The 72,089-nt window shown below is 34.3% G+C and overlaps 2 protein-coding genes across 3 annotated transcripts in view; one reads left to right on the plus strand and one right to left on the minus strand.

Moving 5' to 3' along the window:
• Positions 1-352, plus strand: part of LOC110667777 (aquaporin SIP1-1-like) — a 977-nt gene extending 625 nt beyond the window's left edge. For both annotated transcript variants that reach the window (XM_021828748.2, XM_021828747.2), the window contains one exon: positions 1-352. This exon is cut by the window's left edge. In XM_021828748.2, coding sequence (XP_021684440.2) covers positions 1-204 — 204 coding nt within the window. In that variant the 3' untranslated portion in view covers positions 205-352.
• Positions 353-19,106: 18,754 nt separating this feature from the next.
• LOC110667795 (arogenate dehydratase/prephenate dehydratase 1, chloroplastic) lies at positions 19,107-39,945 on the minus strand. The gene is made up of 11 exons (XM_021828759.2): positions 39,267-39,945; positions 38,275-38,342; positions 38,074-38,166; positions 37,626-37,826; positions 36,905-36,985; positions 36,717-36,812; positions 35,409-35,486; positions 35,236-35,325; positions 35,079-35,146; positions 20,027-20,108; positions 19,107-19,567 (listed from the first exon to the last, which is right to left on the minus strand). The coding sequence occupies exons 1-11, from the start codon at positions 39,481-39,483 to the stop codon at positions 19,508-19,510; spliced, it is 1,134 nt and encodes a 377-aa protein (XP_021684451.2). The 5' UTR covers positions 39,484-39,945; the 3' UTR covers positions 19,107-19,507.
• Positions 39,946-72,089: the final 32,144 nt, after the last annotated feature.

Here is a 72,089-nt window from a genome sequence, read left to right on the forward strand (position 1 = left end):
GTGGGATTGGTTGTTTCTGGTAGGCAATATACAGGGCCTTCCTTGAACCCTGCCAATGCCTATGGATGGGCATATATAAACAATTGGCATAACACCTGGGAGTTGTTTTATGTTTATTGGATCTGCCCTTTTGCTGGAGCAACTTTGGCTGCTTGGGTTTTCCGTTACCTGTTCAAGGCCCCCATCAAGGATAAGCAAGCTTGAATAGAAGAACAGTTATATGCTTTAGAGGTATTTTATCTCCTCTGTATTTGCTTGTATTCTTCTCTTTGATTTGGAAACAAGAAATTGGATTATTAAGCAAGTGAAAGAAATTCATGAATCCCAAATGAAAAATGAAGCTAATTATCAATGGATGCCTGCAAAGACCTGAGCTTGAAAATTGAGTTTTCCACCATGACAGATTTGTGGGGAATATTGAAGGTACTAAAGATTTTTTTTTTTTTTTTTTCCTTTCTTAAAAAATAAAAAAGAAAGATTCTAGCTTAGTGGATAGTCAGTGGACACTAGTTAATAATGCTTATTATTGAAAACTTCCATAACCCCCTAAGGTGTCATCCCTTTGCACAAGAATTTTCTAAAGTATGGTTCAAATGTTTGATTTATTCAGAACATAATCAAACCGTTTGGTTTTTGTCGAAATTTTAACTATTCTCTCTCTGGAATCAAAATGTTTGATTCATTCTTAATGGAATCTTGAACAGGTAATGAAGATGACAATGAATCTTGAACAGGTCATGATAAAATCAACAAAATTAAGCAGTCTTTAGGATTGATTTCTGTTCCAATTCTGCATGATGGAAATGGGCAGATCTTTTAAGCGTCATTTAATATGAATATATATTTTATTTATTATGTATAATAGTTAATTTTAGTAAAGTTGGCCCCCCAAATCTTTTTAAAATTAATCAAATTTGGCTCATAAATTTTAGCATTTATTTTAAGAAATATTTTTTTTTAAGAAAATAATTGCTTTAAGAAATAACTTCTAAAATAATAATAATAATAATAATAATTAGGGTAAACTATAATTTAGTATCTGAAATTTATATAATAAGCTTATAACTTAATCTATATAGTTTTAAAATAAAGCAATTTAGTCCTTAATGTTTTAATAAACCTACAATTTAGATTTGTCGATATAATTTCAATTAAATTACTGTTAATTTTAATAAAAATAATCTTAAATACTCTTAAATTTATTTTCAATTAGAAAATAATTTAGTCCCTGAGGTTTTATTTTATAAACAATTTAGTCCTGGGGATTTCGTTAAACCTACAAATTAATCCCTTTATTTTTAGAACTAAACAAATTAATTCTTGACATTTTAATAAACTTACAAGTTAGTCCATCTTGTCAAAATTACCATTAATCTCCCATTAAATTTAGTCTCTGATATTTTTATTTTATTAACAATTTGCATCCAGATTTATATTTTATTTTTCTTTTTTTTTATATATGACAATATAATATAATATATGAAAATATTATATATATATATATATATAATTATTTATATATTATTGAAATAATGATGACAAATAGAATTTTAAAAAATTATAAGGGCCTATTTGTATATAGTTATAATATTTAAGAATCAATTTGTAAAATATATAGATGATTTTGTAATTCACTAAAATTTTTAAGGACCTTAATGTAATTAATCTATATTTTAATAATTATAATTTAAATTTAATAATTTTAATTTAATGAGACCCATATTCTAAAAATACAAGAACTAAATTGTTAATAAAATAAAATCTCAAGGACTAAATTGTTAATAAAATAAAACTTCAATGACTAAATTATTTTTAATTTGAAAATAAAGTTAAGGGTACTTTAATCATTTTTACTATAACTAACGGTAACTTTGTTGTCCCAAAATAGTCTAAGAGGGGGGTGAATTAGACTTTAACAAGTTTTCGGCCCTTGCTTGTAGCCTAATGAAAATTTGTGGCTTTGTTCAACTAGGTGCTTCTCTACATATAATGAAAGTAATATGTGTTTCAACAATGTATTCCTAAGTTGCAATTCAAGCCTCAATCACTATTTATAGCAATATCTAACAAAACATGCATCATACAATATACAACTAATTTCTCAACTCACTCAATATGTCCTCAAGTTTATCAATTCAATCTTTCAACCAACATTCAATATCATGTATAAAAGGAAAAATTTAAATTGCACAAAAGAAAGGAGGTCAAAGTTAAGGAGGTCAAATTTAGAGAGATCAAACACAATGATTTTTATAGTGGTTCGGCTTAACTAGCCTACATCTACTCTCTCAAAGAACCCTCTTTGAGTCTTCTCTCCACTATTTGCTCTTTTGAAGGCAAGAGACCAAAAGACCTTTACAACTTTTCAACACCAAGCTTTTACCAAGGTAGCTTGAAACCTTCACAAGTGCTATCTCAAGCACTTACTCTCTCAAGCTTCAATAGGTGCTTGTACAACCTCTCTTAAATGCAATTCAATATTGTAACACTCACTCTTACTCAATACAAATCAAACTATAAAGAAGAGATGAGTTGATTTGCCAATGGTAGTTCAAAGACTTTAAAGCTCTTGAATGAAAGCAATAAATGAAAAATCAAAGTTGGAGTTCAAATGTAAGCTTTCATCAAGTGTAAATGAAGTAAAGAAGGTGTATTTATAGTTCCAAATCATTTTAGACCGTTTAAAACCTTTTTGGAACGTTATACACACTGCCCAAGACAAAATGGCCGTTATTTTGTCTTTTTGTGCGAAGTTGAGCAGCTCTGATCATTTAGCAAACTAATGAAATTTTAGTAGCAGTCAGTAAACTGGTTAGTAAACTAATGTTTTTAGCAAACACATTAGCAAACTAAAAATTTTAGCAAACCAGTTAGCAAACTAAGACAACAGCTGCATGTCTCAACTTGCAATATTGAATAAAATGATTTAGACCTTAAAAAAATATTCCAATAGTAGTGTCCAAGGTCATGATGAGAAAAAGTAATCAGAAAATAAAATTTCATTTTTGAGCTCCATTTGACTAAATTCTCATCTATTCTTTTCACATAAGACCTAAGACTCAATCTCTAACTCTATGACTTTCATACCTTTTCTTTGAGTCTTGGCTTTCATAGTCTTGTTCTTTTCTCATTTTGGATTTGTCTTGAAATGCCTTTGAGTATCCTTTCTCCTTAGATGCAACTTCAAGAATTCTTTATGAATAAGACAAAGAATCTACACATCACTTTAAAGTTGGGTTAGATAGATTCCCTTTGAGTTTTGTTATCATCAAAATCAATGCTCATTTTGAGCTACACGGGGTCAACAATCTCCCCCTTTTTGATGATGACAAAACTCAATTGAATCAACAGTAAAAAATAAAAGTGTGTGAAAGTTTATGTGAGTATGTGAAAATGCTCCCCCTAAATATATGCACATAATTTCCAAGAGATCTATTTTCTGTACATAAGCTCCCCTTGAGTTTATGCTATAAGGCATATTCACAATATTCTCACAATATTCTCAAAAAAATAATATTCATATAAACATACTTCCATTTGTCACAAGTATAAACACAAGTAAAAAACACATATCCATATCCATCCTATAAACACATATTCACATATCCATATCCATCCTATTCTCCCCCTTTTTGTCATCAATCAAAAAGGAAACAGGAGAAAATAACCCAAAAAGAATCATGTTAGCCCAAATTTAAATGCAGTAAGGTGAACAGTAGCAAACTAAAAACCAATAGTAGCAAACAGACTAGTAAACTAAAAATGCAGATAGGAAACTAAAAATTCAGATTAGATGGCAATCATTTTAGTCTTTTGCTCTTGCGAGTGGATTTGGAAGGCACCAACTTCTTCCTGGTTGGTTTAGCAGCAGGGGGCTGAGATTCTTGGTCAGCCAATTGATCATCCTTCTGTGGCTCATCTTCATCAAATGGTGGTTGAAGAGCAGCAACTAGGGATTGGTAGGGATTTGACATAGTCGACTTAGTTCTTTTTCTACCTTTCTTGGCTGCAGGGGCAGCAGCTGCAGATAGTTGAGATGGAGCACTCGCTTGGTGATCCTTTAGAGAAGCTTCCTTCTGCTGCGTAGGGGCAGCAGCAGTTTCAACAGGTGGTGCACTTGGAGGTTCAACAGGTAGCTCACCTTCAGGTTCTACAACCTTTTCACCATCATGCTCAGTAGGTACACCAATTGCAGGACCAATTTCAGGTTCAATGACCTAGTCACTAGCATGCTCAACAGGGGCTTCTACTGCAGGTTCAAGCTTAGGTTCAGCTACTTGGTCACTTTCATGTGCCACAGCAGCTGGAGACTCACCAACCTTATTACTTTCACCCTTATCAGCAGAGACTTGAGTAGCAGCCTCAACTTTAGTTGGGAAGGCAGTTTCCTTGGCCTGCTGAAGATCCACAATTAGCCTTTTTAATTCCTCATTTTGAGTAAGCAGGTGACTCACTTTGTAGTCAACCACATCCACAAATTTTCTCAGGAGTTCAATGGACTGATGGTTTGAACTAAATTGCTCATTAACAGCAGCTTTTAGTCCTTGAAGCTCACTCATAAACTCATTTGTAGAATCGGAACCTACCTTAGCTGAGGAAGAACCACCCTTTTCAAACCTTTTCTTTCTTCCATCAGTGTCAGAGTGAATTTCTCTAAGCACAATCAAATCAGTCCTACAACTTTCCTTAGAGACATTTATATTCAGCTCTTTAAACACAGCAGTCAAAAGATGTGCATAAGGCAGTTTTCCAATCCCATAAGCTTTGCACATGTTCTTGAAAATCAAATAAGCCAAATTCATCCTTACTTTGTTAACAATATGCCACATAATACACATGTCCAGGTGACTCAAATAACCATAGCTACCAGATTTAGTACAGAAAATGTAGTTCACCATACTGTGAATGATTTTGATATGTTGAAAAGCTTTTGTGCTAGTGGACTTTTCATGTGTGGTAGTGTTAGCAGGGAATACTTCGTTTTCAAACTCAACCAAATTAAAGCCTGTCACCCTAGCAACATCCTTATGTGTGGAAATTTTATTTCCATCATTAGGCAAGTTCAAAGCCGTAGCTATCATTTCAACAGAGATACCATAAACACTGTCATTCAAAACAACCTCAAATTTGTCCTCATCATCAACTGTTCTTAAAGTCCTATAAAAATCTTGAACAAGCCTAAGGTAATACTCATTTGTACATTCACAAACATCCATCCATCCTTGAAACTCAAAAAGTTCTTTGAATTGAAAATTTACCTGTCCAAAGTACTCCCATTTGACAAATTTACAATCTAGCAGCGCCTTGTCCACTGAACCCGAAGATTTAATAGCGCCCGTTTTGTGTTGGGTATCAATCCCTCACATTTTTCGCTTCTTTTTCTTTTCTGATGTCGATACAGTGGGTTCGACAGCCTTGGATGGGTCGGAAGACCCACTAGTTGATTTCAATTCAGGTAAGTTTTTCTTCCCTTTCAATTTCTTTCACAATGCGGCGACAGGGATATCGTCAGAGGCTGATGAGGATGACGAAGCAGCAGCAGCAACAGGGGACTTGCGTTTAGCACGAGTCATTGACACACAAAAAATGAAATCTGACAATGGCTTTTCGGTAAGTGAAGAGTGGAAGAGGAAAAGAGAGACGTGAGGTCTGATGTTTGGGTTTGTTTGGCCGGAAAGAGAGAATGGGTTTGTTTTGGAGGTGTATTGTCGTGAACCAATGCAGAGGAGAGAGAGGGTGACAGTTTCGTGTGGCAAAGGATTTAAGTTCTCTTGAGTCCCGCGCTTTTCTATTCTAGTGTACTTTATCTAAACCTGTTTTCCCCTCCTTTTTTTTTTTTTAATTTCAAACAAGTCTATCTATCTTTATATGCACAAATATATATTTCTACATGTCTGACACAGCATTGAGAATGTGATATCAAATGTGAAAAGATAAATGCATTGCTGGACACGCAGATAATTTCAAGCACAATCACCTTTTGGTTTGAAATTTGAACAGTACACGATATAGCAAACTAATTTTAGTCACGTAACATTAGCATACAACTTAGTAAACTAATTTCTCGAGTACACAAACAAGTTAGCTAATGTTCTTTGGAAATTTCTCAGTAAACTTATATCACAACAGATCACTCACACATTGGATAAAATGAAATTATTATGAATTAAATTTCAAGCAAGTGGTTCACACATACCAATTTCCCTTCTAATTTTACAAAAGGTTTCTTCATTAAGTGGTTTTGTAAAAATATCAGCAAGTTGATTTTCAGAGGCAACAAACTCTATTTTGATATTTTCATTTTGAACATGATCTCTAATAAAATGATGTCTGATCTCAATATGTTTTGTTCTTGAATGTTGGACTGGATTTTTGATCAAGTTTATGGCACTTGTGTTGTCACACCTAATTGGGACAAGATTATATTTTAAACCAAAATCTTCCAATTGTTGTTTCATCCATAAAATTTGTGCAACACAACTACCAGCAGCTATATATTCTGCCTCAGCTGTAGATAAAGCTACTGAAGTTTGTTTCTTACTATGCCAAGAAACTAGTGCAAGACCAAGAAATTGACAAGTACCCAAAGTACTTTTCTATCCAATCTACTTCTAGCAAAATCGGAATCACTATAACCAATAAGATTAAATAATTCACATTTTGGATACCATAAACCAATTGAGTATGTGCCAATGAGATACCTAAAGATCCTTTTAACTGCACTTAAATGGGATTCTTTTGGACATGATTGAAATCTTCCACACAAGTAAACACTAAAGTGTATGTCTGGTCTAGATGCAGTAAGGGACAAAAGAGAACCAATCATACCTCTATAAAGCTTTGTATCCACTTCTTTACCTTTTTCATCATTGTCCATTTTAATTGTTGAACTCATAGGAGTGCCCATGCTCTTCAAATCTTCCATTTTAAATTTCTTTAGCATATCCTTGATGCACTTTGATTGATTTATGAAGATGCCATCTTTCATTTGCTTAATTTGAAGTCCAAGGAAGAATGTGAGCTCACCCATCATGCTCATTTCAAATTCATTCTGCATAATCTTAGAAAATTTCTTGCAAAGAGATTCGTTAGTAGTACCAAAAATTATATCATCAACATAAATTTGCACAATGAGCATATCATTATGATGCTTCTTAATAAAAAGTGTTGTATCCACTTTGCCTCTCTGAAAATCATTTTGTAAAAGGAATTTACTAAGCCTTTCATACCATGCTCTAGGAGCTTGTTTTAAACCATATAAAGCTTTAGTAAGTTTATAAACATGATTTGGATGCTCATGATTTTCAAAGCCTGGAGGTTGTGCAACATACACTTCCTCATCAATATAACCATTTAAAAATACACTCTTGACATCCATTTGATAGAGCATAAAATCCTTATAACATGCAAAGGTACACAACATTCTAATAGCTTCAATTCTAGCAACCGGAGAAAAGGTTTCATCAAAATCAATCCCTTCCTCTTGGTTGTAGCCTTGAGCCACTAGTCTAGCTTTGTTCCTAACAACATTGCCTTTTTCATCCATTTTGTTTCTAAAAACCCATTTAGTACCAATAATTGAATGATCTTTTGGTTTAGGCACTAAATTCCAAACTTTATTTCTCTCAAATTGATTTAGTTCTTCTTGCATGGCAAGAATCCAACTTTCATCATTTTGAGCATCTTCAAAACATTTAGGTTCAATTTGTGAAACAAAAGCAACATTACCAAAATATCTTCTTAATTGTGCTCTAGTCATCATCCTCTGAGATGGATCATCAATAATGTCTTCTTAGGGATGATTTCTATGGAATCTCCATTCTTTAGGTAAATCTTCATGTTGGGGCTCATTTACTTGTAATTCTTCCAAGTTTGGCATTTCTTCATTGATTTGATCATCATTGGCATTATGGGCATCTATTGTAGTATCTCCTTGAGTTTCTTCATCTTTGTCATCAATTTGTTACATTTCTTGACTTGATATTATATTTTATTTTCCAAATGCCTGCTCATTGTTATCATCACAAACATTTTTCCTTCTAATAGAAGGGTTAGTCTCATCAAACAAAACATGAATAGTTTCCTCAATAACTAAAGTTCTTCTATTGAACACTCTATAAGCTTTACTCTTTATTGAATACCCAAGAAAGATTCCTTCATCGGATTTAGCATCAAATTTCTTTAAGTTATCTTTCTTGTTATTTAAAATATAGCACTTACAACCAAATGCTTTGAAATATGAGATATTTGGTTTTCTTCCTTTCCACAGCTCATAGGGGGTCTTTTTCAAAATTGGTCTAATCAAACTATTCAACACATAGCAAGATGTATTGGTGACTTTTCAAAAGTACTTTGGCAAATTATTTTCACTCAACATAGTTCTAGTCATTTCTTGCAAAGTCCTATTTTTCTTTTCTATTACCCCATTTTGTTGTGGTGTTCTAGGAGCTGAAAAATTATGGTTGATTCCATATTTATCACAATATTTCTCAAATAAATGATTTTCAAATTCAGTTCCATGGTCACTTATTATAGATGAGATGCAAAAGCTTTTTTCATTTTGAACCATTTTACTAAAAGAGGTGAATTTTTCAAAAGTTTCATCTTTGTAAGCAAGGAAAAATGTCCATGTATATCTTGAATAGTCATCAACAATAACTAAAGCATATGACTTCCCACCAAGACTAGTAGGAGTTACGGGTCCAAATAAATCAAGATGAAGCAATTCTAATGGCCTAGTTGTAGACACAACATTTTTAGATTTAAAAGATGCTATAGTATGCTTTCCTAGTGCACATGCTCTACATTGAAATTCATTTTCATAATTGATCTTAGGAAGACCATTAACAAGTTCTTTCTTAGACAATTTTGAGAGTGTATGCATGCTTGCATGACCCAGTCTTCTATGCCACAAATAACTAGAATTATCAAAAGATACTAGACATGTACCATGATTAGTTTCAAAGTTATTCATGTCAAGCAAGTAAACATTATTGGATCTATTTGCAATGAACAATGTGTCATTATCTAAGTTATTGATTGTACATAGAGAAGAAGTAAACTTTACCTCAAAACCTTTATCACACAGTTGGCTTACACTTAGCAAGTTATATTTCAATCCTTCAACAAGCGACACATCTTCAATACAAGGTTTGGTTCCAATTGTGCCATTTCCAATTATTTTTCCTTTTCCTTTATCTCTAAATTTTACATATCCTCCATCTTTCATTGTGATTTTTGAAAACTTGTCCTTTTCACCGGTCATGTGCTTTGAACAACCACTATCTATATACCATTTATCACTTTCCTTCATCCCTTTGAAACATACCTGAAATTTAATCATTGAACTTTAGGTACCCAAGCAACTTTGGGTCTTTGGGGGTTAGTGACCTTAGGTAAGGTTCCCTTTGGTACCCATACCTTCTTTACCTTAAGATGACCTTTCCTAAATGCACAAGAACTAATCATATGACCTCTTTTATTGCAATAATAACATGTAACATTAGGCAAGGAAGATGTAGATGCTTTAATGAAATGATTCTTATATTTGTCATAGTTCATGAAACCATCAAAACCAATTCCATACTTTTCATTTGAAATTCTTTGGTTTCCAAGAAGTACATCTAGAGTTTCTTTTCCTTTTGTAAATTTTGCCAAATCATTTGTCAAAGACTCTACTTTAGCTTCAAGAACTTTATTTTTCTCAATGAGCATTTTACAAGTATCTTTTGAGATTTTCAACTCTAAATCTAATTCTTTAAACAAGGCAATTTGTCCTTTGTAAAATTCATTTTCTTTATGCACATTGGACATGGCAATATTTTGTGATCTCAATGATTCAATTTCTAAATTCATTTTAGTGCACTTTCTCTTGTAATTTCTATATTCATCATATACTCTAGCAAATGCAAGTTCAAGTTCTTCTACATTAGGAGATTCATAAGAATTTACCTCATTGTCACTTTCTTCTTCCTTTTGTGAACTCTCGACTTTCTCTTCAAGTGCCATCATACAAAAAAGAGCAGTTTCTTTGTCACTTGATTCATCATTTGAAGATTCTTCACTGTTGCTCCATACTACTTTCATAGCTTTCTTGCTCCTATCTTCTTTTCCTTTCTTCTTTTTGAGTAATGGACATTTGGGCTTGATATGTCCAGGTTTGTGACACTCATAACATACAACTTCTTCTTTTGAATCTCTGAAATGTTTATCCTTGGGAGTATACTTTTTCAAGAATTTCTTGTATTTGCTTCCTCCCTTCTTGAAAGCTCTTTTGAATTTTCTTGCAAGCGTAGCCATTTCATCATCATCATCACTTGAAGCACTTGAGTTGTCACTTGAGTCAACTTTGAATGCAACTCCTTTCTTCTTATCTTCATCCTTGTTTGACTTGAGAGCAATGCTTTTCTTCTTCTTTTGCTCATTTTCAACTTCATCTTTCTTATATACCATCTCATGTGCAATGAGAGATCCAATGAGTTCATCATAGGTGAATGTTTTAAAATCCTTGGTATCTTGGATAACTGTTATTTTTGCTTCCCAAGATTTTGAAAGTGATTTAAGAATTTTCTTCACAAGTTCAGCTTCCTCAAATTTTTTACCAAGTGCTTTGAGAAGATTTACAAGATCGGTAAACCTTGTACTCATATCCGCAATTGATTCTCCTGGCTTCATTTCAAACAGCTCATAATCTCGAATAAGAAGGTTTGCTTTGGACTCTTTGACGACATCAGTTCCTTCATAAGTGACTTCAAGCTTATCCCAAATTTCCTTAGCAAATTGACATCTTGAAACACGATTGTATTCATTAAGGTTAAGTGAGCAATGCAAAATATTAATAGCTTTAGCATTTATAGAGATTTTCTTCCAATCATTGTCATCATATTCATCTTCATGTTTTGGAACTTTTGTAGTTCCTAGACCATTCTTTTGAGGAACATGTGGACCATTTTTAATAATTCTCCATGCATCAATATCTACAGATTGTATGAAATTTCTCATTCTTACTTTCCAAAATGAATAATTAGTGCAATTGAAAAGTGGTGGTCTAGTAATTGAGTGGCCTTCAGCTAGTGGTGCGGGTATACCGGCAGTATTGCTATATGAACCAGCCATTATGGATCACTATAAGGTTGTAACACCCTAAGTAAGAGAGACAAGCTCTGATACCAATTTGTTGTCCCAAAATAGTCCAAGAGGGGGGTGAATTGGACTTTAACAATTTTTCGGCCCTTGCTTGTAGTCTAAATAAAAATTGTAGTTTTGTTCAACTAGGTGCTTCTCTACATATAATGAAAGTAATATGTGTTTCAACAATGTGTTTCTAAGTTGCAATTCAAGCCTCAATCACTATTTATAGCAATATCTAACAAAACATGCATCATACAATATATAACTAATTTCTCAACTCACTCAATATGTCCTCAAGTTTATCAATTCAATCTATTCAACCAACATTCAATATCTTGTATAAAAGGAAAAATTTAAATTGCACAAAAGTAAGGAGGTCAAAGTTAGAGAGATCAAACACAATGATTTTTATAGTGGTTCGGCTTAACTAGCCTACATCCACTCTCTCAAAGAACCCTCTTTGAGTCTTCTCTCCACTATTTGCTCTTTTGAAGGCAAGAGACCAAAAGCCGTTTACAACTTTTCAATACTAAGCTTTTACCAAGGTAGCTTGAAACCTTCACAAGTGCTATCTCAAGCACTTACTCTCTCAAGCTTCAATAGGTGCTTGTACAACCTCTCTTAAATGCAATTCAATGTTGTAACACTCACTCTTACTCAATACAAATCAAACTATAAAGAAGAGATGAGTTGATTTGCCAATGGTAGCTCAAAGACTTTAAAGCTCTTGAATGAAAGCAATAAATGAAAAATCAAAGTTGGAGTTCAAATGTAAGCTTTCATCAAGTGTAAATGAAGTAAAGAAGGTGTATTTATAGTTCCAAATCAGTTTAGACCGTTTAAAACCTTTTTGGAACGTTATACACACTGCCCAAGACAAAATGGCCGTTATTTTGTCTTTTTGTGCGAAGTTGAGCAGCTCTGATCATTTAGCAAACTAATGAAATTTTAGTAGCAGTCAGTAAATTGGTTAGTAAACTAATTTTTTTAGCAAACACATTAGCAAACTAAAAATTTTAGCAAACCAGTTAGCAAACTAAGACAACAGCTGCATGTCTTAACTTGCAATATTGAATAAAATGATTTAGACCTTAAAAAAATGTTCCAATAGTAGTGTCCAAGGTCATGATGAGAAAAAGTAATCAGAAAATAAAATTTCATTTTTGAGCTCCATTTGACTAAATTCTCATCTATTCTTTTCACATAAGACCTAAGACTCAATATCTAACTCTATGACTTTCATATCTTTTCTTTGAGTCTTGGCTTTCATAGTCTTGTTCTTTTCTCATTTTGGATTTATCTTGAAATGCCTTTGAGTATCCTTTCTCCTTAGATGCAACTTCAAGAATTCTTTATGAATAAGACAAAGAATCTACACATCACTTTAAAGTTGGGTTAGATAGATTCCCTTTGAGTTTTGTTATCATCAAAATCAATACTCATTTTGAGCTACACGGGGTCAACAAACTCAACTGAAATTTTAACGATTCGGACTCAATTGCTTGATTTTAAAACTATAAAAATTAAATTGTAGGTTTAATCAAGTCTCAGAGACAAAATTATAGCCTACCATAATAATTAGTATCCACAATATTTTTATGGTCAAATATATCTCTAAACATATGAACTATTGAGTTTTTTCCTAATAGACACTTGAGCTATTTGTTTTACCTATCTCACATCTCAACTGAAAAAAAAAAAAATCATTTAAGTACAAATTTACACGGTCAACAAAAGTGTGAAAATATGCAATGAAAGTGAATAATGTGTTTATTGCTTACATGGCCTGTTAAACTTGAGAGATTATTAAGTACTTTCAGTGTACATGCAATATCTCTTATAATTATATGGGATTCACTCTCAATATTATAGAGAGAATTTACTTTTCTGTGTGAGGGAAAATACTATTTTTTAGTACTTTGATATATTTAATAATTAGTTATGGAGTTTGCTACCCACGAAGCCTCCGACCATCAAATAGAAATGCAATAAAATTGAGCTCTACTAACTGATAACTAGGGGTTAACATTATTCGGTTCAAACCGAATAAACCAAATCAAACTGCTTTAATTCGGTATTTTGGTTCAGTTCAGTTCGGTTTTATATTATAAAATTTCAGTTAGTTCAGTTCGGTTTGATTTTAAAGAGAAAAAATTTGGTTAAAATGAAACGAACCGAATAGTTTTTTAATTTTTGAATTGATTTATTTTTATAGAAAATTTATGGATTATATGTAATTATATATATAAATTGCTTAATTTCATTGATTAATGGTTATTAGGTTCAAATCAAGATCAAAATCAGACTAAATAACTTGAAAATCAAGTCTAAATTAAAAAAAAAATCAAAAATAAAAACCAATCAGTTTGAACCAAACTGAATTAATATAGAACGGTTCAGTTTAATTTGATTTTTCATCTATTTTTATTCAATTCGATTTCTAAAATATGTAATTCGATTTTCATAATTTGATTCGGTTTGCTTTGGTTCGGTTCGGTTTGAACTGAATGCTCACTTCTACTGATAATCACAATAAGCATTCATGAGCTTTTCTAGCTGAGTGTGAAGACTGATATTATTTATTTATAAGATCAGGTGCTAGGGGTGGCCACGGTCCGGTTTTGAACCGGAATCAAACTGGAACTGGTTCGGTCAAAACCAAACCAAAACCGGTCAAAACCGGAACCAGCTTCGAACCGGACTGAAATTGTCCTTCTGCAGTTTGGTTCAGGTTCATATTTTTTAAGAACCATAAACCGGAGATTCCGAACCGGATTAAACTGACAATTTCGAACCGGATTAAACTGGTGATTTAAATATAAAAGAATTGAATAAATATGTTACCTCATTCCTAATTCATTTATATATATCATTAATTCTCTACACAATTATTCTCTGCATTTTCTTCAATTCTTAATATTTTTTTAATTTTTCTCAAATTCTCTAAATAATTATTTTCTACACTCAATTTAATTTCCAATACTCTCTCAATTTTCCTATTTTATTATTTTATATGCTTACTGAAATTTTCAATATTATCTCAATTACTTTGTTATTACTTTAAATCCTTAATAAAATTTCTAATACCCTCTATTTTAATTTTTTTTTTCTCTTTTATACTTTTTGATTATCAATTATTATATAATTTTTAAAAAAAGGCAAGTAATAGAACTAGAAATTTTTATTTCTCTAAATCCTAAAGAGATATATAGGCAAAATTAAGTTCATACACTTTTGCTAATTTCTTAAAAAAAAAATTAATTTCATCTCTAATTTTTTAATCAGGTTCAAGTCTTTATTTATTAAATTTTTCTTAAAGATAAATTATTTTCTTTCTTTTTTTTTCTTATTTTATTTTGATTGAAAGATTTATAAGAAAAATTAAAATATTTTTACAAATATAACTTAAATTTTGAATCAATAAAATTTTTCTCTAATTTTTTTTGTCTAAACTACCCTTAAACCATTCCTAAACCGTTTCTAAACCGTTCTCCAAACTGTATTGAACCGTTCTTTTTTGAACCACCCCTCAAACCGTTTTAAACTGGGGCTCAAACCGGAACTGGCGGTTCAGGAACCTTCTTCCAAACCGTCCCCTGGCGGTTTGATTCAGATTTATTATTTTATTGAACTTAAATCGGTGATTCAGGAACCGTAACCGGTAGTTCATGAACCTTGGCCACTCTAAGTTTGTTATCCGAGTTGGCCAAAGTAGTTAGTAGAAGTTTGTAGATGTATAGAATAGTCTTTAGAAGTAGAATACAAGTTGTATATAAACAGTAACATGTTCATCTTCTGCTTATGTGAAATGAAGCTCATTTTTCTCTAGTTCATTTTTGCGCTTCGTTAGCCCCTGTTTCAGTGTGCTTCTCTTAGTCTTGAAGAATAAGTCATTACCATCCTGTCGTTTGACCTTGAGGTTGATATGAGCCGATTGATCTACGGGCTTCTTGTTCTCCTCCTAACTGGTGACTCTCAACATTTTAAATTTCTTCATAGCTATTGGATTTCTAGTTGATGAGACTACTGTCAACATTCTACTCTGTTTTTTCTTTTTTTTTTTCTTTTTTTTTTTTTTTTTAAGTTTTAGGGTAAAATTAAAATAATAAAAAATAATAAAAATAAATTGCCAGCTAATAGTTTGGAGCCATTTCCCATATATAAAGGTGCCAACTCAATGTTTATTAGCCATTTGGCAGACATTTACCAGCTCAGATATATATATAACTCACTCTCAGGGCATTGTGCAAATTGGTATATATATATATATATATATATATAAAATTGAGGTGTTAGTTAGAGAAAAAAAGTTGAAGTATCTATTAGGAAAAACATAATACTTCAAATGTGTGGGATGTGCCATACTTTTATAAATATGTTTATATTTTTTTTATGATTAAAATAGTGTTTGACAAATAAAAGAAATTTATTATAGTAAATTAATTTTATTACTTAAATGAAGACTTAGTATATTGCCTTTTTTTTTTAATTTTAGTTTTGCAAGTCTTTATTAAATTTTATTAAAATAATTTATGTGATTTATGTATGTAAATTGGTATCCGTAAATTAAAAATTTCCCGTATTAAAGAATGAAGAGAATACATATTTATAAACAATTAGCCTAATTAAAATAGAAATCTACAATTAAGCTATACCTATGAATGCATATTAAATAATTAGAAAAAAAAAAAAAAAAAAAAAAACATAGGAATAAAGTTCACATTTGCCCCTTAATTTTTTGTTATGTTCAAATAAATTTATTTTAAACTTTTTAGCCCAACAAATTTGAGCTTTTATATTTAAAACCAATTAAACACATTCTTTAACCAAAAAATATACGCTTGAGGAATATGGATTTAAGAAACGAGCAGTGTAAATATACTAATCAATTTTATTTTACCTAATAAAATTAAAAAGTAAAAATTTATAAAAAAAAAAGGGAGAATTTTGTGATTGATTTGTATCTTCTTTTCCTCCCTTACTAAAACCATAGTGACAATGTTTGAGTTAATTAGAAGGGAGAATTTCTCCCGCATAGTTATCTTTCAGTTTCATTTTTTTTTTAATTAATTTTTAAGCACGAGTTTTACAAATTTAGAGAATATGTCAGATTATATGCTTAATTGGTGAAAGATTCAGATATATTAGGCCAAAAAGTTCAAAATGAATTTTTTTAAACATCATGAAAAGGTTGAAGGGAAAATATGAAGTTTATTCTAAAAAAAAACATACATAATCAAGTCTATTTTATATAATCAGTTGACTATTTTATAATACTACCCTTTTAAGTTGAAGTATAGATATTAATTAAGCCAGTTTGTTATAAATATAGACAACTTGAGTTTCATTCAAACTTTTATGGATATATCTCATAATTGTTTTCTAGTCAATGATGGACCCAATGGAGCAGAGTGACTACTACCCTAAAATTTTAAATTTTTATTGCGAGTATGTTGAATGTAATAAAATTCTTATATTTAATACATTTGAAAAAAAAATTCTAGTTAAAATTCAAAATGTTGACATTTATTGATTTATCCAATTATATAAAAAAATTTAATGTTCATATTCTAAATCTTAGAAAGTTATTTTTATTAGTCCAACTAAAATAAAAAAATAAGTGGCTTATGTTGTTTAAAATTTTAATTAATAAAAAATAAAATTTAAAAATAGTCAAATTGCAAGTAGAATATATTAAAAGACACTTGAATTTAAATGCGATGCATGTTATTGGCTTTCTTTAAATGCGAACACACTACCCCTCCAAAAGCTAAATACTACATTTATCATTGTCTCTAGTCTTGATGTATCATATAGAGATGACTTTTTATTGAATCTTTTCATGAATAAAGTGACAATCAATCTTGATATGTTTAGTTTGTTCATGAAACATACGAATTGAGGCAATAAGGAGAACAACTTGCTTAACACAACATAATTTTGCAAGTAATGAATGAGGCCAACTTCATTAAATATTTGATGTATGCACATTATCTCACACACATAAGTTCTATACCTCCATATTCTGATTCAGAACTAGAACTAGAGACTATACTCCATCTTTTACTTCCCCATGACACTAAGTTTTCTTCCAACAAAAACACAATAGTTAACTTGCAAACCAATCCCTTATACAACTCCAAATTCTCAAACAACTCACCATCATCTTCAATAAGTTGTAGATTAGGATCATTGGTGCACTACAAGACTCAAAACTTAGTTTCTCTATCTTTGTCAACAAGTCAAGAATATATTTCATTTGAGATAAAAAAAAAATATCTTTTTAATACATTATAACTTAAATGCCCATGAATTACATTAACAATTAGATGATATGGTACATGATAATTTAGTAACATTTTCTTGTTTGATTTGATAGAATGGTATGATAAAATAAATATAAAGACTATTAAAATACTCTTTATTATTATTTTAAATATATAAATAATTTAAAGATATTTAAATAAACTATTAATCTATAAATAATATTATTATAATAATAATAATTAAAGACACATTTTATTTTATTTTTAATTAATCACTAAGTATAACTTATGAATATGTAACATTTAGATGAGAGAATAAATTATGAGACCAAAACTCAAGGAAACATGTCCGAATCCTAACAACCATAGATTTTAAGATAATACGGTTAGGACTTAGGGAGATCAAAACACCTCAAGCAAACACAAATAACTATAATTTGATATTCAAGGTTGATATTCAATTTTCCAATCGAATCAAAGTTTGGACCGAATCTAATAAGTAGTTTTCATTCTTGTTTAGTTATTCTGTCTCATTAGATATTGCCTAAACTTCAAAAAAAAAAGGAAAAAAAAATGCTTTGCAATGACATAATCAACTTAGGAAGTAGCACAGTATCTGAGTCTCCTACCTAATGTCTGGTGTCTCATATTTTTTCTATGGTATATTTAATGATTTGAGCTTCTCCTCGTTCGACAAGAAATAGAAGGGGTAGTAGATTAATTGAAAATAAGGCCCCAGTTTTGTCAAGAAGGAGATCATGATGTAAGAAGTACAATCACAGAAGGTTAATTATATGCCTATTTTATTCAAATTTAAATATAATTATTCTTACAAAATTACTTGAACAATGAATGATCAGTACATAATCAATGAAAATAGAAATTCATTCTTGAACTATCAAAGTAATTAATCAATGATAAATAGAAGTTTTGATAAATCCAATAAGGAAACAAAATAAGGGGCAATTAGGCGAAATAAAATTTAAATTTTAGAATGATTTTTTATTAATACATAAATAATAAAGTGTCATGCCATCATAAAATACATTCAATCATATTGATATAAAATATTATGACATAATCTTATAAAATAAATTAAATCTCTAAAGCACTACAAAATCTTTCTAATACAATATTAAATAAATAGCCAAAAGAATATTCCCCTTATTTCAAGAATATACCCCCACCTATAAAATATGTTATTCCATGAAACATACTATAGAATATTCTCCAATCACTATATCCTATAACTATGTCTAGCTAAGAAAGGCAAAGGGTTCCTTCTTCTATTTCTCTACACTCTCGATATCTGTACATTCTCACCTGAGAATGAATAGCTCTAAATCGTCATAGGATCTTCACCGGGCTACAGTTTTAGGCTTCATCTACTAAATATATGGGGAAACTAACTCCACAAATAGAGAAAAATAAAAATAAAAACTCCACATGGTAAGAGAAATAAAAGAAAACAATAGCAAATCTGTTATTGGAAACATATTTGAATTTATTGAAAGCAAAGAAAAAGAAAATAGTGGCTACCGCTAATATCAACAACAATCTCAAACTAAATTTAGAATTATGAAGCTTGTTGAGAGAAAAGAATAAGCAATATAAGTTTATGTAAAAATAATATTTTTTAAAATATAATTTTATAAACTACCACTAAATTATATTTGACTGCCTTAAATGGAAATCTTTAAATAGGAGATATCCACTTCAATTCCTATTTCATTACCCAACTGAATCCATTTTACATATGATAAAACAGTGTTACCCAGTAACTATCCTGCACAAAGAGTTGACAAGGTGTGACAATAATAAACTACTCATCCACCAATTTGATATGACAAAAAATTTTGTTTCTTTAGTTTGAGCATATGCCTGAGAAAATTACCCTATAAGTTGCAGGATACGAAGTCAACCAATTCTTTTCATAATTTTTTCTGCCTCAGTGAATTCAAATGGCTTAAACACAAACCACCGCAATCAACTGACACCATCAAAATCATGCAGCTTCGGCTTAACTTCGAGATCAAAGGCCATTCCAACATAATTGGACTCACTCTCTTCTTTTGCTGGCCTGAACATGAAGATGGCTAGGAAGGAGAGAGCTATAAAGCAGTTGTATCCATGGGATAGCATCCAAGCACCCGCAGAAATGTCGCAAATTCCTGAATAGAAAACATGAGCTCTGTAAATTATATTTCAAGATGATGGCATTCTTGGAGTGGTGTATATTATCAGTACTACTAATTGGATTTTAATTTCACAGAAAAAATGAATGAAGTTAAGATTTGATCTTATAGGGAAGCCAGTATATTGACACATTTGTGACAATGACAATCATCAAGTTTCTTCTGCCATGTCTTTCTTCCCCAGATTGACTAAGTTTAGCAAGCTTGTATGTTTTAAATTTAAGAAAAATAGATTAAGAAAAATAATCTGAGAACTAATTATTCTGGGATTCCCACCTTGAGAAATTTTTTTTTTAGACTAGAAAGCTCAAATAGATGTACAAAAAAATTCTAAATTAAGAGAAATGTTTAAAGGCAAATTGAAGAGATATTATGTACATAGCCCCACTGCAGGAACAATTTTTGGAAGAAATTAGAAAATGATAAAACCCCAACCTGCAGATGTCCTAAAGCACTTTGGGCACGAGGCTCTGCCATAGATGCCTCAAAATCAATGTAGAAAAGGTAGTCAAAGTACCTGAAAATATGAAAGTCAATCAAATAAGAAAGACCATATCAACTCTCACTGCACATAAAAGATTCAACACTTGTAAATTCAAAATAAGAACTATCTTAGGCACTATTTTGGAGGTGATGAATCTGTAGTAATATGAATATGAATTGTGAATGAAAATTTATAAGTGAAACCATGCACCAATAAAGGGACACATTTAAATCTCTGTTTAGGTGACAAAAAAAATGTGAGGCAGAGTAACACCAATAAACACACTACGTTGTATGTAGAATACATATTCAACTACTTTTACCAAGTTTCCAAAGTATATTGGTAGAAAACCTAGAAGTCATTAAATTTGAACTAATTCTAACAATCAAATGAAACATGAGTGATAGAGCACTTAATAGGGTTATCATGTGAGATCCTATGTATAGTTACCTAGTAGTACATTTCAGGTTGTGGTACTGATGCATGTTTGGAGACATGGTATGCTTACTTAATTAGGTGTATGATACATAAGGGGTAACTTGTTGGAATCACGTTAATTTAGGGATATACTTTTTAGAAAATTATTTTTAGGAGCTAATTTAAAAATCAATTATATTTATTAGCTTCATATTATAGAATTATTTCTTGTATATAAATTGTCATATGTATTCTATCATTATTATTGAGAGAAATACATAAAATATTCTCCAAATTACTGTCCAACATAGTATCAGAGCCTTTAATTCATTGGGGCAGCTTTAGTACTGTTCATCGGTACTGTTCATAGCCACTGTTCATAGATACCGTTCACAGCATGCGGACCTTTTCTCTAGCTTTTTTTCAATTGTTCCTTGTGTGTTGCGCCTTTACCCAGACCCTGCTTTCAATCTAGTTTGCCTTTTTTTTTGTTTTTCGGTACCCATTCTTTCAAGTATTGTTTCAATATTTTTTCTTTTCCTCTTGATTTAAGATGGCTGATGGGAAAAAGCTTGCTTCTGAAACAAAAATGAGTTTTATTAATGACAACCCTACTATACAAATAAGTCCTGTAAAGCTTGATGGAACAAATTACTTGGTATGGTCTAGATCCTGTTGTTACATAACAGCCTGCATACTTAGTGAAACAAAGGAATAGGGAGAGAAAGAGAGAGAAATATATGAGAAAAGAGATAGATTGGATGAGAAAAGAAATAGATTGGATGAGAAGAGAAGAGAATATTCAGAGATGAGAGGAAAGTATTATTGTTTATTGATTCTTGGAATAGCATATTCTAATATAGATATACAGTATTTATACAGTCCTGACCACTATAATTACTTTTGACTTTCTCTTAAAAAGCTGTAACATCTTTACAACCACTCAACTACCATATACCACCCTCACTATTCTACTACTTTCACATACAATTAAAAACTTTATTCTCCTTACTAGTATTCATTACATTCCCTACTCCTTGAAATCATTCTTGTCCTCAAGAATGAATAAGAAAGAGTGCAACACTGAAATTATTGATTGTGCACAATAAACCAGCACCAAAATATCAATTTGTTTCCTTCGTCATAGTAATCTTTCTTTTAGGAATTGTCTTCTTCATCTTTCAAATACCTCTTGTTTTAGAATTACAGATGCAATGTTCTTCAAAATTAATTTCTTCTTCTTCAGCCTTCTTGATATCTCCCATTTATCCTCTATGGACATTAGGAACTCACAATAGTAAAACTCACAATCATGGTTCTCTTGAATTAGTAAACTCCATCCATTCCCATTGCTTCCAAAAATTTTAGATTTTTGGACTCTAGATTGTGCAGCTTCCAACACTTCTTCCATTCCTAACTGAGGCAAAATCATCATTTGTGTCATTGAGCAAAGGAATTCCACTTCATATTCAGCTCCTATTCTCCCTATTGAATAGTCTAGTTGCCTCATATGCACTTTACTGAAGGCTTCAGTAATGTTGTTGTTGGAATCCCTTAATTAGTGCATTAGCTATAAATTAGAATGTAAATTAGTGATATTAGGGATATTTGTATTTATTAGCTTTTATTTTCTTTCCTATTAAGGCTATAGCCTTTGTGTATAAATTTGAATAATTGTAACACTGTGAAATACATCAAGAAATTCTTCAATTCTCTCTAATCTCAACATGGTATCAGAGCCTTAGCCATTTTATTAGCCATTTTTTTTTTTTTTTTTTTTTTTTTGCAGAGAGAAAACAGTGAGAAATAGTTAGTGTCTGTGTGGGTAAGCCTTGAAAGCGGGTCTGTTGAGGGAGATAGTTATCACCGCCCCTTTAGGAAGGAAGAGAACCTCGTCGCCGGTCCTCGCCTGGATTCTCGCCGCCATCCGGTGAGGTGCATGATTCCACACGCCGACGAAGGTTTTCGCCTCGTGTACACGAGCCGGGGAGTGAGCCTGTTCCTGTTTAGTTTTTCCGGCCACACTTTTTTTCGACGACATCCCTAGTGTACTGCGCCTCTGCCTAGCCCATTCCTATCTCTTGGTTTGCAATTTTGTTTTTTGGTATTTGTCTTTTGCCTACTGTTTCTTTTAATCAGTTCTCTGAATCATGTCTAATGCAAAAAATTCAGTAGTTGAAGGGAAAATACCTACTACAATTGAAAATCCCTCATTAATTATTAGCCCCGTAAAACTTGATGGGACAAATTACCTTGCATGGTCTAGAATGTGTCTCCTTCTTATTCAAGTGAAAGGGTTGCAGGGTTATCTTACTGGAGATAAGCAAAAACCATAAAAGTTTGCTTCTTCCTACAGTCAATGAGAGTCAGAAATTCTCTTATCATGTCATGGCTTATCAATTCCCTGCAACCACATATAGCTCGTGGGTATTTACTGTTGAATAATGCAGCTGCCATTTGGAGTGCAGTTTCTCAGACCTATTCTCAAGTTGGGAACGATGCACAAGTGTATGAGCTTCGAAACAAGGTTCATGGTATGAAATAGGGTGAGTTAACTATTGCTCAATATTATGCAGAATTGAGTGGTCTATGGCAGGAACTGGACTTTTATCAGGACTTTCAGGCCTCATGTCCTGAAGATGCTGTTAAATTTCAGAAGTTGGTTGAGAAAGAGTAGATCTATGATTTTCTTGTTGGGATGAATATGGAATATAATCAAATTAGGGTCCAAGTGCTTGGGAAGGATCCTTTACCTATCTTAAGATAAACATACTCTTATATTCAGCAAGAAGAGAGCAGGAGGAGTGCCATGATTCATTCTATGTCTGTTGATAAGGCAGGGCTAGTTGCTAATTCCTCACGTGAACAGTCACATGGTTCATCAGAAAAGGTTCAATTACATTGTGACTATTGTGATACTAAGGAACACTGTTGGAAATTGCATAGACGCCCCACTAAAGGACGTGGAGGAAAAAGGATGGGCCTTACTAGACTACAAGCTAATGTATCTGAGGCTGTGAATCTGTCTGAAGATACTACCACCACTAAGATGTTTTCCAATGAAGAGGTACAGACTCTAAGGCGTTTGCTATCACAACTTGAATCGCATTCCACCACAGTTGCCTCTTCTAACTTCGTCAACTCAAGTAATGCTTTTCTTGCTAATCTTAATAATTCTTTTTAGGTTATAGATTCTGGAGCAAACAAGCATATGATAGGCTCTTCAAATAAATTCATATCCTATTCTCCATGTTCAGGAAAATAAAAAGTCCGCACTGTGGATGGATCATTTTTGGAATAGGTTCAGTTAAATGCACCCCTAATATAAGTCTTAGTTCTGTTTTACATACGCCTAGCTTTCCTATTAACCTCTTGTCTGTCATTTCAATCACAAAAACTCTAAACTGCAAAATTGAATTTTTCCCAACTCACTGTGTATTTCAGGAATTGACGACAAGGAGAATGATTGGAAGTGGTAGACTGCAAGATAGGCTATATCTCTTGAATAATTATGTTGGCTAGGCCATGTTGCGGCAATCTATGGGTACTGAGGAACAAATTATCATGTGGCATAGGAGACTAGGACATCCTTCATTTACTATGTTACAAAAACTTTATCCTTTTCTATTTAAACAATATAAAATTGAATTGTTAGTATGTGATGCTTGTGAGTTTGCTAAACATACTAGACAATCTTATCCTACAATAAATAATAAGGCTTTAGTTCCTTTTATGACTATCCATTCTGATGTATGGGGGCCTACTCAAACTGTGTCTTTATCGGGTTACAGATGGTTTGAGACATTTATTGATTGTTGTAGTAGATTAACTTGGGTATATTTGATGAAAGGGAAAAATGAAGTTTTCTCTTGTTTTCAGCAGTTCCATAAAATGATTAGTACACAGTTTGATGCTTATGTTAAAATATTGAGAATTGATAATGGTACAGAATATATGAATGGAGTCTTTCAGGAGTATTTGAAGGCACATGGGATTTTACATCAGACTTGTTGTGTTAATACTAGTTCACAAAATGGGGTATCTGAGAGAAAAAATAGACACTTACTTGAGATTGCTAGGTCTCTTATATTTACCATAAATGTTCCTAAACCTTACTAGGGGGAAGCTATTCTTTCTGTTACATATCTTATTAATAGGATGCCTCTTCGGACATTAGAGTTTAAGAGTCCTTTGGAGGTTTTGCAGGGTAAAAAAGGTATTTGGTTGTGTTTGCTTTGTTCATAAGCTTAATAGTGGGAAATTAGAACCCCGAGCCCTGAAATGTGTTTTTGTTGGTTATTTTAGCACTCAGAAGGGATATAGGTGTTATCATCCTCTTTTACGAAAAATATTTTGTGAGTATGGGTGTTACCTTTAGGAAATCTGAATCTTACTTGCATCCACCTCTTCAGTGGGAGCATAGGAAGGAAGAGGTATATTTTCCTTCATCCTCATCCTCTCCCAACTTTCAATTTCAGGGGAAGAATCTGTGTTTAGAGCCTATACCTAACAATGAAACTCAGAGAGAGTCACCTAAATCTCGAGAAAAACTGAAAAGGCCAGATTTGAGAACATATACTCGACGAAACAAGACAAATATAGCCATTGAGCAGGAGACTGCTGATCAACTGGAATTCCTGGACATCTTGAGGTATGTGATGAGTCTCCTTTGGCTCCTAATGAGTCTAATTTTGATTCTCAGTCTGTTCTCCTTTCTTCTGATAATGATCTTGATATTCCTATTGCTCTCCGGAAAGGTGTTAGGACCTGTACTAAACATCCCATTTCTAATTTCATCTCCTATAATTCTCTGTCTCCATCCTACAGAGCCTTTCTACTGTCTGTTTCCTTTGTCTCTATCCCACAGGATTGGAAGAAAGCTTGCCTCGATCCAAAATGGAGGGCAGCTATGGTGGAGAAGATGAAAGCTTTGGTAAAGAATGAGACACGGGAACTGGTTACTCTCCTACTAGAAAAGAAGCCAGTTAGATGCAAGTGGGTATTCATTGTGAAGCATAGAGCAGATGGTTCAATTGAGAGGTATAAGGCTAGGCTGGTAGCAAAAGGCTTCACACAGACGTACGGAGTAGATTACCAAGAGACTTTTGCTCCTGTTGCTAAAATGAATACCATCGGAATTCTGTTGTCATGTGCAGCGAATCTTGAGTGGGACTTGCATCAGTTTGATGTTAAAATGTCTTTTTACATGGTGACTTGGAAGAAAAAGTGTATATAGAAATTTCTCCAGGGTTTGAGGATGAAAAGACCAGAGATAAAGTTTGCAGATTGAAAAAGGCTTTTTATAGTCTAAAACATTCACCTAGAGCATGGTTTGATAGGTTCAGTAAAGCGATGATCTCCTTTGGATACTGCCAAAGCAATGCTGATTATACCTTGTTTATGAGGCATCGTAGAGGCAAAATCACACTACTTATTGTCTATGTGGATGATATTGTGGTAACTGGTGACGATAAGGAAGAAATGACTCTTTTAAAGGAGCGCCTAGCACAGGAGTTTGAAATAAAAGATTTGAGAAGGCTCAAGTACTTTCTTGGAATAGAGGTTGCCAGATCAGATAAGGGAATTTTTATTTCTCAAAGAAAGTATATCTTGGATCTGTTGGAAGAAACAGGAATGTTGGGCTGTAAACTGGCAGAGTCTCCTATTGAGGCCAATCATAAATTGCAAGCTGGAGTTGGAAAATCAGTGGATTTAGGGAGATATCAGAGGTTGGTTGGCAAACTAATTTATCTTTCGCACACTAGACCGGACATAGCATATGCAGTTAGTCTAGTGAGCCAGTATATGCATTATCCTCATGAATCTCATTTGGAGGTTGTTTTTCGCATCTTGCGATACGTAAAATCTACACCTAGGAAATGACTTATTTTCTCAAAGCATGGTCACCTTCAGATTAAAGCCTTTACAAATGCAGATTGGGCTGGGTCTCTTGATGATAGGAGATCAACAGCAGGATAGTGTACCTTTGTTGGCGGTAATCTAGTCACCTGGAGAAGTAAGAAGCAAAATGTGACAGCTAGATCCAGTGCAGAAGCCGAATTTAGGGCAATGGCTCAAGGTATCTGTGAGTTATTGTGGTTATGGAAGTTGATGGAAGAATTAAAATTGTTTAAAGCTAATGGTTTGTTTTTGTTTTGTGATAACAAAGCTGCAATCAGTATAGTTCATAATTATGTTCAGCATGATCGGACCAAACATATAGAGATTGACAGACACTTCATAAAAGAAAAAATTGTGGATGGATCCTTAAGTGTCTCTTACGTATGTTCGAAAGATCAGTTAGCTGATATGTTCACTAAAGGGTTAAGTTGTAAGGCGTTTCATATCCTAGTTTGCAAGTTGGGCATGTGCAACATACATGAATCAACTTGAGGGAGAGTGTTGGAATCGCTTAATTAGTGCTTTAGCTATAAATTAGAATGTAAATTAGTGATATTAGGGATATTTATATTTATTAGTTTTTATTTTCTTTCCTATTAAGGCTATAGTCTTTGTGTATAAATTTGAATCATTGTAACACTGTGAAATACATCAAGAAATTTTTCAATTCTCTCTAATCTCAACAGTTGTCATTCTCAAAACCCTGAGTATTCTCATCATTTGCACCATTAACATCATTCTCAAAACTCTGCTGAATGGAATCTTCAAGAAATCGAAATTTTTGCCCTCCTTTTGAATCGACTTCTTCACATCTCCATCCCCATGAATCTTATCATCAAGAAGGACAATCTCCTTCTTAGCAGCACTCTCCTTGGTCTTTTCCAATTCCTTGTCATCACCCCAATAAACTTTAGTTCCATGATTGTTGTCTTCTATATCTTCATCATTCTCCTTCCCAAAAACCTCACTTGTACTAGACATATGAGGAAGAAAATCCTGCTCCAGATGTTGTAATGTTTTCCTTCCTTGTGCAAGACACAATTCCAATGCATCTTCATTAGTAAAGGCTGCAACATTTTCTGTTTTCTTTCCATTTTCTGTAAAACCTCCTAGAATTTGGGGTCTCAACTCCAAATCTTGAAATTGACTTTTGGATTGCGCCACTTGAAACAATTTATCCCTCCTTTCTATTTGCTCTTCTAAAAACTTATCTAATTTTTTCCATTTTTGATACAGCAACTCCCCTAAGCGTTCTGTTACTCTTCTTTCAAAAATTTCTAACATTCCCTTAAGATCCTTTTGTTCCCAAGATTGTACTCCCATATTTGATGCTCGGATTGTATTTTACTTCTAAGAAAATTTGAGAAAGAAAATTTGAGGAGGAAAATAGTAAAAGAAAATCAGATCTGAGCAGGGATAAGGAATTGACACTGGAATTGAAAGAAAATCACAGAGAAAGGAAGAAGAAAAATAAAAGATGAATAGAGAAGAAATTACAGAAATAGAAAGAACATATTTTACAGAGAATGAAGAAAGATTAAGTGGAAAGAAAGATTTTTTTTTTTTATTTCAGATGTTTCTTGAATTTGACAAAACAGGTCTTGATTTTGAAATCCTAACAAGGCCAAAATTGAAAATAGGGAAATTGAGAAGAATTTGATAGCGGAAAACAGAATAAGGCAGCTCACAAGAAAGAAGAACGAGGGAGAGAGAAAATTTTCAAGAATTTCAAGAAGCAGGTTTCTTGAAATGTTGGAAATAAGAAATTAAAGAAGGGAATAGGAGAAAGAACTAGAAAGTGACAGAAGAAGAAAGAATTTGATTCAAATTTCAAGAAAGAAAGAAAAAAGAAGAAGAAATTGAGGTGAGAAAGGAAAGAAATTTCAGAGAGAGAGGAAGAAGATAAGAAGGAATAGAGGGAAAGATGAGAGAGAGAGAAGAGCAGAGACAAACCTAGAATTCTGGAATTTTGGAAGACTCCCATGAATCTGCCTAGAGTTGTGACTCCAACAGAAAATATTGGAAGCAAACCCAACTCAGATCAGGGCTTTGATACCAATTTGTTACATAACAACCTGCACACTTAGTGAAACAAAGGAATAAGGAGAGAAAGAGAGAGATATAGATGAGAAAAGATATAGATTGGATGAGAAAAGAAATAGACTGGATGAGAAGACGAGAATATTTAGAGATGAAAGAAAAATATTATTGTTTATTGATTCTTGGAATAGCCTATTCTAATACAGATATACTCTATTTATACACTCCTGACCACTATAACTACTTTTGACTTTCTCTTAAAAAGTTGTAACATCTTTACAACCACTCAACTACCACATACCACCCTCACTATTTTACTCCTTCCACATACAATTACAAACCTTAATTCTCCTTACTAGTATTCATTACACCTGTCTCCTGTTTATTCAAGCTAGAGGACTACAACGATATGTTACCGGAGATAAACCAAAACTGGAGAGTACTAGTTCCACCAACAGCCAATGGGAATCTAAGAACTCACTCGTGATGTCATGGCTCATCAACTCTATGCAACCTTAGATAGCCCGTGGGTATTTATTATTAAACAGTGCAGCTACCAATTGGAGTGTTGCTTCTCAGGCTTATTCTCATGTGGGCAATGATGCACAGGTGTATGAGTTGAGAAATAAGATTGATAGTACAAAGCAAGATGAGATGACTATTGCTCAATACTTTGCTAAACTGAGTGGCGTATGGCAGGAATTGGATTACTATTAGGACTTTCAAGCCACATGTGCCAGTGATGCAGTTAAGTTTCAGAAGTTAGTTGAGAAATAAGGAATGTATGACTTTCTTGCTTGGCTAAATATAGAATATGACCAGATTCGAGTGTAAGTAATTGGTAAGGATAATCTACCACCCTTAAGGCAAACTTATTCTTAGGAGAGGAGAAGAAGTGTCATGGTCCATGCTACAGCTGTCGATAAATCGAGACTTGTTGTTGCTACCTCTAAGAAATAGTCACATAGCTCTGGTCCATCAGACAAAGATCAGTTGCACTATGACTACTATAGAAAATCCCGATACACCAAGGAATACTACTGGAAACTACATGGCCGCCCAACTAAGGGGTGTGGAGGAAAAAGGATAGGCTCAGTAAGACTACAAGCAAATATATCTGAGACAGTGAAGTTTTCTGAGAATACAACTATAACTGGAATTCTTTCCAATGAGAAAGGACAATCGTTGAGACATTTGCTGTTATAGCTGGAATTTCAGTCCACCACAGTTGTCTCTTCTAACTTTGTCAAATCATATAATACTCTTATTGCCAATTTTAAAAAAACTTTTTGAGTTATAGACTCTGGAACAAACAAACACATGATAGACTCCTCATACAAATTTACGACCTATTCACCATGTTTAAGAAAGGAAAAAGTTCACACAGCGCATAGGTCCTAAGCCAGTATTTCAAGAATAGGTTTTGTCGACTGCACTCCTACTATAAACCTCACCTCAGTTTCTTGGATTAGGATAAGTTACCCAGTGTGTAGCTCCTTGATCCTTGTGCCTTTTATGGTTCGAAGGTTTAAAACGGTACTTTTTCCACTATTTTTTGACAACTCCAGGATGTTGTCTTATTTCTGAGTCATCTCGTATTTATTTTGATATTGCTTTTTGTGATTTGGTGTGCATCTTGGTAGTTTTGAAGAAATTTTGAGTAATTTGCTCCTTCATAAATTGGTTGTGTTAAGTTTCTTAGAATGACAGATACTAAAAATGTGGTTGCTGATGTAATTCCTATGATGACCAAAATCACGAAGCACAAACTTAATGGTTTCAATTATTTAGAGTGGAGCAAGACCGTTCGTATTTATTTGCGAAGTATTGATAAGAATGATCACCTTACCAAAGATCCTCTTAATGATGATACAAAACAGACTTGGATGAGGGAAGATGCTCGGTTGTTCTTACAGATTCGAAATCCCATTAGCAGTGAGGTAATTAATTTAATTAATCACTATGAGTTTGTTAAAGACATGATGGATTATTTAGAATTTTTGTACTCGGGCAAAGGAAATATTTCTCGTACTTATGAAGTGTGCAAGGCATTCTATAGAGCAGAAAAGCAAGATAGGTCTCTTACGGCTTATTTTATGAATTTTAAGCGAGTTTATGAGGAACTGAATGTATTGATGCCATTTAATCCTGATGTGAAAGTCCAGCAGGCTCAAAGGAAGCAAGTGGCTGTGATGAGTTTTCTTGCAGGTCTTCCTCCAGAGTTTGAAACTGCCAAATCTCAAATTCTTTCTGGCTCTGAAATTTCTTCTTTGCATGACACTTTCACTAGAGTACTTCGTATAGAATCTTCCCAACCTTCCCAATCTGTTAACAGTGCCTTGGTTGGTCGTAATGATAGTGGGAGGTAGGGCAAAAGGGGAGGAAACAGAGGAGGGTTCAATGGCAATAGAGGTAATTAGTGAAGTGGGGAAGTTGCCCATAATTGTGACTCAGAGGGCATTGTGTGCTATTATTGCCATGAGCCAAGGCATACAAAAAGAACATGCCCACAGCTTCAAAATAAGAATAAGCGGATTTAGATGACGAATATAGCAGCCAAGGAGTCTACCATAGCTCCTCCTTCTGGAAAAACTATTTTAGTTTCTGCTGAAGAATATGCACAATTCTCTTAATATCAGGCATCACTAACGCCCACTAATTCACCAGCCGCTACTATTGCTAAGTCAGGTAATTCCACTACATACCTTGTGTCATCTTCTTTAAAGTGGGTCATTGATTCTGGGACTACAATCACATAACAGGTAACTCTAGCCTTTTGTCTTAATTTCAACCTCATTACTCGTCTTCTTCTATCACTTTAGCTAATGGGTCCAAACCTTGTGTCATGGGTACTGGTGTAGCCAATAAATCACCCTCAATCTCTGTGTCTTCAATTTTATGCTTACCTCTTCTTTGTTAGTCAACTTACTCGTACCTTAATTGTTGTCTCATTTTTTTCCCGATCATTGTCTCTTTCAAAATCTTACGACGAAACAAATTATTGGTAAAAGGTATGAGTCTGGGGCCTATACATCATTGACAAGCAGGTGCCGAGATCTCTTGTGTGCTCCAGTGCCTTAAGTCCTCTCAAAGTTCATTATTGGTTGGGCCATCCTTCCCTATCTGTCATAAAGAAGCTATGTCCACAGTTTCAATCTTTATTAGTTTTAAATTGTGAGTCATGTCAATTTGCCAAACATTTCGTTTACCTACAGTGTCTCGAGTCAATAAACAGGCTTAGTTTCCTTTTGAGTTAGTTCATTCTAATGTATGAGGTCCATGTTCTGTCATTTCTAAAACTGGGTTTAAGTATTTTGTTACCTTTGTTGATGACTACTCTTGTGTTACTTGGTTATTTTTAATGAAAAATTATTCAGAGTTATTTTATATTTTTTGTGCCTTTGGTGCTGAAATCAAAACACATTTTAATGCATTTGTTCGTACCTTGAGAAGTGATAATGCAAAAGAATACCTTTCCAATAGTTTTCAGAATTATATGTCACAGAATGGTATTCTCCATCAGACCTCTTGTGTTGATACTCCTTCTCAAAATGGACTTGCCGAAAGAAAGAATAATCACCTTCTAGAGGTAACTAGAGCACTTCTTTTCCAAATGAAGGTACCTAAACATTTTTCGGCTGATGCAGTCTCCACGGCTTGTTTTCTGATTAACCGTATGCCATCATCTATCCTTCACGGTGACATTCCTTATAATGTGTTGTTTCCCTCTAAGTCTCTGTTTTCCATTGAACCTCGTATCTTTGGGTACACTTGTTTTGTTCGTGATGTTCGTCCGCTAGCTACCAAATTGGATACCAAGTCACTCAAGTGTGCCTTTCTTAGGTACTTTCGTCTTCAAAAGGGGTATCAGTGTTTTTCTCCTTCTCTCAATAAATATCTTGTATCTGCTGATGTTACATTTTTTGAGTTTAACTCAGTTTTTCCTCAATCATCTGTGTATGAGAGTCAAGGGAAAAAGGTCCTGGAATAAACATGATGAATTGGTGGTTTAGGCTGAACTGGTACTAAAGGATGATCTCTTAATATATACTATGTCTAGTCCTCTCCCATCATCTGATCCTTCAGCCTTAGTACCAGTTCAGCCTAAACCACCAATTCATCATGTTTATTCCAAGACCTTTCCCAGGAGGATGGAAGAGATCCAAGACTCAGACTCAAACTCTCTACCGGCTTCTTTGTTGGGAGATCTAGTTCCTGCTTCTGGTCCTGATTCCGACCTTGATTTACCAATTACTCTTCGTAACGTAAACGCACATGTACTTATCCTATTTCATTTTTTGTTTCTTATAATCAGTTGTCTTTTTGTTCTCGGTGTTTTGTTACTTCTTTAGACTCTATCCATATTCTCAAAACTATTAGTGAGGCATTATCTCATGCCGGCTGATGTGATGCTATGAGAGAGGAGATGGAGGCTCTAGAGACTAATGGTACATGGGACTTGGTATCTCTGCCCACTGATAAGAAGGCTGTAGGTTGTAAATGGGTGTTCACAGTGAAAGTGAATCCCGATAGATCTGTGGCTCGGTTAAAAGCTCATCTTGTGGCAAAAGGATATGTTCGGATCTGTGGCTCGGTTAAAAGCTTGTCTTGTGGCAAAAGGATATGTTCAAACCTATGGAATTGATTACTCTGATACTTTTTCACTTGTAGCTAAACTTGCTTCTGTTCGCCTGTTCATTTCTTTAGTAGCTATATATGATTAGCCTTTGCACTAGTTGGATATCAAGAATACTTTTCTTCATGGTAATCTTCAGGAAGAGGTATATATGGAGCAACCACCTGGGTTTGTTGCTCAGGGGGAGTCGGGCAAAGTTTACAGGCTTTGCAAATCTCTTTATGGTTTGAAACAAAGTCACCGAGCTTGGTTTGGAAGATTTAGTGAGGTGGTACAGCAGTTTGGTATCCAAAAAAACAATTCTGATCATTCTGTATTTTTTAAGCATTCTGAAAGTGGTCTAATCTTACTTGTGGTATATGTTGATGACATTGTCATTACTGGAAGTGATTCTGCTGGCATTTCCTCACTTAAGTCATATCTTCAAACTCAATTTCAAACAAAAGATTTGGGTTTGTTGAAATATTTTTTGGGCATTGAAGTTTCAAGATATAAGAAAGGCATTTTCTCGTCTCAAAGGAAGTATGTCCTTGGCTTATTGGCAGAGACTGAAAAATTAGGTGCTAAACCATGTAGTGCACCAATGACTCCTAACGTTCAGCTTACAGCAGGAGATGGTGAGCTATTTTATGATCCTGAGAAGTACAGGAGATTGGTTGGAAAGCTGAATTATCTGACAGTGACTCGTCCAGATATTGCTTACTCTGTTAGTGTTGTGAGTCAGTTTATGTCTTCTCCCACTATTACTCATTGGGAAGCTTTGGGATAGATATTGTGCTATTTGAAAGGTGCTTTGGGTCGTGGTCTTTTGTATAGAAATAATGGGCATTTAAATGTTGAGTGTTTTTCAAATGCAGATTGGGCAGGATTAAAGATTGACAGGAGATCAACAACAGGGTATTGTGATTTTGTTGGAGGAAACTTGGTGTCATGGAGGAGTAAGAAGCATAGTGTAGTTTCTCGTTCAAGTGCTGAATCAGAATATCCGGCTATGGCACAATCAGTTTGTGAAGTTGTGTGGGTACTTCAGTTACTGGATGAGGTTGGTCTTAAGGTTCCATTACTTGCAAAATTATGGTGTGATAATCAAGTAGCTCTCCATATTACTTTTAATTCTGTGTATCATGAGCGAACTAAACATATAAAGATTGACTGTCACTTTATTCGAGAGAAAATTCAACAAAAAGTCATCTCAATAGGGCATGTCAAAATAGGAAAGCAATTGGGAGATATTTTTACAAAAGCTCTAAATGGAGCTCGAGTTGACTACATTTGTAGCAAGTTAGGCATGATTAACATCTATGCTCCAACTTGAGGGAGAGTGTTATGGAATGTCAATTTTGTATATTTATTTGTATCCCTAACTTATAACATTGCAGATATGCATTTGCTTAATTATAGGATTACTTTCCTTCTTAGATAGGATCACAATTGTATATATGTTGTAATCCTTTTTTTAAAAATAAGAGAAAATATTTTCACAACAATTTTAATTACAATAGAAGTTACGATTATAAATTCCTTAAAAAGCCTTCTTTAATCAATTTAAAATTTTGAAAACTTTAGAAATTGGTCCAATAGACGCCACAAACACCTATTAAAACCTAAACATTAAATAAGCCTAGAGAATAGGGAGAGTCACTAAACTTTTATCCTTAATTCCGTCCTTTTCTTTCCTGTTACCTCTCTGCCTCTCTATCTTCATTGACAACCATTTTCCCTCTCTTTCCCATTACCCCTCCTTCTTGATCTCTCAATGTCGATAACCATTATTTACCAGTAGTCCAACCACTAACATTCCGCCACTTTTCATCATTTGAAAGATACCTGAAATCAATTTGAAAAAAGGAAATGGAATCTCTATTTTTGGCAATCCAGAACATGCAACACCATGTTCCAAGCTGCAGAAGTACCACGATCAGGGACATTTCCCAGATTGTGGTAAGAGAGGAGGGAGTAAATTAGGCCACTATGCTCCTAACACATCTATCAAACAATGATATACTCACTTGGCACTTCCGGTGTTGGAATCATCAACTACTCTTAATGGCTTTTTTCTTTGTGGCCTGCTTTCTATCTGAAATTTAAAAGAGAACTAAAATGTCTGTGACCAAATCTTCATACAAAGATATGATTTAACAATAATAAACTATTACTTCCAAATACCTTTGTCAAATTTATGTCCCTCAATGCAAACACAGCCAAGGCCTTAAACAAGACTCCTGGGCCCTCTTCCAAAGTAAATACAATGCTTGTCTGAAATAGGGACAATTACATTAAAGTTTTTAAGACTCAAGCAATGAAAAATAAAATTTTAAATGGCTAAATGAGGATCCTACCTTATAGGGCTTATCAGTTCTTGGAATTATTGGATCTCTTGCAAGGACCAGATAACGAGTTACATTATCAGAGTCATCCTGTGTAGGCATGGAACAAGCAAACTAAGCAACATCATTGTGTGGAAAAGAAAACATATTTAGCACAATTTGCAACTTTGTCATCATCCATGTACATCACAAGTACATCTCAAATGCATTTTTGCCAAATGTAAGCCGAAGCTTATTGGCACCAGTTTCTTGATTAATTAACTTCAACGTCTCTTATTGTTATTTTTACCAGCATCATTTTACTTGTTGCAAGTAAGCAGAATGAACATCATTACTAAGCCTACTGCATCATCAGAACCTTGATACGCTGTAATTCTAGTATCAAGTAACTCCAGAAGTAGCAGAAGCCAAACATTTAAGTCAACAACAAATATATCAACAGTAAAGCATGGTTAATAAAAATAATGAACTTTATTTTGCAAGAATCTGCTACATTAGCATTATAAAAATAACATTTGGAATCTAATGCCTCTGCTCAGACTTACGTGATTCATCAAGTAAAAAATGGTTCTCACAATATTCTCAAGTCATGATCCATGTTTTCGTACAGATTCTATTGGAAATTCGAAGTCAAATTAATTTACCCAAATCATTATAAAGAAACGTATATTACATCTTTTTTCACTCTGGCATGCATGGTTGTACTTGGGAACACAATTTTTATTTGTGCTGGCAGCTCTAAACAATAATACTAAACCAAAGCCAATGAGGTAAAAATGAAACAAATATTCGGAAAGGAATTTGACTGTCTTTTTTCTCCCCCCAACAAAAAAGGAGATACAATGAGGACATAAAATCCCTAGAAAGGTCAACTCTCACACCAGCACAATGATTGGAGTTTGTCAAGCAGTCAAAATTACTAAGATGGTGTCATTTCACAGGTGATCTCCACCAGAAGCCATTAGTCGCACAGGGCCATAGTAAGTAATATTTTATCACCACCACCAGAAACATCAGTAACACTTCTGTATCATAGTAATATGGAACTCAACTGTGAATGCCATCCTCATATTTGGACACTAACAAAATTTTCTGCCCTTTGAACTGTATATTATTTATAAGGGTGATAGGATGCATGTAGAACAAACTGTAAATGGTTCATATGAGATCTGATCAAGTTGAGCTGAATGTTAGAAAACAAAACAAAAGAAATGATATTCTAAGCTTCCTTCTTATTTATTTATTTATTTATTGTGCCTTCTTGAAACCAAGTAGGGTTTACGATGAGTAGAAGCTCAAGAGATATCATAAAAATATCACCTGGATATTTTCTGCCAGTATATTAAGCCCATATATTTCTGAAGCTCGAGCACTTGCTACAGCACCAGCATCCCTCAGCTCATTCGAGGCTACATACTAAAACCAAAATCAACTAAATTATAATGAAATCAGGTAGTTAGATGTGCATAAAACTAAAATAAGGCCCTAAATAGATATATATAGATCACCTGAGCAGCACCAGCTGCATCATCAACATTTTCTCTTGCTACACTTAACTTACTCAGGAAAATATCACTCAAATCAAGTACCTGCAGAAATAAGTCTTCAACCTTTACAACAACAACAACAAATAAGCCTTAAAATGGAAAAGCATATATATAAAAACACAAATAAAATTTATATACAATTAATACATACTCCTCTATCACAAGCCAGACATGCAAACTAACAGGTGGATGGACCACAACTCCTAACAAGATAGCTAATATCCGAGTAATTCTACAGACACTTGTTCCACTTTTTTTTCCCCCTCAAATCTCCAGCCATTCTTTAAAATTTTAAGTTACTTGAACTAATTCCAGCATCAAGGGAAAAGGTTTCATCCTAAACACAGAGTTCTAGTTCTGTGATCAGTCTATACATCCCTGGTTCTCTCACTGCATAACAGTCCTTGTTGCATTTGTAGTTACTAATATTACTATTTAGTTAACAGCCATTATAATTGCAGCACCTATTTACACCATTAATAAGAGAACGAAGATTCAGTAAGAAATTTCACACATATGCCTTGTCCAGAATGATGAAAAATCTTTATGCCAAAAGAACAAGCCTAGAGGACACTAATGAAACTCAATCAATTATTGTCCCATCCCTTCTTTCAGAAACAAGAAACACATGGGCCCACACAAAAATGACATGAATTAAATGAAAAAAAAATTCATGCTTAACCTGTGGATGGCTTAGAACACGTTTCAACTGCTCTGTTCTGACACCTGGCATAGCTAGAAGACAGAGGTTAACAAACAATTGTACTTCACCAACAATGTGAAGCCTGTGTCGAAGGAGTAAATCATAGTTGCGATGAATGCTTCCAGCCAAAGAACATTCAATTGGAAGAACTGCTTTATCCGCTAGCCATAATTCAACAGCCTGCCAAAAGTAGTTAAAAAGCACTGCAAGAATGAAAAGGAGATCCAAAGCATTCTACTTAGTTGCTAACATTTAACATAAATACACCATCAGGACTCAGAGTTACTTTCAGAAAATTGCTCCAATTACCATGAGTTATGAAGAAAAAAAAATTGTTAAACAACAAAAAAAACTTAGCATTACTGCTCTATATTATTACAATATTGCCATACTAAACTTCCATGAGAGAGAAAATATCATATTAAACCTTAAATGCATCCTCAAACTCATCACAGGGTACAGTTTCACATTTAGGGTAGGCTTTTAGTGCAGCATCCTCACTGTATGAACCCGGTAGCCCCTGAATCGTTAAGCCAACCAAAAACGTAAGAGATAGCTGTTAGTAACTCCATTCGAGTTCTTCCTGTTTTGGGCAGTCAATACCAGCAGTGGTTAGACAAAAGCATACCTTATAAGATATCCGCACCTTTACCCCATCAACCGGACCAGGAGAAAGATCAGCTACAGATAATGGTCCTGCAAATGTTGGAAACCTTGAGAAAATGAAGTTGCACAAAATTAAACAGTACAAAGCTGAATCTCAGAGATAATGTGCATTACTTAAGCAAGGCATTATTCAAAAGGATAGGGGAAAAGCTAAAAGAAATCATAAATTATGTAAGATACAATGCATGTATGGTCCTTCTATGAGCATATGTCCATTTTTCCTTGTTCTTCACCTTTAAACTTTTCTCGCCTCAAATCCTGTTTGCAGGAAAGCCAATGACGACATGTTTCCTTTCATATGTTCTATGGAAAACCTAGAAGATGGTAGTATGGTTGAGCTTCCAACTGTTGGATGAACATGGTCAAATTTTTTGTTGTGTTCTAACCATGGCTCACAAAGAGAAAACTCAGAAAATTGAATCCAATGCTTATAAAAATCAACTGAACTTGATTTTGGGCTTCTCATATACTTCTCAACTTCTTAATGTTCTCAGGCAGCACATCTAGTTCATGTCCAAGGGAATTGCTTTGTAGCTAATTACTACTACTACTATGTTGTCTTCTAACCATGGCTGACAAACAGAAAACTCAGGACTAATACCGCACCTATGCACTGTTTAAACTTTAAATTTACCAGAGTTGCTACTACTACTATGTTGTCTTCTAACCACGGCTGACAAACGGAAAACTCAGAACTACTACCGCACCTATACACTGTTTAAACTTTAAATTTACCAGAGTTGAGTTTAATTCTCCAAGTCCTAATCAAAATATCATTGGCACATTTGAGAGACAATTCACGTAATAAAAACAGAGAAAATGACCAATTTAATCTTTAATCTTTTTTTTTTTTTATCCAAAATAATACGTTAAGGTGATGAGTTGAACAATTTATAAATATCACAAGGCAATTCAATAAATTAAAGAAAAATCCAATGACATAAAATAACTAACTTGGAAAGGAGCTGAAATCCTTTTGCAAGCTTCCCGAAGCATTGGCCACATTCTGATCAATAAATTGTCTCAATTCAGCCCTTATCGCGCCAAACCACACAAATCTCCGCGTTATACTCAAACTCCTCATCCAGTTCGGCCATTTAGACAGGGAGACTCTTCCCCAGCTTAAATGAGAAATATCACATCCAGAAACAGCACCAGGCTTCAAAGCCATCAAGAATCTCTTTTATGAAAACACACCTATTTGTAAGAACAGCAATCATTAAAAGCGTTATGAAGGAAATGCTTTTGTTATTCCCTTCTGGGTTGGTTGTAGTAGTGGAATTGTTTGTTGAGGATTTTTGACGAACACCTTGAGCGGGAGTGGTAGGTAGAGGAGCGTTTGTGGTTGTTGGTGTTGGTGGTGGTGATGGTGGAATTGTATTGTGAGCTGCACATTTACGTGTGAAATAGGAAATGGAATTGGAAATAGATATTATTATATATGAGAAGAATGGCCCTTGTTTGACAAGGTCCAGGACCGTTGATGTTACTGCTAACGGTGGATACGTCTACAGCGACACCTGAAAACGAAGTGTTTACTGGACCAGGGATGAATAATTGCCGGCAGGTTGGTGCCCTTTCGCGGATTGCGAATAACAAAAGGCTAAGGTTGTGTTTGGATTGAAGGAAGATAAAACGCGGAAGGAAAATTTGGGTGGAAAATAATTTTATTATTTACTTATTTATGTTTGGTTAAAGAAAAAATAAAAAGAAAATAAAATTTTTAAAGAAAAATAATAATTAGATTTTATTTTCATTTTCTCTTTAAATTTAGGTAGAAGTATGAGGAAAATATTTGAAATTATAAAAATATTTTTAAATTTTTTAAATTTTTTTAAATATTTAAAAATAATATTATAATTTTACTCTTTAAAAAAATAACTTTTTTCATAATATTTTTCTTCTTAATCCAAATATAAAATAAAAAAATTATTTTCTTTCTTAATCATTATACCCTTTTATTTTCCTTTTATTACTTTCTTTCCTCCCATCCAAATATAGTATAAGGATCCGGTTGTTTTAGGAAAAACATTTCATTGTATTTATTTTATATAATTTATAAATATTTTTAAATTTTTAATAAAATTATTAAAATTTAAAACAAAAAAATTCTTTTTTTAGAAAAAAGAAAGATGTTATCTTTTTTTTTAAATAACTTAATTTTTATTTAATGAGGGAAATATTTTTCTGATGACTTTTTTTTTATGTCTTAAACGATAAAAAATATCAAAAAAAAATTTATTAGAAAGTATATTTTATAAAACAAATGGAGCTATCAATTTCACAAATTTTTTTTATCTAAATTAACTTAAAAATTTTAATTTAAAATCAATTTAGCCAAAAAAAAATTTAACTTAAAAATCAATAAATTAAACTTTCATTTTTTATTTAAATTAATAAAATAAAAAATTTAACAAATAATTTTAATTTTAAATTAAATTAAACTTAAATTAAAAATTTTAAATTAATTTAAAAAAAATTAAAATAATTAAATCGAACATTCCCTAGCGAATTTGGAACTACACTTAAACTATAGTGAGGAGACATAAATTGATGGAATAAATGTTAAGAAAATATAGAAAAAATTTAGAGAAAATAAAATAAAATTTAAGAAAATTTATTAATTGGTACAAAAATAATAATAATAACTCGATGAGCACAACGAAAGGCATTTTGGTCATTTCACCTCTAGAGATGAATTTTGACATAAATGTCAAATTAAAAATTTGAGAGAATAAAATAATTAACATAAATAAAATTTATGAATTGAATTAGGAAAATGAGACGAGAAAGAAGAAGAAAAGAAAAGAAAAGAAATGTGACACCCCTTACCCGACTACAGTGTAGCCGAGCAAGTTATGCCACTCAGTGTGCCGGAGCACTCTATTTTATCTTAATTCATTTTTATCATAGTTTTGAAAATAATTTGTGAAATATAATTCATTTATTGAAATTGTAATTTATTTGAGGTTCCGAAAATTTTTAAAGAAAATAAGTAAATCTGGCTAAAAATGGAAAACCGTTCTTCGGAACCTGTGAAAAACACTTCCTATATTCTTATTCATTCATCTCAACTCCATTTATCAAAATCTCAATATTTTTCAGTTCACATTCATTTCTCAATCATTCATTTCATGTGATAATCATATATATATCACAGATAAACATTCACTTTTTCATTTACAAACACAATTCTCATTATTTACATGAGCATCAAATTACATTTTATAAGTTCATTTACACATGAGAAAATAAGATCAATTACAAAATACCAAAATGACACCTAGTGTCCTACCAATGCACTGTAGCCTGTGAGGTGACACGGACACTATGCAAAATTGCAGGATGGACTTACCCAATCTGTGGTCTACTGGCTCTCGATCAGTATCTTCAGTACCTACGCGTTGCAAAAGCGACGCGCTAAGCATAAAGCTTAGTGGTGCAAATAATAAAATAGAAAGAAATAATATGCAAATAAAATCATAATTTCTTAGCCATTGTGTTCACAAGAACTGAATAATTACCAACTTAATGTTTAGTCGAGGGCTAATTACGTTTTATGATATTAACTTCTTCATGCATTTTGTTTACCAAATTATGGTGAACTTACCTCAAATGGTCACTAATTGACCCTTAAAATGTTCTTTCACCATTACCTAAGCAAGGTCCAAGTTTCTCTCTAAAATTTCCAGCTCATGCAATATACATGTTACTAGAACGAATAGTGCACTCAGTGCACAATCAGCATGCAGAAACAGGGTGCAAAAATAATCACTATAATTTATAGAAACAAGATTTGAAGACCATATTTTCCAGAACTCAACCTTCATATGTCTAACTCAATCTCCAATTGGAATCACATCAAAATCAGATCGGAAATTGCAGAACTAATTAAAAAGGTGCAACCTGTCCAGAATCCAGTACATGCAGGATAGTAGTAAGGAAATGTAAAAATATCACCCAGCAGCTGCCACAATTAGCTCTTGGCCATAACTACAAGGTTTTAGAGCATTCAATAAGCGTTTCAAGGACTTAAGAATCACATCATTTCGAGTTTTATAGCTCCAGTTATGATTTATTGAAGGTGGCTGTCATGTTGCAGAAATCAGCAGACAGAGTCCACATCGAGCAATAAAATGTTTTGTCCTCAAACCCTAAACTAACATTAGAATCAAGTCTGACATAAAACTACAAAGTTTTAGAACATTCCTTAAGGTTTCTTTTGACATAAAAATCACCTGATCTAAGAATCCTAACTCCACATATGAAAATTTAAAATATACTGATCACGCATACACTGCATGATTCAGTTTTCACTCATCTACAAGTTTCTATGGCATCTAGTTGTAGGATTTACTAATTTCTTCTATAAAACACAGAAATAAACATAAGTTAAAGCACTAACCTTGGTTGAAAATCCAGCTAGTCACTCCCTTTTGCTTCCAATCTCTCAAGCTAGGTCAAAAATCAAGTTTTTGTGTTTGGAGGTTGGGAAAATATGGAAGATTTTAATGGGAAATTAGAGCTTCAAAAAGCATCCATGGAGGAAGGCTCAAGAAGTGGTTCACGTCCAAAAGAAGAAGAAGAACCAGAAATTTTGTGTCTTCATTTGTCATTTTCCTCTTTTTAATTTGGCTTATTAGGTTGTGATTGGTGAAAGCCCTCCAAATGACATCATGTGATGTCATATTTAGGTTTTTCTTTCATTTTCTTTTCTTCTTTTCTCTACTCATTTTCACATTAATTTTTAGTAATATTTATTCATTTTTTATGTCATATTAATTATTTACTCAACTGGACAAGTCGGCCAAAAATCACCTCTGAAGGCGAAATGACCAAAATGCCCTCCGTTTGGCTTAACGGGTCAAAATTGTCTGTACCGATTGAAAAATTTTTCTAAATATTTTCTTGGCATTCTAATGCCATGGGAACCTCAATGACCCTTCTCTGGAGTCCCAAAAATTATTTTACAATTTTTCCCCCGGGTCTAGGGCTCCTCGTTGCGAGAACCGCAACTTCCCTCTGGATTACCCATCGCTTGGGCACCGGCTCATTTGACTTGGTTGTATTTTATTTCTAAAATTTTTACTAAATTTTTCTTATTAATATTTGAGTTAATTATGATTCTTGACTTTAGTTTAAATATTTTTCCGGACGTTCTAGCTGTCCGGACCGACACCGGTCACCTAGGAGAGATGGTATGCGAGTTGCTTCTGGGAGGGTGTTACAACTCTTCCCCTCTAATTTAAATTTCGTCCTCGAAATTTATCCAATGTAAATAGCCAAGGAGCTATTACCTCTTTATTTCTTTACCTTTCCGTGTTATCCTACTTCACTTTCTCCTTAATCTCAATCCTATCCTCAAACAGTTATGTACTCATCCTTTTTCATCTTAAATACAGTCTCCTTCTCATCTCCATTCGCTATCTCATTGTCTCTTCACTCTCTTATTCCATACCTTAACCTAAAATAAACAGGAAATACAGATCTGCAATAGTGTCACCTCGACTCTTATGAATGCAATGCATGATATGCAATCTATCTAGGTCCAGAAACGCCTAAACCGTGCTCTGATACCACTAAATGTGACACCCCTTACCCGACTACAGTGTAGCCGAGCAAGTTATGCCACTCAGTGTGCCGGAGCACTCTATTTTATCTTAATTCATTTTTATCATAGTTTTGAAAATAATTTGTGAAATATAATTCATTTATTGAAATTGTAATTTATTTGAGGTTCCGAAAATTTTTAAAGAAAATCCAGCAGAGTACTGGCTAAAAATGGAGAAAACCGTTCTTCGGAACCTGTGAAAAACACTTCCTATATTCTTATTCATTCATCTCAACTCCATTTATCAAAATCTCAATATTTTTCAGTTCACATTCATTTCTCAATCATTCATTTCATGTGATAATCATATATATATCACAGATAAACATTCACTTTTTCATTTACAAACACAATTCTCATTATTTACATGAGCATCAAATTACATTTCATAAGTTCATTTACACATGAGAAAATAAGATCAATTACAAAATACCAAAATGACACCTAGTGTCCTACCAATGCATCAGAGTCTGTGAGGTGACACGGACACTATGCGAATCTGCAGGATGGACTTACCCAATCGTGGTCTCGGCTCTCGATCAAGATCTTCGCACCTCACGCGTTGCAAAGCGGCCGCTAAGCATAAAGCTTAGTGGTGTAAATAATAAAATAGAAAGAAATAATATGCAAATAAAAATCATAATTTCTTAGCCATTGTGTTCACAAGAACTGAATAATTACCAACTTAATATTTAGTCGAGGGCTAATTACGTTTTATGATATTAACTTCTTCATGCATTTTGTTTATTTATTTTCTTCATGATCTTGAGTTTCTTTGTATTCTATCGTAATCATTTCGATATTTAATTTTCGTATTTTCTTTAACAATCGGTTCAATTACGCTTATACTTTTCCATGCCCAAGTAACCTATACAAATTGACCTGATGGATAAACGGGTAAACTAACCGGGTACCAGGTACCTCGGGCCGTCACACCATCGGTCACAATGTGTCTCCCGGTGTGCAAACAGAATGGCTAATAAGCCATATAAGCAATAAGGCATAAAGCCAAGTAAAACATCATAATCAGTATAGCCATAGGCTATCACATCACAGAATGGCAATGAAGCCATACATCATACGCAGGATCGCTATCGTAACCCTATTGGCATGCCAACCTATCCAAACCAATCACATTAGGCCTACTAGGGCATTTGATACTTTTGAATTCTTCAATTTTTGAATTTCAAGTTTTTATGTCACTATTCACTTCAATAGTCAACAAAAAGTTGACTTTTGCATAGATCATAGGTGCATTGGTTTTAACACTCCCAATGTACCACATTTTACATTTAAAACTTGTTGGTTTTGGTCACTTTCTCAAAGCTTAGGTCATTTTGGCAAAATTGCCAATTTTCGATTTTGGTGCTCCGAAGTTGCACTGTTCTATTGGTCGATCTACTGTTGGAATTTGACAAAACTTCCTTCATAGAAAATGTTCTTTATTTTGTCTAGTTGAATTTCTTTTTTTGAATCACTCCATTTGGAGTTTTTTAGCTCAAGTTATGGCCAAAATAAGTTTACTGTTCACTGCACTATTCATCTTTGCACTTTTGGGTTTTGGCAGATTTTGGTCCAACTTTGGTCAGTAATTTGACCAAGTTAAGTTCATAATTTGGTCTAACTTTCTTCATATGAAATGTTCTACCATACCTTAGGTTTCCATCGGTTCAAGAATCGCCTAAATCCGAGTTTTCTAGAGAGAGTTATAGTCATCCAAACATTACTGCTCAAATCAAAATCTGCAGAGTTGCAGGTTTGAACAGTGACTGTGACTGACATTTGGGTTAGGTTCTGGTCATAATTTGGGGTAGGTTTCTTCATGAAAGTTGTTTTTCTATGTCTTAACTTATTGCTGTAAAAATTTCAGGTAATTGACCAAATCTACAGTGAGTTATGGCCAAATGAACAGTTGGTCATTCTGCAGGGGCTGTTTGCAGGGTATCCGGATTGGGGCCAAGTTTTGGTCCTCTTGCTTTGGTCTTTTGGGCATGGTTTCTTTAGCAAAAATGTGCCATTATAAGCCTAGTTTCATGTCCAATTGGCCAAACACCAATTGGACCTACACAGCCAAAGATATGGCAGTTCAAGTGGGCTGGAATCACAGCCTCCCTACTGGTTACCCTAGACAGCCTACCAATTAAGTTTGCATCACTCTAAATCTCTTCAAATTATGGTGAACTTACCTCAAATGGTCACTAATTGACCCTTAAAATGTTCTTTCACCATTACCTAAGCAAGGTCCAAGTTTCTCTCTAAAATTTCCAGCTCATGCAATATACATGTTACTAGAACGAATAGTGCACTCAGTGCACAATCAGCATGCAGAAACAGGGTGCAAAAATAATCACTATAATTTATAGAAACAAGATTTGAAGACCATATTTTCCAGAACTCAACCTTCATATGTCTAACTCAATCTCCAATTGGAATCACATCAAAATCAGATCGGAAATTGCAGAACTAATTAAAAAGGTGCAACCTGTCCAGAATCCAGTACATGCAGGATAGTAGTAAGGAAATGTAAAAATATCACCCAGCAGCTACCACAATTAGCTCTTGGCCATAACTACAAGGTTTTAGAGCATTCAATAAGCGTTTCAAGGACTTAAGAATCACATCATTTCGAGTTTTATAGCTCCAGTTATGATTTATTGAAGGTGGCTGTCATGTTGCAGGAAATCAGCAGAACAGAGTCCACATCTGAGCAATAAAATGTTTTGTCCTCAAACCCTAACCTAACATTAGAATCAAGTCTGACATAAAACTACAAAGTTTTAGAACATTCCTTAAGGTTTCTTTTGACATAAAAATCACCCTGATCTGAGATTCCTAACTCCAGTTATGAATTTTTAAAATTTACTGTTCACGCATACACTGTACAGATTCCAGATTTTCACTCATCTACAAGTTTCTATGGCACTAGTTGTAGGATTTACTAATTTCTTCTATAAAACACAGAAATAAACATAAGTTAAAGCATTAACCTTGGTTGAAAATTCAGCTAGTCACTCCCTTTTGCTTCCAATCTCTCAAGCTAGGTCAAAAATCAAGTTTTTGTGTTTGGAGGTTGGGAAAATATGGAAGATTTTAATGGGAAATTAGAGCTTCAAAAAGCATCCATGGAGGAAGGCTCAAGAAGTGGTTCACGTCCAAAAGAAGAAGAAGAACCAGAAATTTTGTGTCTTCATTTGTCATTTTCCTCTTTTTAATTTGGCTTATTAGGTTGTGATTGGTGGAAGCCCTCCAAATGACATCATGTGATGTCATATTTAGGTTTTTCTTTCATTTTCTTTTCTTCTTTTCTCTACTCATTTTCACATTAATTTTTAGTAATATTTATTCATATTTTATTTCATATTAATTATTTACTCAACTGGACAAGTCGGCCAAAAATCACCTTTGAAGGCGAAATGACCAAAATGCCCTTCGTTTGGCTTAACGGGTCAAAATTGTCTGTACCGATTGAAAAATTTTTCTAAATATTTTCTTGGCATTCTAATGCCATGGGAACCTCAATGACCCTTCTCTGGAGTCCCAAAAATTATTTTACAATTTTCCCCGGTCTAGGGCTCCTCGTTGCAGAACCAACTTCCTCTCAGGTTACCCATCGCTTGGGCACCGGCTCATTTGACTTGGTTGTATTTTATTTCTAAAATTTTTACTAAATTTTTCTTATTAATATTTGAGTTAATTATGGTTCCTGACTTTAGTTTAAATATTTTTCCGGACGTTCTAGTGTCGGACCGACACGATCACCTAGACGATGAAGTATGCGGAGTTGCTTAGGGAGGGTGTTACAAGAAAAGAAAATGGACTTATGACACTATAAAAAAAATTAAAGTACAATAATTATATATATATATATATATATATATATATATATATAGACATAAGAGACAAAACTCACCTACCAAGTCATCTTCTCCACTTCTTCTCTCTCTCCTTGGCCGGCTCCATGGTCTCTCCTTCTTCCACCATTTTTATCAAGCTTTGAGCTTGAATTTCTCTTCACTCACTCACCAAAACCCATAGTCTCTTTCATTAAAAATTAAACCCACACCTAGATTAAGCTATTGGTAGCCATAAGAAGAAGGAAACTTGAAGTTTTGGGTCACAAGAGGTAAGTGAAAGATACCACTCCCTCTCTTCTTTAAATCTTGCAAGAATGAAGAGATGAGTGAGTATCACATGAAAATGAAAACAAATGATAAGAAATTGAAGAACCCTAATTTCGGCAGCCATGGAACTCTTCGGGTTTTGATGCTTTTAAATGATGAAAATTGGTTCTATGAGGATGTTTGATAAGTTGATATGATTAGGAGTTTGAATGTGTTGTGTTTATATAAATTGGATAATTGAAATTAAGGCTTGTGTACATGAATTGGGGATTTTGTATAATTGTTGAGATTGACCTAATTGAGATGAAATTGTTACTTATAAAAGTGCTATGTATGCCAATTAAAGTAAGAAAGTTGGAGGAAATTAAAAAATTGGGAGCGTTTTTTCTATAGGTTTGGGACTCATTGAGTCCAGCTTAAGTTTTAAGCCATAACTGAATGTGTGTTGTTCTAATTGGTATGAGGCTAATTGGAGGTGAAACCAGACCCAAAACACTCCATTTTCCATGAAGAAATCATGCCCAAATTCTGTCCAAAACTTGACCTAAATACTGTATCAATCCGGATGACCCTGCACAAAACCCAAAAAATGACCAAATAAACAGTACGTATTCATTTGGTCATAACTCCCTCTATACTGGTCCAAATGACCTGAATTTTATACCATTGGAAAGATTAGACATAGGGCTACAATTTTCATGAAGACCACAGAACCCAAAAATGTCTTAAACCAAACCAAATTACTGGCCCAATTTAGGTCACAAAACTATCCAGAACTAGGTTGTCCAGAAACTGCTGGACATAAACTTACCCGACCAGTTTTGGCAAATTAGCCATAACTTTGTCTACAAGAATTCAAATGTAGTGAAACGAGTGGCAAAATTTCCACAAGACATAGATTTAAAAAATTTGTACTTTGATAAAAACCCAGAATGTAACACTCCTATATGCATAGCCTGGTATATTTTACTGTTCCGATGACCGGTGTCGGTCCAGACAATTAAGAAGATTATAATCATGTTTGAGACACCTAGAAAAGCTTTGAATGGAAATAAATAGTGAGTACCAAATAGTGAAGTATAAATAAGAATAACAAAGCATAAAATGTTAAATGAGCCGGGGGTCACAGTGACGGGTGACCTTATCGGGAAGTGATTACGAGGTCAACTGTAATCCTAATTTTGAATGGGAAAAATTGACACCGCAGTCCTAAGGATCATTGCGAACCTAGTGAAAAAGAGAAAATCACAGAAAAAGAGCTGATAAGTAGGTCAAATAATTAGGTCAGGATTTCGGAAGAAATATTGAATTATTTATAAACCGGGTCAAACTGGCGAGGGGTAATTTGGTCAATTCACCCCTAGAGGTGACTCCTGACCTAGCTGTACAATAAAATCGGAGAATTAAAAATTTCAGAATATAGAATTAAATTAAAGAAGAATGGAAAAATTAAAGGAAAAAGAAAAAGAAAAGAAAAATGAATTATTACCTCACCATAGTGACATCATGCATGATGCAATAAAGGAAAATTCATTATTTTAATTTTTGACTAAGTCAAAAAGTAAAATAAATACCTAAAAACAAAAGAAAAAATAATTAGAAAACCATTCTTCTTCCTTGGCCGGCACCCCAATTCCCTATCTCTCTCCATGGTTGTCCTCTATTAACAAGTTTATTCAAGCTTGAATAACTTGCTTTCACCCCATAAATTTCAACCCTAAACCCTCAAAAGCTTCCAATTCACCATAGACAGGAAGATTGAAGAACAAAGAGAAAGTAGAAAGTGAAGCAATTGAGAAAGAGAAATTCAAAGTAAAGGTTAGTAACTTGAACTTGAAAATTCTAATTAAATTCATGTGTTTATGGTTGCATAAACTTATAAATTATGGAGAAATCAAATAAATTACTCATGTGAGGCCAAGAGGGATTTTCGCCCAGCCTTTAGGGGAATTGAAATTGCTTGAATTTGATGAAATTAAAGTGATAGAGAAGTTGAATTAAGTATGTAGATTAAGATTTTGCACTTTAATTTCATTAGTTGCATGAATTACGCAATTAGGGTTCTTGAGATCTTGAAATTTGAGAGAAAAATTAGAGAAAATGGTCAATTGATGCAATTGACCTTAATTAAGGTTAGAAATGGTCAATTAGGACCAATTGAGATGTGTTGGAGTGTTTGGAATTACAATGCAATTTGGATTGGAGAAGGGTCACTTTTGGGCAGTATGACCTAGGTCCCTTTGAGGGACCAAAACTGTAATTCTACTAACCCAATTGGTATAAGGCCAATTGGATATTAATGTAGACACATAATGACACAATTTTCATGTAGAAACCATGCTTATAAAATGACATTAAGACAGTGAATAATTAGGCAAAATCCGAATAATGTGCACTACCACTGTACATAAATGACCAAATGAATAGTATTTGTTTATTTGGTCATAACATGGTGTAGGAAGGTCCAAATAACCTGAATTTTATACCAATGGAAAACTAAGACATAGAACTACAACTTTTATGAAGAACACAAACCCAAATTCTAACCATAAACTATCCAAAAAGTAAGCTGCAGTAAGCACACTAAAACTGCTATAACCAAGAAAGTGCCCAGAATCCTGGATTTTAACTAATCCGGCCAGCTTTAGAAAAATGACCATATCTTAGGCTACAAAACTCCAAATGGAGTGATTCAAAAAGGGAATTAAAGATAAGATAATAAGGAACAACTTTTATGAAGAACACTTAGGCAAATTCCCACAGTAACTAGACCAATGGAACAGTGCAAAACAGGGTACCAAAACTGAAAAATTGAATTTTCTATTAGGAGACCCAGAAAATTTAAATGGCAACCAAGACTAATAAATTAGACACTCAAAATGTGGTATGTGGGTGTAATTTGAATTCAAATACATATTAAACATGAGAAAGTCAATATTTTGACTTGAATAGTGCCATAAATAGTAACATCAAAATGCAAATTTCAAAGAACGTTAATTTAAGCATATTAGGGCTAGAATTTAGTAGACACGAATTTATTTATTGGATTTATTATAATTCAAGATACTGAAACACTGCAATTTGTGTGTTTCAGTTGAAAAGGTTACTGAGAAGGGAAAGGAAACATCGAGTCAAGGCCAAGAGGCGACTTGTACGAGGTTTGTGCACAACATATGATCTCTTTTAAATTTTTTTTGCAAATTGTGTTGAATAAATTATGAAAATTAAATTGTGACTTTATTTATACTGAAAAATTTGATTGAAAGGAAAAATGTGTTATTGACCCAAAATGTTGAGAAAATAAATTATATGTGAATAGTTGGCATTTGAATGTTAGAAAATTATTAAAATAGTTTGAAACCACAGTATCATGACCAAATATTTGAATTCCTCACTAGCTTGACTAGTGAGAGGAAATAGTTTTGTATTCCCTCTCTGGCTGAAGTGTTGAGGTGTGTGCTAGTAGATGAAGAAATTTTAATGAGTACCCATAGATTTGAGCTACCTAGCCTTGGTATTCCTCATAAGCCTCTGGCTATTGAGATGAAAAATATATGCATAAATTAATATTTTTGTTATGTTGTGCACCACTGAATAATTGTACTCAGCGATAGCTTTTCGTTGCTGTCGCAGGTAGAGAGATTAGTAAAGCAGTCGAGTAAGCTGCTAAGGACCACAGTTCTACATTTTGGATTTTTGTCGGGTATTGAATTATACTCTTTTGTACATATTTATTTTAATGTATATGACGGTATGTATGTTTTGTAATTGGTCTTGAGTAGTTGCACAGTAAATTGTAATAGTATTATTTTTTGGATTTTATGTTGTAAATTAATCTTGTGGATGTAAAATAAATATTTTAATGCAAATATGATGAGTTGATTTAATTGTTTTGAAATATTGTGAATTATGAAAATTTGAGTTGTGCTGATATATTGGAGGTTGAGGATGATGATTGAAATTCATTTTGGAAGTGTTTTTTTTTACAGGTAAAATTTTTTGTTTTACTCAATTATAGGCGGCAATCTGCCGAAATTTTTACAAAATTTGCAAAAAAATAAAATTTGACAAAATTTTTACCTAGTATTCAATATGCAAATAAAAGTTTGTAAGACCTGTTAAAAGTGCTCATCACCTACAAAAGACGATAAAATTATCTTAAAATCCCTTGTAGTGTATTTAATGAGTTATCGGTAGGTGAAGTTCGGTAATTCATTAAGTATACTACGGGATCATGGTATGCCTTACGGAGGGATAAAGTGTGACACAAAAATCAAGAGAACTAGGTCAAATTGCTAAAACAAGTCAATACATCAAAACCTGAAATTTGACCAAACTTCATTTGACCCCAGAATAGTCTTTTAGTCATATCTCCCACTAGAAAAATCCAATTGGGATGAGCCATACATTTCCAAAAACCTAAGAAATAGGGCTCCAACTTTGTTTTAGGAACCTTCCTCAAATTATGAATGTAAGAACCTTAAAAGTTAACCTCTGATCCATCGACTGAATCAACTCCTGTTGTACAGGTGCATGAGTCAGTCGATTAATTGGCCATAAATAATTCCACAAAACTTGAAAAATTGTGATTAAAAAATTCTAAGTGACCACAAGACATAGGCCAATAATTTCTATGAAGATCACTATGCCTGAAAGTGACTGCAACATGTTCCATTAATTAGGTAAAATTTAAGTCCAAAAGTTGCTTAGTTAAGGAACCAGAATTAGGAAATGAATCAGTTATGGTCATCCGACCATAACTTGAGTTCTAAAAACTTAATTGACATGATTCAAAAGGGAAAATAAAAACAAGACATAGAGGAACAACTTACATGAAGGAAGTGTGGCCAAACAATGGCTATAAACTGATTAAGGGATAGGTAAAAGTAAGAAAGGTCCATGAGATAAATTATCTTATGGTAGGAATTTAACCCTAACAAGCCATTAAATGCTAAACCACATGAAAGGATGTGGGACCTATTTTCCCACTATAAAGTGACATGAACATTTCAAATAGATAAGTAATAATGTTTAAATTGCCCATAGTATACCTAGATTTATTTATTTAATTTGGATCAATTGGTATGCCAATTAAGGACTACGGATAGTAGTACTGCCCATAAGAATAATCATTAATAGATAAATCTATCTAACATGATTGTTCTACAGGTCTTAGGCCTACCCGTTGACCAATGTGCCTAATATTATATCTAGCTTAAATGCCTGCTCGCAGGCTTCATGCTTGACATTACTGACGTATACTGGATAGACATATGGCTGTCTAACTAGTATACTCCTGTGTATCTAGCTTTTATAATTTGTTATAGGTCACTTGGGCACTGATAATAATTAATTAAGACTTAATATACAATAAGTAAAAAGAAAAGATCTTGATAATTTCAATTGTTTCCAAAGTGCAATAAAAATGTAAAAAACCTAGAAATTATGAATTGTCATACAGAATTTTTATTTTAATTGTTTAGTTATTGTTATTATAAATTATGCACCACTAAGCGTTATGCTTAGCGCATTGATTTTTCATCGTATAGGTACTCGAGACCAGTCCTAGTAGCCGCAGCAGCAGCAGTAGTAGTGCTCATACAGAGGTCGATCAGATTTACTAGTGTCTACTAGTCACCTCGACAGTTGTAATTTTATTGATAGGGCCCATGCATGTCTAGATTTTATTCTTTTATTCATTGTGCATAAACACATGATGTATTTCATTTTGGATTGTAATTAAACTTTGAGATTATAAGTAAACTTGTAAATTATTATCTATGAATTTCTGTATGAATGCAATAGATGATATCCTTTTGAGATCTCATAAATAATTGTGAATAATATGATACAACAAAATATGATATGGAAATGTGTGAAATGAATATGAACATGTTAACAGGTAATTAGTGGAACCCGCCAGATGCTAATAAAACAGATGAGGCTCTGTCCAGGTCTCCCCAAAAAAAAGTTGTATAAAAAAAAATTTCTACGCATAGATTACCTACTTTTAAATGATATTAAAAGTTTATAATGGACATGATAAGACAAGATAGGGTGCTCCGACACCGAATGTGACACTTCTTGCTCGGCTATACAGTAGACGAGTAAGGGGCGTCATATTTAGTGGTATCAGTGCAGAGGTTTAGGCGGTGCTAGACCTAGATAGTTAGAAATAGATAGAGTGCATTACATGCATGGGCCTTTAAATAGAGTCGAGATGACACTAATACAGATCTGTTCTTTGTCTATTTTATAGGATCGATGGCATCTAATTCTTCAGAGCACAAACCTCTAGGACTGATAGAGGAGGAGGTAGAGAGTCACACACTCGCACCCGCTCCTAGTAGGGAGTGAAGCAGTAGAGCCGAGTCATCCTGTGGTACTGCAGGGAGAGCACAGCAGGCCTTCCTGGAACAGATGACTCAGTTGCTCCGTTAGGTCACCAGAGCTATACCTTAGCCACAGCCACCTCCACCTCCACAGCCACAGCCACAGCCACCACCACCACCTGTACAGCCACCACTGCCCCCACAGCCACAACCTATATACAGCTTCCCGCTAGAGAAACTATAGAAGTATGGGGCAATTGACTTCAAGGGTAAGAAGGAGGATGATCCAGCCACAGTAGAGTATTGGCTGGAGAGGACAGAGAGGGTATTGCAGTATTTGCACTGCACCCCAGAGCAGCAGTTGGAGTGTGCTTTGTCACTGTTATAGGAGGATGCATATAGATGGCGGGTGACAGTATCGAGAGTGGTACAGCCTGCACAGATCACCTAGGAGTTCTTTCTGGCTGAATTCAGAAAGAAATACATCAGTCATGTGTACTTGGAGGCCAGAAGGAGAGAATTTCTAGCACTGAGACAGAGGTAGCTTACAGTCTTCGAATATGAGTGGGAATTCATGAGACTTAGCTGATATGCATTGGAGTTGATGCCCACAGAAACTGATAAATGCAGAAGATTTGAGGACGGATTGAATGACAGTATCATACTGATAGTGAAATCTCACCACTTCACAGACTTCTCTCTGTTAGTAGCATCAGCTTTGGATGTGGAGAGAGTCAGAAATGAGGAGCAGTCCAGAAGAGACATGTAACATCCTCATTTTAGCTAGTCCGTACAGTCTACTGTTCCGGTGACTAGTGTCGGTCCGGACAGCTAAAACGTTCGGAAAAATATTTAAACTAAAGTAAGGAACCAAAAATTAACTCAAATATTAATAAGAAAAAAAAATTTAGGAAATAATTTTTGGGACTTCAAAGAAGGGTCATTAAGGTTCTTATGGCATTAGAATGCCAAGAAAATACTTAGAAAAATTTTTCAATCGGTACAGACAATTTTGGACCGTTAAGCCAAACGGAGGGCATTTTGGTCATTTCGTCTTCAGAGATAATTTTTGGCTAACTTGTCCAGTTAAATAAATAATTTATATAACATAAAATATAAATAAATATTGTCAAAAATTTAATTGCAATTAAATAGACAAAAAATGGAGAGAAAATGAAAGAAAATGGATTTATGACATCATCATGATGTCATTAAAACTCACCCAACCAACCCAATCTTGGCACATGGCATAAACATATATAAAAGAGGTAAAATGGGCTGGAAAAAGAAAGAAAAATCAGTTGCTTCTTCAACCTTTGGGGCAGCAAAAAACGTGGAGAGAGAAAGAGAGGAAGGAAAAACTCCATTAAAGCTCACCCAAGCTCCCAACCTCACCAAATCTCACTCCAAAACCCTAGCCTTCTTCAAAAAAAATTAACCTAGCACCTTGAGGAAGCTTTGGGCAGCAAAAGGAAAGAAAAATCAAGAAGTTTTCTAAGCTAGGGAAACTCTCCAACAAAGGTTAGTGACCTAACCATGAATTTTTCTTTAAATTCATGTTAAGAACTTTGAATATGTGTAAATTGCAAAGAAAAAAAATATTGAATACCATTTGTATGTAAACCCTAGATTTTTGATAGCCATGGTTAGAGTTTGATTGTATTGAGTTTAAAGAAATTAAAAGACTATCATGGCTGCCCATAATATGTATTTACCAAGTGGATTGAAGAAATGCAATGAAAATACATGAAGGGTAATGTGTGAGTTAGGGTTTAGGGTGGAAAAATGGGATTTTGACCATGTGATGATGAAAATAGGTTTTAATGGTCAATTAGTGACCATTTAGTTCTGTTTAAATAAAAAATGAAGTATGTTGAGTGATGGGATTGGATTTGGTGTGGCTGCCATGAAAGTGACCTACAGAATGGAGTGACCTGTAGAATTGGACTTGAGTCCAGCAGGTTTGGGCAGCCATAACTTGAATTGTAGAGATTCAATTGGTGCAAGGCTAATTGGACATGAAACTAGAGACATAATGGCACAAATTTGGTGAAGAAACTATGCCCATAAAACCAAACCAAGTGGACCAAAATCTTGCCCAAATCCGGGTGACCTACAGTCTGTTTCTACAAAATGACCAAATGAGCAGTGATTGTTCATTTGGCCATAACTCAATTTAGAAAGGTCCAATTGATCTGAAATTTTACCAGCAACAAGCTGAGATATAGGCCAACAACTTTCATGAAGGAACCTAACCCAAATTATGAACAGAACCTATCCAACAAGTGAGTTGCAGTCACTGTTCACTGCACTATAGATATGGTCAGTCCAGAAAAATTTCAATCTGGCCAGTTATGGTTTTTGGACCATAACTTGAGCTAAAAAACTCCAAATGGAGTGAGTCAAAAAAAGAAATTCAACTAGACAAAATAAGGAACAACTTTCATGTTGATCATTTTGCCAAATTCCCACTGCAAAAATGACTAATAGAATAGTAAAAATGAAGCATGAAAAATGAAAATTCTGCTTAATTAACATTAAGCTTAGAAATGGTATTGGCAACTAATACCAACAAATTTTAAATGCAAAATGTGGTATGTTGGGAGTATTAAAACCAATGTACCTATTGTCTATGCAAAAGTCAACATTTTGGTTGACTAATGAAGTGAATAATAACACCAAAACTTGAAATTCAAAAATTGTAAAACTCAAAAGTGTAAAATGCCCTAGTATACCTAACAAGATTGGTTTGGATAGCTTGGCATGCCAATAGAGTTCTGTTAGCAGTATTGCATATGGCTTCATGCCATTATGTGTTTCATGACTTCCCATGCCATTCTGTGATAAAATAGCCTTTGGCTATATTATTTGAATTATTACACTTGGGTTTTAACCCCGCTAATTATTACAGCTTATTAGCTGTTCTGTTGCATACCGGGAGACACAATGTGACCGATGGTGTGATGGTCCGAGGTACTTAGTACCCAGTGCCAGTTTACCTGTTTATCCAGTCCAGTCAATTAGTATGGGTTACTCGGGCAATGTTAATGAACCTTATCAAAATTTTAATCATATAATAATGCAAATAATATCAGAAGTTAAGTTTACCAAAAATGTAAACACACATTCTGCATCTTTGTTTTATCATATTTTATTTTATTTTATTTTATATTGTCACCACTAAGAAGAATTGCTTAGCGCGTCACTTTTGCCACGCGCAGGTACTGGAGACCTAGCTGGGGAGCCCAGCAGACATCAGACGGGGTGAGTCTTCAGAGCTGCATCTGGGGTCCAGAGTCACCTCACATCTGCACTGCATATGGTAGGACATTAGGACTATAGGTGGCCCTTTTGTATTTTTGCATTTTGTACTAGTTTGGATTGTAACTATAAACTCCTGTAATTATGTATTAATGTAAATATATGAAATTTCATATTATTGAGATCTTTTGCATAATGTATGTTGATAAATGAAATGTTGAGAATTAATTGTGAATATGCTTCGAATGATGAAGTGAACAGAAAAGTTTTGAAAATAGTATTGTGATTTTGAGATTGACTTGAATGTGTATAATGGAGTTTGGATTTGAAAATTATTTTAGAAGTTTTTTTAAACAGGTTCAGAAGAACTGTTTTTCCAATTTACAGCCGACACTCTACCAGATTTTCTATAAAATTTGCGGATAAATACAGAATTATCAAAATTGAAAATAAATGAATTTTAAAGGGATAAATTATAATAGAAATATAAATTGATGCTCCGACACACTGAGTGGCATAACTTGCTCGGCTACACTGTAGACGGGTAAGGGGTGTCACATTTAGTGGTATCAGAGCATCGGTTTAGGCGTTTCTGGGCCTAGATATAGTGCATACCATTGCATTGCATTTGTAAGTGTTGAGGTGACGCTGATGCAGATCTATTTGTTTGCTAATTTTGAATAAGATATGGATCCTGCTTCGTAAAGAGCAGTTGAGGAAGAGGTGGAGAGTCATGCTCCACCAAGGGCTGGGTCTGGGGGCAGGGGAGAATCTCCTCCACCAGCAGCTGAGGCGCCTGCCCAACCTCAGTTTGCTCTGTTTCAACAAATGACCGAGTTTACCGGCAAATGATGGGGGCAATTCCACCACCACAACCACAGCCACAACCACCACCAGCACCACAGTTCACACCTAGGAGAGGACAGTCCACACCATTAATGGGCAGCACTCCAGGGGACCAGCCCCTGCATCTTTTGCTTGTCAGTATTGTCAGAAGTGGCATAAGGGGGAATATTGGGGAGTGACCGGTGCCTACTTATGATGTGGATTGACAGAACACCAGATCAAGAATTATTCGAAGAGGACTACTACTGTTACTCCAACACAAACTGACAGACCTGCTCCTACACTACAAAGGGGTAGGAAGCCCGGTAAACCTGAGGCAGCTGGTCCATCACTGAGGCCTGCATCCGAGTCAACTAAGAGGCCAGATACTAGAATACCAGCCAGGGGCTATGCCATCAAAGCTCAGGAGGAGCAAGATGTCCCGGATGTCATCAGGGGTATGTTTTCCCTCTACAACACTTCTGTGCATGCATTGGTGGATCCAGGATCCACTCATTCCTACATATGCATCAAAACTACCCATAGAGAGGGGAGTTCCAGTAGAGGAGAGTGATTAAGATATTCTGGTCACAAATCCATTAGGCCACAGTGTGGTAGTGAATAAGGTGTATAAAGGTTGCCCATTGAGGATTCAGGAGTATGAATTCTCGGCAGACCTAATTGAGTTGCCCTTCCATGAGTTTGACGTGATTTTGGGTATGGATTGTTTGTCACGTCATCAGGCAATAGTTGATTGCAAATTGAAGAGGATTTCTCTGAAAACTTCTGAGGGTAATGAGATCACTGTTGTGGGTGAAAGGACAGATTTCCTGTCCAATGTTATCTCAGCCACAATTACAAGAAGATTGATGAGAAAAGGCTGTGAAGCTTACCTAGCACATGTGGTTGATACTAATTAGGCTAAGCCGAACCTGTGTGATATACCCACAGTAAAAGATTTCCCAGATGTGTTTCCTGAAGAGTTGCCTGGTTTACCATCAAAAAGGGAAGTCGAGTTTTGCTATTAAGGTAATACTGGGTAAAGCACCCATTTCTATTGCTCCTTATTGGATGGCACCCACTGAATTGAGAGAGTTGAAAACTCAGTTACAAGAGTTGCTTGATAAGGGGTTCATACGCCCCAGTGTGTCACCATGGGGAGCTCCGGTGCTATTTGTGAAAAAGAAGGATGGAATTTTGAGATTGTGTATTGATTACCGGCAGTTGAACAAAGTAACTGTGAAGAACAAATATCCATTGCCCAGAATCGACGATCTGTTTGATCAGTTGAAAGGAGCCTGTGTATTTTCAAAAATTGATCTCAGATCAGGGTATCATCAGTTGAGGGTAAAGGACGCAGATGTGTCAAAAACTGCATTCAGAACCCGGTATGGACACTATTAATTTTTAGTGATGCCGTTTGGGTTAACAAATGCACCAGCAGCATTTATGGACCTTATGAACCGTATCTTTCATCCATACCTAGATCGGTTTATAGTGGTCTTTATTGATGATATTTTGGTGTATTCCAAGACTAGGGAAGAACATGATGAACATTTGAGGATTGTTCTGCAAACCCTGCGAGAAAAGAAGCTGTATGCTAAGTTGTCCAAGTGTGACTTCTGGATGAGTGAGATCTCTTTCCTTGGACACATAGTATCGGCTGAGGGGATTAGAGTGGATCCCAAAAAGATAGAAGCAGTGATGGAGTGGAAGCCTCCCAGAAATACAACTGAGTCAGAAGTTTCTTGGGGCTAGCTGAGTATTACAGAAGATTTGTGAAGGGGTTCCCTTGCTCCAATGACCAAGTTGTTGCACAAGAATGTGAAATTTGGCTGGAACGACAAGTGCCAAGCTAGTTTTGAGAGCCTGAAGGCTATGTTGACAGAAGCACCAGTGTTAACACAGCTAGTGTCAGGAAAAGACTTTGTGGTCTACAGTGATGCCTCACATAATGGGCTAGGGTGTGTATTGATGCAAGAGAGGAAAGTGGTCGCCTATGCTTCCAGGCAGTTAAGGCCACATGAACAGAACTATCCTACTCATGACCTGGAGTTAGCAGCAATTATCTTCGCACTGAAGATATGGAGGTATTATTTATATGGTGAAAAATTTTACATCTATACAGACCACAAGGGTCTAAAATATTTGCCAACCTAGAAGGAGCTCAACTTCAGGCAGAGACGATGGATTGAGTTCCTGAAGGACTATGATTGTGTGATTGACTATCATCCTAGGAAGGCAAATGTAGTTGCTGATGCTTTAAGCAGAAAGTCCATCACAGCTTTAAGATCACTCAATGCCTGTCTGTCCTTAGCTCAAGATGGAGCTATTTTGGCTGAGTTGCAAGTGAGGCCAACCCTGCTACAGCAGATATAAGATGGGCAGAGGGCAGATGAAAAACTAATGGCCGTTGTAGGTAAAATTCCTGAGGGAAAGGAAACTGAATATGAGGTAAAAGCAGATGGGTGTCTGTACTACAGAGGAAGAGTGTGTGTACCAGATGATGGGGAATTGAAGACTAGTATTCTGAAAGAAGCACACACTAGTGTTTATGCTATGCACCCGGGAAGCACAAAAATGTATAATGATTTAAAGCGTCATTATTGGTGGCCTGGTATGAAGAGGGATATAGCTGACTATGTGACTAAGTGTTTGACATGTCAGCAAGTCAAAGCAGAACATCAAGTTCCATCAGGATTGCTACAGCCTATAAGCATACCTAAATGGAAATGGGACCCGGTCACTATGGATTTTGTTAGTGGTCTACCTCTCACCCAAAGGAAGCATGATGCGGTGTGGGTGATAGTGGATAGATTGACCAAGTCAGCACATTTTCTGCCAGTTAGGACTGACTACTCATTGGAGAAGCTAGCAGAATTATATATCAGTGAGATAGTTAGACTGCATGGAATCCCACTTTCCATCATATCTGACCGAGACCCAAGGTTTACATCTAGATTCTGGAAAAAGTTGCAAGAAGCCTTGGGCACACAACTCCGCTTTAGCATGGCTTTTCATCCCCAGACGGATGGACAGTCAGAACGAGTAATCCAGGTAAACCTAAGAACTAATTGAATTTTCGTAATTAATAAATTGAAATGATAGCAACAATGTGAATTATGTGATAGATCCTGGAGGATATGCTAAGGAGTTGTGTCATTGAGTTTGAGGGGAGTTGGGATAGATACCTCCCACTGGCAGAATTCACATAAAACAATAGCTACCAAGCTAGCATCCAAATGGCTCCCTATAAAGCATTGTATGAGAGGAAATATAGAACTCCAGTGTGTTGGACTGAATTGGGTGAAGATAAGCTGGTAGGACCAGACCTAGTGAAACAGACTGAGGAAAAAATGAAGATAATCAAAGCTAACCTGAAGGTTGCCTCAGATAGACAGAAGTCTTATGCCCACCTGAAGAGAAAAGAGATAGAGCATGCAGTTGGCGATAAAGTGTTTCTTAAAGTCTCACCGTGGAAGAAAGTACAGAGGTTTGGGAGAAAGGGTAAGTTAAGCCCTAGGTTCATTGGCCCCTATGAAGTCATTGAACGTGTGGGACCAGTGGCTTATCGGCTAGCTTTTCCACCAGAACTGGATAAAATACACAATGTATTCCATGTTTCTATGTTGAGAAGATATCGCTCAGACCCTTCACATGTCATTTCCATGGAAGAGATTGAAATCCAATCGGACTTGACATACACGGAAGAACCTATACAAATCCTAGCTCGGGAAGTGAAGGAACTGAGAAATAAATAAATTCCACTGGTGAAAGTGCTTTGGAGGCACCACAACACTGAAGAGGCAACTTGGGAAAGTGAAGAGATAATGAGGCAACAGTTCCCTCAACTGTTTGCATCAGGTAAATTTCGAGGACGAAATTTTTCTTAGAGGGAAAGAGTTGTAACATCCTCATTTTAGCTAGTCCGTACAGTCTACTGTTCCGGTGACTAGTGTCGGTCCGGACAGCTAGAACGTTCGGAAAAATATTTAAACTAAAGGAAGAAACCAAAAATTAACTCAAATATTAATAAGAAAAAAAAAATTTGGAAAAAATTATAAAATAATTTTTGGGACTTCAGAGAAGGGTCATTGAGGTTCTTATGGCATTAGAATGCCAAGAAAATACTTAGAAAAAATTTTCAATCGGTACAGATAATTTTGGACCATTAAGCCAAACGGAGGGCATTTTGGTCATTTCGTCTTCAGAGATGATTTTTGGCTAACTTGTCCAGTTAAATAAATAATTTATATAACATAAAATATAAATAAATATTGTCAAAAATTTAATTGCAATTAAATAGACAAAAAATGGAGAGAAAATGAAAGAAAATGGATTTATGACATCATCATGATGTCATTAAAACTCACCCAACCAACCCAATCTTGACACATGGCATAAACATATATAAAAGAGGTAAAATGGGCTGGAAAAAGAAAGAAAAATCAGTTGCTTCTTCAACCTTTGGGGCAGCCAAAAACGTGGAGAGAGAGAGAGGAAGGAAAAACTCCATTAAAGCTCACCCAGGCTCCCAACCTCACCAAATCTCACTCCAAAACCCTAGCCTTCTTCACAAAAAATTAACCTAGCACCTTGAGGAAGCTTTGGGCAGCAAAAAGAAAGAAAAATCAAGTTTTCTAAGCTAGGGAAACTCTCCAACAAAGGTTAGTGACCTAACCATGAATTTTTCTTTAAATTCATGTTAAGAACTTTAAATATGTGTAAATTGCAAAGAAAAAAAAATGTTGAATACCATTTGTATGTAAACCCTAGATTTTTGGTAGCCATGGTTAGGGTTTGATTGTGTTGAGTTTAAAGAAATTAAAAGACTATCATGGCTGCCCATAATATGTATTTACCAAGTGGATTGAAGAAATGCAATGGAAATGTATGAAGGGTAATGTGTGAGTTAGGGTTTGGGGTGGAAAAATGGGATTTTGACCATGTGATGATGAAAATAGGTTTTAATGGTCAATTAGTGACCATTTAGTTCTGTTTAAATAAAAAATGAAGTGTGTTGAGTGATGGGATTGGGTTTGGTGTGGCTGCCATGAAAGTGACCTGCAGAATGGAGTGACCTGCAGAATTAGAATTGAGTCCAGCAGGTTTGGGCAGCCATAACTTGAATTGTGAAGGTTTAATTGGTGCAAGGACAATTGGACATGAAACTAGACATATAATGGCACAACTTTGGTGAAGAAACCATGCCCATTAAACCAAACCAAGTGGACCAAAATCTTGCCTAAATCCGGGTGACCTGCAGTCTATTTCTGCAGAATGACCAAATAAACAGTGATTGTTCATTTGGCCATAACTCAATTTAGAAAGGTCCAATTGACCTGAACTTTTACCAGCAACAAGCTGAGATATAGAGCAACAACTTTCATGAAGGAACCTAACCCAAATTATGACCAGAACCTATCCAACAAGTGAGTTGCAGTCACTATTCACTGCACTGTAGATATGTTCAGTCCAGAAAAATTTCAATCCGAGCAATTGTGTTTTTTAGACCATAACTTGAGCTACAAAACTCCAAATGGAGTGAATCAAAAAATGAAATTCAACTAGACAAAATAAGGAACAACTTTCATGTTGATCATTTTGCCAAATTCCCACTGCAAAAATGACTAATAGAACAATAAAAATGAAGCATAAAAACTGAAAATTCTGCTTAATTAACATTAAGCTTAGAAATGGTATTGGCAACCAATACCAATAAATTTTAAATGCAAAATGTGGTATGTTGGGAGTATTAAAACCAATGTACCTATTGTCTATGCAAAAGTCAACATTTTGGTTGACTAATGAAGTGAATAGTAACACCAAAACTTGAAATTCAAAAATTGTAAAACTCAAAAGTGTAAAATGCCCTAGTATACCTAACAAGATTGGTTTGGATAGCTTGGCATGCCAATAGGGTTCTGTTAGCAATACTGCATATGGCTTCATGCCATTCTGTGTTTCATGGCTTCCCATGCCATTCTGTGACAAAATAGCCTTTGGCTGTGTTGTTTGAATTATTACACTTGGGTTTTAACCTTGCTAATTATTACAGCCTATTAGCTGTTCTGTTACACATCGGGAGACACAATGTGACCGATGGTGTGATGGTCTGAGGTACTTAGTACCCAGTGCCAGTTTACCTGTTTATCCAGTCCAGTCAATTAGTATGGGTTACTCGGGCAATGTTAATGAACCTTATCAAAATTTTAATCATATAATAATGCAAATAATATTAGAAGTTAAGTCTACCAAAAATGTAAACACACATTCTGCATCTTTGTTTTATCATATTTTATTTTATTTTATTTTATTTTATATTGTCAGCACTAAGCAGAATTGCTTAGCGCATCGCTTTTGCCACGCAGTCTGGGGACCTAGTGGGAGCCCAGAGACATCGACGGTGAGTTTTCAGAGCTGCATCCGAGGTCCAGAGTCACCTCACATCTGCACTGCATATGGTAGGACATTAGGACTATAGGTGTCCCTTTTGTATTTTTGCATTTTGTACTAGTTTGGATTGTAACTATAAACTCCTGTAATTATGTATTAATGTAAATATATGAAATTTCATATTATTGAGATCTTTTGCATAATGTATGTTGATAAATGAAATGTTGATAATTAATTGTGAATATGCTTCAAATGATGAAGTGAACAGAAAAGTTTTGAAAATAGTATTGTGATTTTGAGATTGACTTGAATGTGTATAATGGAGTTTGGATTTGGAAATTATTTTAGAAGTGTTTTTAAACAGGTTCAGAAGAACTGTTTTTCCAATTTACAGCTGGCACTCTGCCGGATTTTCTATAAAATTTGCGGATAAATTCAGAATTATCAAAATTGAAAGTAAATGAATTTTAAAGGGATAAATTGTAATAGAAACATAAATCGGTGCTCCGGCACACTGAGTGGCATAACTTGGTCGGCTACACTGTAGAATGGTAAGGGGTGTCACAAGACAGGCAACGTAAGAGGGATTCTGAATCTGGTCAGTTTGGTTCAGCAGCCACGGGTAGTAAGAGGCCCAAAGAGTCTCAGGGTCAGACTCAAGGTCGAGGTAAGAAGTAGAGATCCCGTTTTGCCCCAAGGAGAGGAGGAGGACAGTCTGGTGCATCAGTGGGTAGTTCTCCGGGTGTAGCTGCACGGGGATCATCCTCACCTCCAGCTTGTACACATTGTGGGAGACGCTACAGAGGAGAATGCAGATTGTTGACTGGTGGGTGTTTCAGATGTGGTTCTACGGATCACTTTCTGAAGGATTGTCTACAGAGGAATGCTAGTGTTCCCAATATTCCACCCCAGACAGAGAGACCTACCCCAGCAGCACAGAGGGGTAGAAGACCTGTGAGGCCTGATACAGCTAGTACATCACAAAGGCCTAATGCAGAGACATTTTAGAGGCAGGAGACTAGAGTAGCACCTTGTGCTTATGCTATGAGAGCTCAAGATGAGCCAGAGCCAGCTAATGTCATAAAGGGTACTTTGCAACACTTTACCCATTCGTAAGGCATAAAATGATCCCGTAGTACACATAATGAATTACCAAACTTCGCCTATTGGTAACCCATTAAATACACTATAAGGGATTTTAAAATAATTTCCATTCATTTTTAAATTGGTGGGTATATTTTTTTTTCAGATATTAAAAACCTTTATTTGAAGTCCAATCATAAATTAAATTTTTAGATATTTAAAATCTCTGTAATTTTTATAAAAATTTCGGCAGAGTGCCGTCTGTATTTTGAGAAAATAGTTCCTTAAAACCTGAAAAGAAAAACACTCCCAATATTTTTTCTCAACCACAACTCCATTATTCAATTTCATTTCACAAATTAGCACAAGCAACTCTATACATAGTTTGAATTAAATCAAATATTGAAACATCTCATTAAAGTAACAAAATTAATATTTACATTCATGGGAGTATTACAAATTTAGCAGTACAAAACTTTATAAGTACATAAAATCTCAAGATAATATTACAATAATTTGTATTTGATTACATTCTAAAAATAATATTACAAAAGAGTTGATGCAACTACTCGAATGAAATTACATACATATAATTAAAGAATTACATCAAAATCTAATGTACAAGGGTATACCTATGATATACCCAAAGATAGTCTCACTGTGTCTTCAAGTAATCTCACTCAGCTGCTCTATATTTTCTTTCACCTGTGACAACATACAAAGCTATTGCTGAGTGGTGAACTCAGAGGTGCACAAACTAATAATTTAAAACTTAATATAAGTTATGCTTTGACAACTTATAACCGATAAAAATTTAAAATATCTAAATTCTTCAAAATTCATGACAGACAAAAATCAATATTTTCAATCATGCAAATTATTCATTTGAATAGCATTTTGATCAAATAGTAACTATTTATCTACATTTCTTTTAAATCATGAATCGATACAATATTTTTGAATCACTGACAAATTATTTATTTCAACCATAAATATCAAATTATGCATAATTTAAAGGGCATTGCCAACAATTCACATAGTTGGACCCATGACATAAAATTTCACAATCGATGCCTTTTTGTACACCGCTACAAAGCAAACTCTCCCAATAATCGAGGCTAAAAGGGAGGAATAAAGAGTAGCTAGTATATATGAGTACTCATCCAAACTCTTCCCCAATTGGCAAGCCAGAGAGGAAGGAACTCATCCCATCTAGTGGAGGAGATATCTCACTAGATAAGCTAATAAGAATACAAAACATATTGCCATGTCAACTGTGGTTTCAAATCATATTCAAAATAATTTCTATTCACAAAAGTGTTTATAAACCATTAACATATTTAATCATTATAAATTCATGCTCAAGGTTGGCAATACATCAAACTCAAAATTTACAATTCTCAAAATCATGCAATAAATCCTTAAATGCATAAGAAAATTTATATTTAATTTATACAATTTCATTCAACAAGTTAAAGTTCTCAACACAACAAAAATCATAAATCATACAATAAACTTATTCAAATCAATTTGGATGTGAAAAATAACAAAAATATTTAGTTGTGCACAAACCTCTTATCTAGGTTTGTCTTGGTTCAATTCCTCCTCCTTCCTTGGAGGGCTCCTTTCCCACTAAAACACATAACTAGAGTGTTTCAATTTCTATTCAATTTATTTGTAATTAATAAATTAAATAATTAAATTTTGTACACTTAATTTATCCCATAAAATTGAATCCTTTGTACTTAGTGTAATTGTGGTTACTATTCATTTAACCATTTGGTCAAAATATTAACTTTTTCATACTAATTAGATATGCTAATTCTAATTACACTCACATACCACATTTTGAGTCATATTTTTGTTGGCATTGATTGCCAAATTCAATTCGAAGCTTATTAGGGTTAAATCTCAAAATTTCAGTTTTGGGTTACTTGTTTGTACTGTTTCATTGGTCTGTCTACAGTGGGAATTTGGCCCACTTTTCTTCACCAAAGTTGTTCCTTAATGTCTTAACTTTAATTCCCTTTTTGAATCACTCAATTTGAAGTTTTTTTAGCTCAAGTTATGCCTATTTTTCTAAGGCTAACCAGATTAATCCAAACCCAGAATTCTGGGTACCAATTCTGTTATGGCAGTTTTGGTGTGCCGATTGCAGCTCACTTTTCAGATGGGTTATGGTCAGAATTTGGGTTTGTGTTCTTCATAAAAATTGTAGTTCTATGTCTCAGCTTTCTATCGGTATAAAATTTAGGTCATTTGAACTTTCCTAGACCAAGTTATGGCTATTAGAACAAGTACTATTCATATGGTCAGTTTTGTATAGGGGCAGTGTACCTAATCCGGATTTGACCAAATTTTACACCAATTTGTGTTCATTTTTAGGGCAAGATTTCTTCACCAAAATTGTTTCATTATGTCTTAATTTCTATTTTCAATTAGCCTCACACCAATTGGAGTAACCAATTTTTAGTTATGGTCATTTGAGTTGACTAAGGTCAAACTGCCTAATTGGGGCAGTATCACATTCACCATTTCAATCTCATTTCAACCATTCAAACCTCAATTAGGTCCAATTGCATCAAATCCCAAAATCTCTAATTTTCCCCCCCAATTCTCATGGCTCAAGAACCCTAATTTATTAATAAATCAATACATACTCAATTCACTACATTAATCACTTCTACCTACTTAGTTAAGCTTAAGTATATACTTAATTCCATTCAATTCACTTTAATCACCCTTCCCCCATGGCTGGCCAAAATTCATGGAACCCCCATCCATGAATAATTTTTTTTTTCAAATTTCTTAATGTAAATTCATTCACATAGCTCAATTTCAAACACTTACACTAAAGAAAGTAATTTGATTAACTTACCTTTTCTTGAATTTCCCAAAGCTCTAATTTCTTCAAGTTTCCCTTCAATTTCTTGTTCTAAACTCCCCTTTGAAGCTTAATTAAGGATTTTTCATAATTTTTGTGGGGGTGTTATAGGAGAAAGTAAGGTTTCAAGAGCTTGTATGGCTTAAAAATGGAGGAAAAATTAGAGAGAGAGGGTTTTAGAGAGAGTGGACGGCACCCCTTTAAGGAAGAAGAAGAAATTTTGTTTCTTTTTAATTTTTATTCTTATTATATGTATAATTATCCCCAAAATAAATTAATTACAAATTAAAATAATTTTTGTCTCATGCTTGCATCACTTAAGTGATGTCACAGTGATGTCATTAAATTTGATTTTTAATTTTCTTTTCTCTTCCTTTCCATAAACTCTTCAATTGAATTCTATAATTCACAATTTTAATTTCTCACATTTTATTGGACAATTAGGCCGTGAGTCACCTTTAAGGGTGAATTGACCAATTTGCCCCTCGCCGGTCTGATCCGGTTTACTAATAATTCAGTATTTCTTCCAGAACCCTGATCTAATTATTTGACCTATTTATCAACTCTTTTCTATGATTTTCTCTTTTCTACTAACTTCACAATAATTCTTAGGACTGCGGTGTCACAATGTCCCATTCAAAATTAGGGTTAGAACTGACCTCGCAGTCACTTCCCGGTAAGGTCACCTATCGTTGTGACCCTCGGCTCATTTAACTTTTTATGCTCTGTTTTTCTTATTTATATTTTACCTTCTGGTAATTATTATTAATTTTTGTTCAGGGCTTTTCTAGGTGATATAAACATATGTCCAGACATCCTGACTGTCCAGACAGACACTGATCACCGGAATAGTAGTGTAACACCCCTATTTGCATAGCCTGGTATATTTCAATATTCTAGTGACTGGTGTCGGTCTGGACAATTAAGAAGATTAGAACCACACTTAAGACAACTAGATAAGCCCTGAACAAAAATAATTAGTAATTTTCAATTAGTTAAGTATAAATAAGAAAAATAGAACACAAGAAGTTAAATGAGTCGAGAGTCACAGCGATGGGTGACCTTCTTGGGAAGGATTGCGAAGTCGATTTAAACTCAAATTTCGAACCGTAAAATGTGACGCTGCGGTCCTTAGGACTATTTCGAACACAGTGAAAAAGAGAAAATCACAAACAAGGAATATTAAGTCAATCAAATAATTAGGTTAGAGATCCGGAAGAAATATTGAATTATTTGTAAATCGGGTCGAACCAGCGAGGGGCAATTTGGTCAATTGACCTCGATAGCTGACTCCTGACCTAACTGTCAAATAAAATCGGAGAAAAGGAAATTTCCGAATTGGGAATTAAATTAAAGAACTAATAGAAAAGTAAAGGAAAAAGAAAAGAAAATAAAATAGGAGTATGACATCATGCATGACCTAATTACTTTAAATTTGTAAATTATGAAAATTAGAGATAATTGTGACATAAATAAAGTTAAAATTAAAAAGAAAAACAATTTTTTTATCCTCTCATCTTCTCCTTGCCGTCCCTCCCTTTCTCTCTCAATTCTCTCATTCCTTTCCACCATTAACACCCATCTCAAACTTTCAAAAACTTGATTTTATTCTATAAATTCCCTAACTCCTTTAAGTAAATCTTATTCTTGGATCTTGACAAGCATCTTGTGAACAAAAAGGAAGAGGAAAGTGGAGAATTGAAGAACTAGTGAATTCACAAATTGAGGTAAGTGTAACTTCAAGCTTAGACTTTTATCAAATGCATGAATTTAAGTTTAAATGTGATGAAATTTCATTAGAAATAAAGAAAACTATGCTTGAATAATGGGAGTGAGAATTTGGTAGCCATGGGGTTAGGAGATGTTGAAGTGTTTTAGCTCAATTAATTCTGTTAGGAAGCTTAATTGAGTGATGGAGTGATGTTAGTATGCTTAGAATTAATTAAATATAACAATTAGTGTAGTTAGGGTTTTGGCACCTAGGGTTTGGAAGACAAAAATGTAAGAATTTGTTAAATGATGTGTTTGACCTTGTTGGAGTTGAGAAATGGTCATTTGTAACCAATTGATGTATGTTAGAAGTGTTAGAATTAGGTTTAGATTCGGATTGGATGTGGGCAGTATGCAGGCAGCATGACCAAGGTCCCTTTTAGGGATGAAAACTGAAAATTTACAAGCCCAATTGGTGTGAGGCCAATTGGGAATGAAACTAGACACAAAAATGACACATTTTTTATTTAGGAATCATGCTCAAAAAGTGACTAAAATCTAGTGAACAAATTGACCAAATCTAGATTAGGCAATTTGACCTGTACAAAAATGACCAAATGAACAGTATTTGTTCATTTGGCCATAACTTGGGCTAGGCATGTCTAAATGACTTGAAATTTTACCAGTTGAAAGCTGAGATATAGACCTAAAATTTTCATGGAGAACACAAACCCAAATTATGCCCTTAACTAAGTCATTTAGCCACCCAAAATTGGTGACTTAAAATTGCCAAAACCAGTTTTAGTGCCCAGAAATCTGGGTTAGACCAATCCGGCAGCCATGATTCAAATAGCTATAACTTGAGCTACAAAACTCCAATTGGAGTGATTCAAAAAGGAGAATAAATTTAAGATAATAAGGAACAATTTCTATGAAGAAAACTTAGCCAAATTCTAACAGCAATATGACCAATGGAACAATGCAACATAGGACACCAAAACTAAAAAATTACAAATTTGCCTAAAAGACTTAAGTTTTGAGAAAATAACCAAAACCAACAAAATTGGTGACCAAAATATGGTATGTGGGTGAAGTTGGAATTCCCATACCTATTAAGCCTTAGAAAGTCAACAAATTGACTTGAATAGTACCGTGAATAGTAACCCCGAAATACAAAATTTAAAGAACGCCAAGTTTAGCATATTAAAACTAGGTATAAGTGAATTTGAATTTATTTTTGGATTTATAATGTGTTATAATACTGAAACACTGTGAAACTGTGTGTTTCAGTGGAAAAGAATACCGGGAAAGAACCCGAAGGATCGAGTCAAGGCCAAGAGGCAAGTCGCTTAAGGTTTGTGCACAAACATCAATATGCTTTAAAATTCATTTACAAAGTGCATGAAATGTGTATTCTGCTTTTGCTTTGAATTGTTGAAAGTTTATTTGTGTATGTTTGAAATGACAATAAATGTTTAGTAAATTGTTAAGATAAGTTTTGAAACTACAGTGTCATGACTATATCTTTGAACACCTCACTAGCATGACTAGTGG

This window comes from Hevea brasiliensis, chromosome 10 (assembly GCF_030052815.1).
Source record: "Hevea brasiliensis isolate MT/VB/25A 57/8 chromosome 10, ASM3005281v1, whole genome shotgun sequence".
In the NCBI taxonomy this organism is placed as follows: domain Eukaryota; kingdom Viridiplantae; phylum Streptophyta; class Magnoliopsida; order Malpighiales; family Euphorbiaceae; genus Hevea; species Hevea brasiliensis.

Coding starts and splice junctions, on each gene's coding strand:
- LOC110667795 (XM_021828759.2), bottom strand. CDS start 39,483: ATGGCTTTGAAGCCTGGTGCTGTTTCTGGATGTGATATTTCTCATTTA. Junction 36,986..37,625: donor GTGTTCTAAGCCATCCACAG/GTTAAGCATGAA, acceptor TTATTTCTGCAG/GTACTTGATTTGAGTGATAT. Junction 36,813..36,904: donor ATGCAGCTGGTGCTGCTCAG/GTGATCTATATA, acceptor TTTTGGTTTTAG/TATGTAGCCTCGAATGAGCT.